Genomic DNA, 72,089 nt, shown 5'->3' with positions numbered 1-72,089 from the left:
ATAAACTGAGTTCCCACATACTGGTCCCCCAGATTTCTCCAGTGGTTATACCTTGCATCATTATAGAATAATATCAAATCAAGAATTTGCTCTTGGGGCAATACATGTGCATGACTCCATGTAATTTTATCACATGTATATTGCAGCACCATAACCAAGAGAGAACTCTTACTAGTTTGTTTGTTCGTTTGTTTGGTACTGGGGATCAAACTCACAATCTCTCTTAATAGTTTTTTTAAAGTTTCTGGAGCTAAGGATGCAGCTCAGAGTAGAATGTATGCATAACATATACACAGCCCTATGTTTGATTCCTAACACCACAAAAATATAAAAATAAAATACTCAAATCATAGAGCAATTGGCAAACTACCTTGCAACTGGAAGGCTGCTTTTAGCAAATGAAGTTTTAAAAAATAGTTTCAGCAGGCACTTGGGAAAGCTAAGGCCACAAGACCGTTGTAAGTTGAGGCCAGCCTGTGCTACATAGTGAGCTCAAAGCCAGCCTGGACTACGTAATGAGACCTTGTACAAACTAACAAAAATTCCATGTGAATGATTCTAGTGAGCAGTCTAGGTGGCTGCTGAATCAACTGCCTTCTCCCTAGCTGCCATTTAGGGTCCCCTCTAAATACCAAAATACTTGTACTTGAAATGTATCTGGTTGTGGATTTGTTACAACCTTTAAACTTTCTGTGCAAAGCACAAGACCTCTCCTGCCTCTGCCAGAGAATATCAGACTACCTCTCCACCAATTTTATAACTGTCTACAACTTGCTTCCTTCTTAATGACTTGAATCCTTGTGTAACATCATTTTCTCTTACTCATGTCTCATACAATAATGTCAGACATATCATCCACAAATATTAAGTGAACCACAAACCATGCTTAATGAGTACTTGCTGCAAATGCATGTAACAATCACAAATGGTTTCTGGGTCTGGGACTAAAGAAAAACACTAACCGTGCCCTGCCTTTAGTTCTAAACATCTTTTTTCTGCTCTATGGTAACATAAACCCTATGAAGGGTAACCAAAGGCCATGTACACACATTAGAGTAAGAGAAAAGCCCTCAGCCTGGAGGTTCCAGCAGTGTGTTAAGTGAAGGTTCTACTTCATTTCCAAATGTAGTCTTCCCTGGATGACGTGCTGAGATGGAGGTCACATGTGTCCACCTGCAGCAGCTCTGGGGGAGTTCTCTGCTCCCTTCTGTTGGCCTTAACAGCAGCTGCTCCTCTTGCTCCTAGGATTAGAGATGTGTCATGTCTCCCTGTCATGATTTATGTCCCCCCAAGTTGCCATGCCGGTAAATGCCAGGTGAGTGATTTGCAATCAAGCTTTGTTTTCTACTTAGAAATAGAGACTTACAAATTTCCCCAGGCTGGCTTCCAATCTGTCTTCCTTCTGCCTCATCCTCCTAAGTAGCTAGAGTTCCAGCCATGTGTCACCCACCACAAGGCACACCTGAGCGCTTTTGGACTCTCTGCCTTTTTATAGATAGCCACTTGCACTGGCATTTTTTTCTCACCACATCACACTACAACATGAAGCCATCATCCAGCCTTAAACTTTCTGCAGAAGCACATGGCAAATATACCTCCTTTCTCTATAAATTTCCCAGTTTTTGGCATCCTCTTATGGCAACAGTAAATGAACTAAGCAGTTGCTGTTTATAATTTATCCTATTTAGACTTTGTCATCCTCTTCAAATGATGGGGGTACAGAGACTGTTTACTGTTGCTACTCTCCTAATTTTTATTCCTTTATGTTTGTTTCTGCTATAATCTTTGTATCTTCAGAAAAATCTGTATAAACCTATATTCCCTGTCCTATCAAGTTTAGCTTATCTTGATTCCTCACATTGCAAGATAACAGCATTTACTTCTCCACTTTCTCTCCACCTCTTGTTTCCTTTCCACATTCCAGGTTGTAAGCTTTCAAGGTCAATGCCATTTTTATTGTTTATAATAAAATTATAATTAAGTTTAAGAGGCTCTTCAGTCTGGGACTTTCTAAATACACACAATAAAAAGGATTTAACGAGAGGGATTACTGTGGAATGAGAATCAGGTAGTTAACAACTCAATACGACTTCTTGCAGCAAAATCTTTTATGATTTCAATCTTTCTTTAGAACTAATGAAAACTTTAATCAGCAAAGTTTAACTGTCATAAATTTTTCTTCTCTCCTCACATGGGTTCTCTTGACTCTCTTTCTGATTGAGGAGTGGTTGAAACAGGGTCTCATTTCTCATTATGTAGTTCAGCCAGGCTTGAGTTCATAATATAACCCAGATTGGCCTCAAACGTATGGCCACCCTCCTGCTTTAGCTTCCTGAGTGCTGGGACTACAGGTGTGCATAGCCCCATAGGTTCCCCTCAGGTGTATTGGTGTTGAATACCTGCTGTTGTCATAACTGAACTCCAGATGCTCACCAATGACTTCACCCATACTAACTCCAGATGTCAGGTTGCAGTGATAGGTAAGCGTGTCTTGCTTCCTCAGTGGGATGGATAAAATACTCGACTTTGACTTTATAAAGACTTCTTTCTCTAAGTATGTGTACATACTCTTCTGAATTTTAAAACTTACACTTCTGGTGAATATACAGCATGCACTATTACACATCCCTTGTTACTCTCATCTGAAATATCAGTTTCTCAGAAAGGCTTGCGTCTTGTCCCATTCTAATTGTTCTCTGTACCGTGCCCCTGTATGTGTTTTTATTCTCGTGCTCCTAGAGTGTGTGCTCAAGTGAGCAGATACTTTGCTGTTCTCTCCCTGTTCCCCAAAGCCGGGTCAATGACTGCTGTGGAGTTGTTACCAGGATTCTAGGGCCAAAGTCCCAACTCTGAGGTCAGCACACCAGGACCAAAATGCCAATCAAAGCAGGAGTGAAGGCAGGAATGCAGTTTTTTTTTTTTTTTAGTGTTGTTTTGTTTTTTCATTTGTTTGTTTTTGAGACAGGTTCTCACTAAGTAGTTCAGGCTGTCCTTAAAACTCATTATGTAGCCCAGGATGGCCTCAGATTTGTGATGATCCTTCTGCCTCAGCCTGCCACGCACTGGGTTTACAGGTGTGTACCACCATGCCTGGCTTAGGAAAGGAGCTTTAAGCAGCATGGTCATGCTAGGAGCAGCATCACGCCTACCTCCTGAGATTGTTAAGACAATTTAACAACGATATGTATGAAATAGTGTCTAACACATAGTAGGGCAGTATGTGTTAGTAATCATTATTCAGAGTCAGCAAGGCTGGAAGTCTAGCTCGGCAGTAGAACACTTGCCCACCCTGTGCACGGGCCTGGATTCCATTCCCACTTCCTCCACTGCACTCTGGGTACCTCAAAATAAAATAAAAGGGTAGCACGATATTATTTTGATTGCGTGGGATTTAGTGGTGAGCTAGAACAAACAGGTCTTTATGTTCTGATCATTCTCATCTCTGATTTTTAGATATTTCATCCTTAAAACCTATTCTGTTCCTAAAATCTATTTAAAAGGGAAGTATCAGTAAATTTATAACTTCATCAGTGTAATTTTGATCACTTTCTTTGGTGGTGGTTAATTTTGCCTGTCAGCTCAGCCAGGTCATAGCATCCAGACATTTGGCCAACAGCAGTCTACCTGTCACTCTGAAGGCATTTTTAGGTGAGATTAACAGTATAAACTGTAGCTTTTGACTGAAACAAATCATCCTGCTTAATGTGCAGGACATCCTAGTGTTTCCAGAACTGAGTCAGCGCTAACATCCAGCAAACAGACCATCAAACACTCCTACTGCACTCACAGAAGGGTATAAAGGTCACTGTTACAGTCTGGGAGGCACAGGTGACTTTGGGTATTGGGCAGCAGTCCCCATACCCGAATGCTGTTTACGTTTCCCCAGTTGCTGAATACATACTGGAGATGGACACACTGACTAGGGTTAGCTTGACACCATGCAGGGAGAATTCCAACTGAAAATTGGCATGGTGAAAACTGTAGTCAGAGGGCATCCACACCACACACCCCTGACTCTCTCCCACAGGCTGTGTGGGTTGTGTTTGTGAAGCAGCACTAGTGACCTGGAGGTCATGAAGAAATGGGGCAGCCTGTCTTGAAACTGGAAAAAGCCACAGTGATACTCCCTGCAGAACCCTCCAGTGTGGCCGGATGGATTGTGCCAAATGGCTGTGAAGTCTCACTCTGATACTGGCAGTCAGGACTAATTTGCCTTCACCTGGGAGGGCAGGCAATAAACTTTCCAGATGTCACCACAAAGCTCAACTTTGTGTCCTGGCCTGGTGACCTAGGACTCGGCCACCTAGGCCAAGCCACACTCTGTGTCATTGCTTCATTGTGTTGATATCACGTTAACCTCTGATTGCCTTGTAGATTTAAAAGCCACCTCACACAGTGTGAAGGAAGCTGTGCTGACATAGGGGTGGGCCTGTCTGTCAAATTCTTGAGTGTTTTATGGTTGGGTAAGACCAGACCCAGCACCATACGCCAATTACAGACATATGTGGGTTTGCCAGATAGACACAGTGGATTCTGCCTTTGAGGACTCAGAGAGGGTTGTTGTACAGACACAAGCCCTGTGAGTCACTGAACCTGCCCTGCTCTTTATCCCTCCCATCAGTGTGTGTGATGGTGCATTTAGCTGGAGCCTATGGCGAAAACTGGGGAATTGGAAGCATCCTGTTGGGTTTTGGTCGCAGTTGTGGAAAGGAGCCTAGAGCCGCTCTGCACATCTGTGAGGAATCATGGGACAGATAGGGCAGGTAGGACACAAATATCCCGTCCCAGGGGTCAGGTGGCACAGGCTAAAATCTCACACTTTGGAGGAAGCACTTCCAACAGTGGACCTCTTTCTCCACCGGGCTCTTGACAGCTGAACTTGCAACAGTTTTGAGACCCATGATGTACATTTCCTAGGAACCAGTCCAGGAGAATGAACTACAAGGACTCAATACCTCGTTCCTATGCAAAAGGAAAAAAGGGTCTATCCATGCTCCAGCCCTACAGTGGACAGTGGTTGCTGTCTGACCCAGTACAGAAGTACTCTGTTTGAAGCCAGAACAGGCAGATCAAGCCAATAGGCAGAGTTGCAGATGGTGTGATTGCTTGTGATGCATGCAGAAGTTCCCGTACACATGTGCATGGACAGTTGGGCCAACTGTATGGGTGAAGCTCTAATTGCTGACTTGGGCAGCGCAGGAGTGGTACATAGGGCACTGTCTCTTGTAGGGTGCCAACATATGGAGAGATATATGGGAATGTGACCAAAAAGCTGACCATGTAGGGTACCATGGTTCAGGACATAAGTCCCTCCTCTGAACAGTAAATGATTCAGAAATTCCTTAACCAGACTTAGCCAGCTGCAATGGCTGACTGGTAGGAATAGTGCCTGACCAGAAAATTTGACTGCTGATGCAGCTAAGAACAGCATCTGACCGGAGATAGTGTCTGACCAGGGACAGCATCTGACCAGGGCCACGGGCCATAGACCTGGTGCTCCATGTTGAAGCCCTTGTTCAACATATGGCCCAGGCCTTGAATGTTACATCCCAGGCTTTGACGTTGCTTGTGAATGAAACTACTCAAATGAAAAAAGTGGTTTTTTCTCATCTTGAACAAAGTATTGGATGAAATGAGCAAAACAAAACTGCAATAAAAGAGACAAAGTTTATTTGAGAAAGTAAAAGTGAAAAGATGGGGAGGAACGTAGTTCTTGATTTGTTAACTCCAAATCCAAGGAACTATTTGTGTCCAGTTACATATCAAATGTTACCTTTATATACCTATGACCTTTGAGCAGCTGGGACATTTAAGGACACCTAAGGATGTGACTCTGCTCATCTAGCACAGGCACACAGTGGCATACAGTTATGTAACCATGTCATGCGCTGGTTATGGCAGTGTGCAAGAATGTAAACATGAGATGACAACCTGTGTAAGAATTATACGGTAAGGATGCAGGTGGCTCTGCCTCCTGCGCTCTTGTGCTCTTGTCCTCTGCTCTTCTCCATGCTGCCTGTTGTGCTAAAGAAACACACTTACACCTGTTCTTTAACTTTGGGGCCTCATTTGAGAGAATCTCTCTTGCTCCCCATCTCAGCGGGCTAAAAACTGTTAATTACAAGATTGCAGACACACACAAGAACAGTCCCTAAAGTCCTGCATGTGGGCTTCTCACAAGAATCTGAGCAGGTTTTCCATAGGACGGCCCAGATCTGATATCAGCCTGAGATGTGGGATCCCGATGCTGCTTCTCAAGACCCACATGCAGAGGTTTTCAGGGGTTTCCTTGAGGACTGGGCAGTTGGAAAGGGGAGCCCAGAAGAGTGTGTGGTCCCACCAAATTTCTCAAACACGGCGTGTCCTTTTATTCTTGCCTTTAGCCTCCGTTTCGATCCATTTGGCCCAGGCTCACTCTGCAGATACAGTTTCTTCCCAAGTCTTCACTTTTACTTTCCCAAACCAACTTTGTCACTGTTTTGTGTGGGTGTGCATGTGTGTGTGTGCGCTTTTTCATTTTTGCTCATTTCATCCAAGGCTTTGTTTGAGACAAGAATTACTTGTGATCAAACTCCAGAGGGAAAGGCAAGCAATCCAGAACCTAGTAACGTTTAGTTGGTGAGCCACCTTCAGAACAAGCTACCCAATAACACTGATGCCCCAGCTTTCAACTCCAGAGTGACTCAGGCTGGCCCTGGACTCTGACTATGGACGCAGGCTCTGCGTCCTTTACCTCAAACCCTCAGGGGTTCTGTCTCCAGCCTGATCTTGGCTATCACCCATGGCTGTCTCTCACTGTGGGACTGTGACAGGGAACCCTGAAGTGAAGCTGTGTGGCTGCTCTGAATCCCAGGTTCAGCCAGTCCTTCCCCAGAATGGCATCCAACCAAGCACTGTCTCCAGGGATAGGGCTGGTACTTGTGGCACAGTCAAAAGTTGTATGTTGAGGGACTTCCATGGGCCAGCGTCGCACATTGTCCTAGTAGACAGAGCAACAAGCAGTCCATTCTACTGCCCTGTTTCTCCCAGAGCCCACCCTCGCACCCCCAGTCCCTATCATTCACTCCGTCTCTGTAGGTTCAGTTTCCGTTTCCTGGGAGCTAGGAGCCGGGAACCAGGGACACAGTGAAGACTGCCTCTTCCCCCTCTGCACTGCCTTCTTTTTTTTTTTTTTTTTTTAATTTTTTTTTAAATTTTATTTAAGGAGAAAAGAAAAAAAAGCAGAGAAAGGGTACAAGTTATACAGATTTGCAGAAAAAAAAATGAACAGTAGGAAATTACTAGTTAATGGATTACATATTGTCATCTTAGAAATAATTGTTCAAGTCACAAAATTAAAGCTTGTAAAGTGGACATTCCATCAATGATACTGCAAACAGTTCTGTTCAATGATCCAATAAAACTCTGTGATATCATTTTCTATCTTATACACTTAAATATACATGCAGTTATATAGTACAGAGCACTTTCTTTTCCTCTCTTTTGTACAATGACTATTACACATTTTGGGTTTCATTGCTCCCATGGTTCTTATTACTTTTTTGGAAGAGAGTAAAACCAAATGTGACATAACAGAACAGAATCGGTCAAGTCAAAAGGGTGGACATAATAGATAATGTGAAAACATAATACAAGGTGATCAACAATGGTTACCATAATGCCTCCCGCTATCTCTAATAGAATTGCCTATATTGTTAGTTACAATACAATTGAACAAAACTGTAAAGAATAAAACCGACAAAACCAAAACATTGGAGACATTGTAGGTCTTCAAAAATAGATAAAAGTCAATGAGAATGGGCGTCATAATGAATCTCATTATCTTCACAGCTGATGCCTAAATTTTCGAACCTGATACTATCCAGCAAAACAGAATGGGGGAACATCAGTTAAAAACCAGATGGTGAGAGTAATACAGGGCTTTAAATCGAGGTAATGGAAAGTCAAAGTGGGTTACTATAATATATCCTGCTATTTTTTTCCTTTAATTAAAAGGATAAAAATAAAAAAGTAAATAATGGAGTGGAGATTGAGATAAAAGAGGGCATAACAACGAAACAGCACAGATCAAAACATAACCCTTTAAGCAGAATAGTGTTTCACCACCAGATAATCCTGACCTAAAAGTAGTTACCATATTATCTCTTTCCTTGAAATCCTTGAGTACAACTTCGTATACTGTAGCATTAAGTATATCAAAACAATGTAAAACCATTCAAGAGAATGACAGCATTACAGAGTATTTAGAATCGACTAACAGAATATGAACAATGGTTTCTGTATAATCTCCTTGTCTTTAAAAGGTTTTTGCTTATACTATCATACATAATAAAATCCAGTAAGATACAACCTATTTGGACCATTGGAGACAGAAGGACAAAAGCTAGATGAGACTTCAAAACAAGATGATACTAAATCAGTATTACCTATTAAGATGTCATTTTCTCCAAAATAGCTGTTCCTATCATCCAATCTTCTCTGCCTCATTTCTGTTGAGCTCTTATTCTGTCAGTAGCTGTCAGTTTGTCTTCTTCACTTTGTTCTCTGCTCCATTCGTTGTGGCCTCCATTATTTCTGGATTCTTTGTATTTTTCTTTTTTTAGAATATCCTGCAATACTCTCTGTAGAGTTGAATTGGTGGTTGCAAATTCCCCCAGTTCCTCTTTATCCTGGAAGCACCTTGTTTTTCCATCAATTTCGAGGGACAGTTGTGCAGGATATCTCAATCTTGGCTGGAGATTATTATCTTTCAAAGCTTGAATTATTTCCCCCCAAGCTCTTCGTGATTTGATGGTTTGTGCAGAGAAATCTGCTGTAATTCTGATGGGTGCTCCCTTGTAAGTGGTCTGCTTCTTGTCTCTGACAGCTTTTAATATTCTGTTCTTGTATTGAATTTCTGGAATTTTTATTATTATATGCCTGGGTGTTGCTCTGTTTGGGTTGTAGGTAGCTGGGGTCCTGTATGCCTCATACATCTGAGTATCTTTACCTTTTGCTAAATTAGGAAAATTCTCCTGGATTATTTCTGTGAGTAGCTTTTGTAGTTCATTTGTTTGTGTCCCTACTTCTTCTTTTATGTTCTTAATCCTTAAGTTATGGCTCCTCTTATCATCTTCTTGTCTTTGTATTATTGCTGTTTGTTTCTTTGTTATTTTTAAGAAGTTTTTCATTTCATTCTCCCATATTACAATTCTGCCCTCCAGTTCAGATAGTCTGTCCTTAGTTTCTTTCAAGCTGTTATGCCAGTCTTCGATAGACTTCTTAGTTTCTTGGTAGTCCCTTTGAACCTGCTTCACGTATTCTATGCTTTCCCTGTTTTCTCCATCAAACACTTCTCCCCTCTTTTTCTGTTCTTCCATTCCACCATCTGTTTTTTCTTGGGTGGTGCTTAGTATTTCTCTAACTATTTTGCATACTTCTAGCTTCAGGTCGTTGATAACTTCATTCCTGAATTGGTCTATGAGGCTCTCTATATGGCGCCTTATGTGTAATGGTGCGGTGTCTGTTATTGCCTGTTTCTCAGAATTGGGGGCCGAGGAGCCTTTCTTGTTGCTGCCTCTTCCCATATTCTCTGTTCCTTATGTATGCAAGCTTATATGAGAGGCCTAGCTTCTCTCTCTGTCAGCCACAGCCTGATCGAATTGCGCCGGTTAGGTGTTTCCACTCACTGCTGCACACCAGGCAGCCTACGCGGGGGCCCACCCCTCCCGGCCTCCGTCAGGCTCTGGGATCTGGGTTGGGCCAGCCTACGGGGTCCGCCGGCAGCGTCACGCAGGCCAGGCACTTTTCACCAATCCCGCCCGACAGGGGAATGTGTGGCTGAAGTCGCCAGCGCGCCCTGCTCCCGCAGGACTGCCCGGGCCCAGAAAGTCCGCTGGAGTCAAACTGTGGTGGAGTGTCAGTTTCTCTCACTCACCTCGCCACAAGTCAGAACATGCCTCCCTGCCTGTCCTGTTTTCGACTCCGTTCACAGACTCCCGTTCTCAGAGTTTCCGTGCGTCTCTCTCCTTGCCGAGCCGATGTAGAGGCAGCCAGCCACCGCGCGGCGGGAAACCCAAATGGCGTGGGGTCCAGCCTCAGCAGCGAGGCTTTTCTGTTCCTGTTTTAGCACCAGGACTGCATTCCGAGTTGGTTTCTCTCAGCCGAGTTCGTTCCTGAGTCAGCAGAGCATAACTCCACCTGCTTATGTCTCTTTAGTCCGCACCATACCTGGCTTCTGAGCCTAGTTTTCAGAGAGCCTCCGGTAGTTGCTGTTATCTGTCCGCCATGTTCTCCCGGCTGTCCTGCACTGCCTTCTGTTCTTCAGTTGCTCCGCGGTTTTCAGTTTTCCTACCTGGTCCCTCTTGGTTCTTGGGATTTAGGTCTCTCTTTTTTCCTTCCTGAATTGTTATTTTCCAGTGTTTGCCTCCAAATTTCAAAGAGGCTGAGTTGCTGCTTACTCTCATAACCCCCCCCCCCCCGGTCCACTGAGATGTTTTAAGCATAGTTCTGCAGGGAACTACAGAAGAAAGTTCAACAATGTTTTAACTAACTATATCAAAAGGAAACTAAGCTAGTGGGGATGGTGGTCCATACCTTACAACTCTGGAGAGGGTAGACTACAAGTTTAAGGCCAGGCTGGGAGATAAAAAGACTTAGCAAGTTCTTGTCTTGAAAAAAACACTCATGATAAAATAGTATAATAAAATATATTTTGTTTAGCTGTGAGGTAAACTGAAGTGTAAAATGTATGGGGTTTTTTTTTTTTTTGGTTGATAAGTTTGAGTGAATTTTATCTGGTGCTTCATATTGTAACCTTATTCTTACTTATGCATCAGGAAATGGCTTATGTTTAACAATTTAGAAAAATAACACCAGTGTCAGATCTCACAGAAATCATGGTTTCCCCAAAGATGAAAATTACAGGAAACAAGACTATTGAATTCTAGGAAGTCATTGTCTATATCATGGACAATGGTCTTTTGATTCTGAACATTCCTTTTAAGCTGTGCTTTTTTAGATAAGCATGTGGGGCAATGGGTGGTTCTGTACAGCAAATCTGAGTTGGATTTATGATATGAGGAGAGCTCCAGTCTTTTTCAAATTTTCATGTTTATCATGCTATAGCACAGCATCCTACTTGTGTTTTAACCGAAAATAAAAAAAGAACATGCTCATGAAGAATCATTTTAAAGTTGCTTTTTTTTTGTATAGAAAAAATATGGCTAAGTTAAAACAAAAAATCTTTGGGTTGAGGATATAGCTCAGAGGCATCAACACTTGTCTGGCAAGGACAAGGACCTCAGTTTGATTCCTGTAACAAAAGAAAAAACAAAACAAAACAAAAACCCCAAAAGTCTCATCTCCCAATATAATACACAAAAAAACCTTGTAGAAATTCATCATTACCACGGTGAAGCCATCAGTCATCGGTAAGAATGATTAGCTAATAAACACAACAGATGGGAATGAGTGTATATAACAGATAGGAACCTAGAGGAAACAGGTTGTGTCATGCTGTGGAGAGAAAAGAGAAATTGTCACTCATATTTAAAATTAATTGGAAAGGCACACGCCTATCATCCCAGCTACTACAGGCTAATGCAGAAGGATTATGGGTTTGAAATCAGCCTTGACAACGTGGGGAGACCCAGTCTCAAAATAAAGCAAAATAGGGGCTGGGGATTTAGCTCAGTGGCATAAGCACCTGCCTTGCAAGCAGACAGTTGTAAGTTTGATCCCTGGTACCGATAAAAAAAATAAAATAAAATAAAATAGAGCAAAATAAGGGGGGATGAGCTGGGATATACTTTAATAGTATTGTTTGGATAGCATCCAGGAGGCCCTGGGTTCAATTCCTATTACCACAAAATAAAATAAATAAACAAGCCAACGAATAACGTGAAGGAAAGACAGAAAGACCACACTCAGGAAAGGTACAGGAGAAGTCATTAGCTATAACTGATTAAATGCAGGTGTTAAAGGAAACAGCATATGGTCTACAAGTACATGTAATCATATAGACTGAGTATTTTATTAATGGTGGTATTTATGACTTCACTTTGGAACACTCCATGTTCAACAGTATCCAGGATGGACCTCCCAGACACACAGGTGAGGGCACTGTCTCTCCTGCCCGAACTCTTTCCCCACGTTTTAAGTGGCAGCCCTGCCTCAGCCTCTTCTCACTCCAGCCCACCCTCAGCATGGCCCTCATCACGACTCCTTACACAGCCACCTCCATCATTGGACAGCTGCCTGCCAAACAAATTCAAAACTTCTTAATCATGAGGCCCCTTCCCTATTCTTTGGAACCACATGCTCTAGGTATACTTGGGCAAATTATGGAAATTTCACAATCTGTGCAAGGCTGACAGCCATGAAAGATTTATATTAATTTCAGGACCTTTCACATTTCTGTTTGTACAGTATTCTCTCTGTCAAACCTACCCCATACACAAGACCTAATTCTTTGGTGGGTTTTCATAAGAACATGAATAAATGACCTTTCCACACACATTATGTTACACATTGTGTGCCTAAGCACTGAAGTTCTTTGCTTCTTGATCAGAAACACCATGTACACTAGAGGCAGCTGTTCTCTCCTTCTCTTTGCTCAAATTCTTCCCTCATCTCCTTCTGAAGGGCAAAACAAATTCTCTCTTATTGCCTGCTCTGAGGCATGTAGCAGTGAATGGTTTGGTAGCCTGGCATGATTCCTCTGTCCCATGCACCATCCTAAGGTATTAATTGAAGCAGTTTCCTCATTAAAGGTAGCTAGATACTTGGCATCTTCTTTTGTCCCTTAGAATCTTCTCCCTGTCCTATCTGAGGCCCAGAATGCCTGGGAACCACATAGACACAAGTCTCTGGTCTCAGGTTTCCAGGTAGGTTCATTCCAGGGAGCCGCCAAGAGGTGACTGGGGCCAAAGAGGAGGCAGGTCTGAGTGTGAGATGGGGCTGCCCTGCTCGCTCTTTGGTGTTCTTGACCTCCTTCTATTGCTCCTTCAGGCCTGGGCTAGCCAAGACTGGTGGGGGTGGCTATATCCCTTTCTGGTGTCTGTAAGCCCAGGGTCACTTTAATAGTTTCTTAATGTAAATTATCAAGCTCTGTAAATTATCAAGCTTACAGCTGGAAGTATATGTCTGGCGTGTGTGTGTGTGTGTGTGTGTGTGTGTGTGTGTGTGTGTGTGCATGCGTGTGCGAGGCCCTTGTTCTAATCCTTAGTGTTGACAAAAACTTATCCAACTTGAGTGAGCTGTGACTCTGGCTTCTTGTGGGAGAGTCTGGAGCCTGCTGTGTGGCAGTTTGATTTCTCCCAGTGATAACAAACTGTGGAAAGTCCCTCAGGGTCTGATTATGTTTTCACTCTCAGCAAATGTTTCCCCTTTCCTTCACAGGCACAGGATAAAAACATTGTACTTTCATACTAAAGTTTCCCCTCTTAAAGTGACGCCCTTCCCTCCTTTTCTGCCTAGAATGTCTCTTTATAATCAAAATCCTTCACATTGTCACTTGCTCAGGAAAGCTCGGCTCTTTACCCCTCCCCTGAAGAAACTGGACTCCCTGATGTCCTGTGGTATCTTCATTTATTCACCCAAACAAATAGTATTTGATTAGCTTCCTGTGTTCTGGGCTCTATTTAAACTTATGGAAATGAAGCCAAATCTCTGCCCTCATGGAGTTTATATTCTGTTGGTGAGAGAAACAAGAAATCAGTGAGCAAGTAGATTCCTGGTAAAGGAGGTAATGGGGCAGGCTGAGCGATGACCTGTGTGGGAACAAGAAGCCTCTAAAGACAGAGCATTGCCAGGGGACTGAGTGAAGAGGTGTTCTGTGAGCAGAGGATGGAGGGAGGGTAAGGAATAAGGTTAATCTTTCAGCCACCAAAACAACCGTGCAATAGCCCTGAGGCAGAAGTGCGCTTAGCACTCGTGAGGAAAGGCAGAGCCACCAGGGATATGCATCGAGGATGAGTGAGTCCTTGGTGAGCTGTCCACCATGGCACCCCAGGTTCACAAAGCCCCCAAGGGCTGTGAGGAGGAGCTTTCCTGAGGTGACTGTGTGTTGTTATCTCTAGTGCCCAGATAAGCAGATGGGTAAACTCTGTTTAAATCAGTAAGTAATGTTAGTAGATAGCCATTAATTCTGTGATATTTTTTGCCTCTATTAGACAACATAACTTTTCTAAGTATTACAGAAATAACTGGCTTTTAAAAATCTGTAATCCCGGATCTAATGGCCAACATTCAGGATGCTAAGGCTCGGAAGTGAAAACCTCTGGCCAACCCTGTCCTCTCTCGGTGTCGCTTGCCTATGTCCATCCTCTTCATCATGTGGAGAGTTCCGTTCAAATTTAGGCACTAAGCAAACTCACAAATACCATGGAACACGTTAGCCAAATACGAAGCCAGGAGACAAAGACACTTTTGTACCTGTCAGATCTTAGGTCTCACAAGCTTGACCACATGGATCTATTTTCTTAAGCCAATGTTTGCTGAATTTAAATGATAACAACAGATGATTTACATTATGAAAAATGAATGCTAATAATCCATGCACTAACTAGAAGTTATCTCTTGGCTAAAAAATGTTTCTGAAATGCTTTATATTATCTTGTGTAAATCAATATAAGAAGTTACCTATAAAAATACAATTTTAAAATCTTACAACTATTCTATTTTGAATCTTTTATTCATTTAATAAGCAATGAATCACTGGTTGGTGATGTAGCTTAGTTGTAGAACACTTGCCTAAAATGTGTGAAGCTTTAAGTTAATCCCCAGCACCGCCAAAAATGAATAAGTAAATAAATAACCCAATGGACACAGCTCCCACTAGGTGTGAATGCTGCTTGAAAGGCATTGGTCCTCGTTGCCTGGGTAATAGAACAGAGATTCACCCAACCACTGGGGCTACAATTTATTTGAAGCAACTCATAGAAAAGCTTCCACTGCATGAATGCAATCTGGCTGTTACAGGTCTTCTGCTCAAACACAAATCTTTTATAACACGACTCAGTACCGTTTCTTCTATCTTGGTCACCAGTGGATTTATTGTTGGGTTTATTTCTCTCTGGTTATCATGTGTTGTTTGTCATTCCTTTACTGAAAGGTGAGGAGCCCAATGTGCCTTTCCAGGCTCTTACCGCCATGATCAAAGATCTGGGTGAGACAACTGATGAGACAGAAGTTCATTTGTTATTGATAGAAAATGAAATGAGAAGTAAAAAGTGAAAGGACACACAAAAAAAGAAGTAGAAGTGAGCTCTGAAGGAAAAAGAGACGAAATATACTCTGCATGCAAGAGCGAGCAGACAGTGGTGCTGGAGCCCGTGCTGGCCATCTTTTGTGTCCTCCTTCCGATGAGAGATCCAGGCTGTAAGAAGCAGCTCTGTGCCTGCGTTCCAGCTGTGATTTGGTAAGTCGTGCCCAACTTCCCAGTTTGCCGTGCCCTAACCTCCTGCCTCAATTATTTTAGAATATACTCCTGCTTTTAAAAGAAAACTTTACTGGCAGACAGTATGCCATGTGATGTGGGCAGTGACATTCACTACTTCCCTTGACTGCATAAAGAGAATATTTGGTCAGTGTCAGGTCTCAGCATTTGGGAGACTGAGGCAGGAGGACTTTGAGTTCAAGACCAACCTGTTCTACACAAGGAGACCTTGTCTCAAGATAAGGCTATGTGAAGTGAGGGATCTATTCTATCTAGGACTGAATAAATTTACTCTGTGATGTTCACAGATAATCACAGATATTCACAACTTTCAAAATGTATTACCCTTGTTAAATGACTCAGGACTGTGTATAACAATATATAACAATATATATGTATATGATTGATGTATATATAATATATACAAGATAGAATACACACATCTGGAACAATATATACTTCATAATAGTATCAAGTGAAGATTACAGGAGGCCATTGTTTTGGACTAACCTCCTGCACTTGGGCCAACAGACTTGGAAGAAAATCAAACGAGGTCACTTATGCTTAAAATCAAACCAAAACTAAGTTGTTATCTGACATTCCAAGAAATAAGAAGAGAAAGTAAAACAGCCAAAATTTCCAGTCAGGCCAATTTCAACTGGCACAACAATAACATTTCATGTTTCAAATTATTCCAAAGAGAGTAGCATGAAATGACCTAATGTTAACCAGGTTTTCCCCTATTGTTCCATTTTCCTGTCTCCTCCTTACAAGGAAAGTAACTTTGAAATAATCAGTAATCAGTCTGATTCCTTTTTTTTTTTCTATACTGGAGTTTGGACCCAGGGCCTTTGCACTGAGCTGTGTCTCCAGCACTCTTTAAAAAAGTTTTATTTTGAGACAAAGTCTCACTAAATCACTAAGCTGTCCAGTTTGAGTTGAAATTGAGATCTTCCTGCCTCAGCCTCCCAGAGAGCTGGTATTATAAGCACGAACTACCAGGCCCAGTAACCAATCTTCTTTTTGTCTTTTGTTTTTGCTTCTGGCATCATTTGTCTTCTGTATACACCCAACCTTTCTGGACATCCCATTAGAAGACATTTCATTTCATGGAATGAAGTATTGGGTGACTGTAGGATTATTTTCTCATTTATTTGTTTTATCAATGCATGTTTTCAGAACATGCAGTTTACAGTCATGTTAGGGAGTTGGTATCTGTACATCTGCACAAAGTGCAACTTGTGTCTTTGTTTAACCCCTCCTCTTCCTGCTGTCCTCTCTGGCTGCCCTTTTCTCATTTTCACTCTTGTTGGCATTTTTAGTTCGTGATTATGATATGTAAAATCCACATTTATTGAGGTTATTAAGGCCTCACACAAAGATTATTTGTGTAATAGGATTTTTGTTATTTTCATTGTGGCTCGCATAGGAATTTATTTCTGATGTTATCTTTTAAGTTTTGAAAGCAAAGAGCTGATGTTGGAAATATTGATGTTTATACACTCAATACTTAGTAACAATACCTTATTTTATTGATATTTACATTCCTGTTAAATACATATGGTATAATATAGTAAGAACCTCCGGATAAAACAAGAAGACCAGCAAGATGTCAAGTATGCCCTACCAAAAAAAGACAAGAAAGCAAAATACACGTAAGTGATGTGTATGGAACATGTTGCTTTTATGTGTAAAAAAGCTTTTAGGTTTCTGTGATGGATTAACAAAGGAGCAACTTGTAACACTCAGCTGAACGGAATCAACACGGTGCTGAGTGTGGAAGACAACCCTCCAGACTGTGACCCACAGAGTAAAAGCCGAGTGGGAGGGCAGATAGTACGGTGCTGACTCCTGGAGAACCTGCGCCTTTGGTTGATGAAATGGAAGAGCACACAGTTGTTGAGAAGGTACAGGACAAGGAAAAATGACCTAAGGCCTTTCACCGGAAGGAGAGAGTGGACGATCCCTTGCAGCACCACTGTTGCCATGTGCTGTTGTTAAAAGTTAATAGGACGCAAGGATTGCAATTGTAACAGCCCTCTTAAGATGATTGTAATGTAGTTTTTAGATGCATGTTTATAATCAGGTTAATTAGTCAAAGTATTGTGGCTTTAACTTTGAATTTTGGACACTCTTTGAAAAGTTTGCTTTTGGTGCAGAATGAGTACAGTAAGAAGTGTGTGTGTGTGTGTGTGTGTGTGTGTGTGTGTATATATATAATTGTTATATTAATGTAAATCTGAATAGACCAAGACTTGTTAACGTTTCATAAATCTGCCACTGGAGATTGTGTGTCCAGTTATCAAGTTGACTGGGAGTGGATTGTGCTGGATTAAGTTATGGTCAATTTACAACACTCAGTTGAACTGAATCAGTGTGGTGCTGGGCACGGAGGGCCCACCTAAAGATTGTTGTCAATAGCATAAAAAGACAACAGGTGGGAAAGGCGGTGAGCTATTGATCCTCCTGGAGAAGCGTGCCACGCTGGTTTCCTGATGTGAACTTGGCTGTCCTCATTATCAGAAAGGCTTGGGTCTTCATTGTCACTGAGGATGGCTGTGGCTCTGTAGGGGAGCTCTGGTCCTTACCTCGAGCATTGCTTCCTGGTTCCAGTGCAGATCCCTCAGCCTGCTGGCACAGACTTTCTGTCTTCCACCACTGACTTGTGGGCACCAGTGCAGATTCTTGATACAGACTTGCATGAGACATTGTCATGGGCTCTAGGCTTCCAACTGGACTCAAGGAGGACACTGCGTTAGGATCCAGACCCCAGGCTGAATTTTCTGGGTCTCTTGTATGCGGGCAGATCTCTCCCACTCTTTTGCATTTGACTTGTGGGAAGAATATTATGAAACAATCTTACAGATGTGAAGTCCTTTTAACAAAAAGTAACATGGCAAGCCACAATTGCATAGGAGGAGTTTCTCTGTCCTACGGGAGCAGCAATTACAGTGAGCCATAGTGAGCCAGGCTTCTTTTACATCGCAAAAGTATGCTATGGGTGCACTTAACCCTATAAGATGCCAAGTGATACATACATACACTAAAAATGTAATATGGATCATTACATGGTCATAACATAACTATTGGCACTTTTGCACAGGTACAAACAATCTACTCTTCCTTGTATCAAGTAGAAAACACAAAGATCACTTCCCATATCCCCCAACCACATTGCTCCTGAGATGCACAGGTAGCTACATGATGATGAAATAAAAATTTTCATTAGAAAAGTGTGGTATGGGACTGCCCAGTGTTGCAATGTTACAAGCGTGTGTGTGGATAAACGTTCCAAGTCTCCAAATAATGTAAAATGGTATGATAGTCTAAAGTTAGACAAAGTTAGTCTTTTGCATTATAGACAAACTTCAGCTGTGCACTAAAATAGTTTTGAAGACAAATGTGGGCATGAGCTGTTTGTCTACTTAGTTTAAAACATCAATCACCTAGCTATGTTGCAAATTATACATAGGTGAAGTAAAAAAAAGCAATTAAAACATTAAAAGTATAAATACATTAAATGAGTAATTTCACAAACATGGGGATATACTATGAGCTAGCTAATTTCCCAGAAGGCCATAAACTGGAGAAATCTGTTTTTTTGTTTGTTTTATTGGTACTAGGAATCAAACACAGGATCTTATGCCTGCCAGGCAGGCATTTGTGCTGCTGAGCTATATCCTCAGCCCAGAAATCTGAAATGAAATATTAAGTTTATAACTAAAATGTCTGTATTCTTCCCATAATCATTATACTTTAAAACAAAAATTTGTAAGTTTTAAACCTTTTTTAGTGTATATTTGTAATGTGTGAAAAATTTTGTAATTTTAAAATACTGACTTAATTCTTTTAAACTATGTCAGTAGGTAAACTAAATGAGGTTTTTCAATGCATTTGTACTGACCCAGGCAACCTGGAAAATACTTTTTATTTGATTGCTGAAACTTACCACAGGAAAAGATAAAACCTAGATGTAAGTATTAAAATTTAACTGAGAACATCTGAACCTAGATCACATTGAAAATGATCTAGGTTTTAAAAAATATAAATATACCTAACTTTCTTTTTATTTAAGAGTAAGCGTAATGGAATGGGAGAGGCTGGTTAGGCAGCTCAGTGGTAAAGTGTGTGCCTGAGTGTGTTCCTGGTTTCAAGCCCCAGCACTAAAACAAAAACAACTAAACAAAAATTCTTCAGGAACAAAGGTGAAACCACTGCCTTGCTTTCTAAGAATGTTGCAAAGTTCCCATCAAAACAGCTTTGAAAACAGAGGTACTAAAGCAAATAAGCAGTGGTGGGGGACCCAGTTAAAAACCCCCATTACGTTTGAAGAGGGAGGGTTTCATCCTAGCAGCTTGCAAAGCAGCAGATGGAGAGGGGGTGGGATGGTCTGATTTACTGCAGACTTTTGGCAGCACTAAAGGTTAACTGGACACCTGTCTGAAGATTTGCTTTCAACTTGCACCTCAGCTGTGTTCTTCTTGTGACCTACAGAAAGTCACTCAGATTTTTCTGGGCATAATGTTTTTTTTTTTTTTTTTTCTATTTCTAAACTCTCATTTAATTATTTCCACTTGGACTGATGATAGAAGCAAGATTTGTGTTTTTTCTTCATATTGAGAAGGCTATTCTTAGAAATCCATTTCACCAAAAGAATTCAACATAATCTGTCGAGAATACTATTATGACTTGGAATTGTACAAATCATACTTTTAGAATTAGTTAAATCAAGAAGCTGCTGGGTATGGTGGCTCCAGAAACTTGAGGCCAGGCTGGTCAACTTAGGGAGACCCTGTCGCAAAATTTAACAATAGAAAGTGCTGGCAATGTAGCTCACCACTCCCTGTGTTCTGTCACTAATACAGTCAAAAAACAAGTTTAGGGCCATTATTCAGATTCCTTTTACTATTCCTCTCTCCAGGCTCGTATTCTTTTCATAATTCTAAAATATTATGTAGTGCTAATAAATATACTTTGTAACTAAATTATGTGATATAAGATCACTCAGTGTACTTAATTAGCAAATTAATTTTACTCAATATTAATATTTTACGCATTATTAAAATTTCATTGCTAATATTTTCCAGGCAGTTTTAATAAACATTTATTATTCAACATTATGATGCCCATATCTGAAATGTAATTTTCCCTCTCTTAAATTACTTTTCAATGCCCACCAATGCTGTCTTAAAACATGAGAGATTTCACATCAATGGCACATAGATGATGGCAGACCTAGGCTAACTCTTGGGGCGCAGTGTATAGAGTTCAGCGCACTTTGAGAGTGCTGACCAGTCTTAGAACTGAAGAGTGCTAGTGGATCACTACAGTTACTCTCAATGGAGTGCAGGAGCACATTCAGAATGTGGGGGAGGCGTGCACCACTGGATGCAGAATTCTAGGCTCCTGTACAGCTAGTTTTTTCCAGTGAGGTCCCTGACAGCTCTTCAGTTGACTTCTCTTCCTATTTAGAATTAAATAGATGTTGGCAATCTATTCTAATAGGTACAGAAAAATACCATGTTAAAGGTGAGATTGTTTTTCCTTTGGAGACAAATGGTTTCTTCAAATTTTCTCAAGACATGTTTCTTCTTCTACCCTGCTCAGTTCAATGCACAGAGTATCCAAATGCTGGCATCAGAAGGTCAAAGTTCAGCTTTATTATCACAGGCGAAAGAGGGAAAGGTCAGGTCCAGGTAGGGTGAAACAAACCTGAACAAGTTTATTCTCTTCGTATTCCCTTCCTACACCCTTCTGTGTCATAAAAGACCCTAACACACCTATACAGGTAAGATGGTGACTTGGGTGATGAGGGCCCTCCATCTCCTCCGAGCTATCTATAAGGAATTCTTTTTTCCTTTTTCCCAAAATAAGTGGCCTCCTTTGATTTAGTCAGCGGGAAGTAAAATGAACCTGTGCATATGGACCTACGTAGCTAGCGTCTTGGTTACTTTTCTCGTTGCTAAGACAAAATACCCAACACTCAGAGTTGAAGGAGGAGAGGCTTACTGTAGCTCACACTTGGTAGTGGTTCCAGTTCAAGGTTGCCTGGCTCTGAGACAGGCATGGCAGAGCCCTGCAGAGGACAAGTTCATCATGGGCAGGAGGCAGCACAACAGAGAAGCAGCGATTGTTGGCAGCGTCTCTTTCTGCCCCTGCTGTTCTATCCAGGCTACACAGCATTCAGGGAGGCAGCGCTCACTCCCAGTGTGAATCTCCCCGTTACCCCATTACCCACACCCAGAGCTGTCAGACCAGCCTGCACACCAATTTAGTGATCACTCAATCCCTACCTCACATTCTCTAGATCCAGGCACCTCTGAAAGCCCCACTTATGACCACAGGAGGCTTTGGAGGAACATCTAGACACAAGCCATGACAGCAGTTTATTTTTTTATTTAATTGAGTGCCAGAGATCAAATCTGAAGCCTCATATGTGCTAAGGAAGTGTTCTACCTCTGAGCCACACCCTCGTCCTTCTATTTGTTTATTTAGTTACTTTCAGTACTGAAGACTAAATCCAGGAAGTTTGCACAGAGCTGCATCTCAGCACTGTGCCATCCAGGTATTTTTTATTAAACTGCTTCTTTCCGCAGTAAGAAGGACTCCCGCACAGGAAACTGGCCCTGCCAAAATGCTGAACTCCGTGAGAGATCTGAACCCCATTAAACAGTTCCTGCAGCTGTGACAGCTTGTCTGCCAGTGACTTCTGAACTCTGAACTCTTCCTTTTGTAACTGCTCCATGGGGAAAACCACATTCCACATGACTCCTGATCCCAAGTGGCTTCTCTGGAGGCTGAAAGCTGCCCAAACAACTCAACAGTTTGACATTTTATTTTTGTTTTCCACTTCACTGGGGCAGTCTAATGTGAAACTCTGCAGTTTCTTAACTGGGTTCTGTGTCGTTTGTTTGTTTGTTTAATGCACAACAATTATAAGATCTAGACATGTGTGAGTATATTTCTTTGATTATTTTTAAAGTGCTTATTCTGAGAAACTGCAGACCCTGCAATCATGTGAGACAGAGAGCACCAGAGTCAGACGACAAACTAAACTTCCTAGCCCTTAACCTGCTGCTTAGTTAAAAGCATGATTTGTGTTTTCTCCTGAAACTTGAAAACTGATTTTGCTAAAAACAAACAAACAAACAAAAATTTAAAAGTAACTATTTTTGGTCAACAAATGTCCAGTAAGTAACTAAAAGTAAAACAAACTTTGAAGCTCATTTTCTGTCTTCATTAACTTATAGTTTTGTTTAAGTCAGATCGCTGCTGAACTCTATGTGTAGAAATGTGAATCATTCAGGGCACAGCTGCTAAAAGCGAGAAATACAAGCTGATGAGCTCTACATGTATGTAATTTTGCTCACCTTCCTTCAAAATTGAGGGCAGCTAGCTAAGGGATTTACAGAGTCATTCAACTACCAGAACTGAAGTCTCCAAGCACTGCCCCAAACCTGAATTCCAGTGGAGCTTCCATAAAATTGAGACTGCCTTAAGCAGAAACAACCCCCTCCAGAGAAACTGGGTTAAGCGAGGACTTTTCTGGAACCACCTTGCAGAACCAGAACTGAGATAATAGCACTCCAGCCCACCGTAACATTGTCCCTTCCAGCTGTGCCCCTTTTCCTCTTCACGTCTTACGCATTGGGATCTCTTCCATCTAACTCTGGTCTTATAAATTGGTTTATGCCTACACTGATGTGTTTGAAGTGCTTCTGTGACGAGACATCAAGAAGTGGCTAGGGCTGAGTGGATGCACCCTCTCCTCTTTAGGAGCATCCCCTTTGATGCTGACTGATGATAACAGAGATTCCATGTCGGGTAATGCAGCTCTCGTCAGATAGTATGGATCTCTAGCCTCACATAAGATGGGCTGGTTCTTGAGCCTTCTGATGAACATCACCATTTTCCACCCTCTCCTGCAAGGTATCCTGAAGCGGTAGGTCCCTGTATTGGCTTCCACAATGGTATAAATCAACTGAGAGCCTTATTCAATTTGTATAAAGATTAGGAACAGGAACAGTGTAGCTCTTTTCATTTTAACATCCTTGACTTTGAATGGCAACAGCTGTCATTTATTTTGGTGTTATCAGTCCTCTTTGCTATTCAGAGCCAGTAGCTACTGGCAGTTTTTGGGAATTTTTTGGCCAGAGGAAGATGATCTGATCCTGGCAATTTTTTTTTTAACTTAGAGATTGAAGCCAGGATGTTTACACTGAGGTATATCCCTAGACCTATTTATTTTTTCAGACTCTTGCCAAATCCCTTAGTTATAAGACTGGCTCAAGTTTGCAATCCTCCTGCCTCAGCCTTGCAGAGAGCTGGGATTACAGTGTGCACCATCACATTTCATTGTTCTGCTGTTTTCCACTGCTAGTCACGTTTAATTTTATCTGCCCCAGCTGCCAGCTACTTTGGGCCTCAGAAGCTTTTGGTGTTACCAACTTCTAGTGCATCAGCTCAGCAGCTGAGAGAGAAGTCAAGAATAGGGAAAAATAAGCCATCAAGAAGAGGCTTTATTAGGATTTATGGTGAAGCATAAATGGGGACACCAAACCAGCTGAACCCACTAAGGGTATGGGGAGGTTATTTATACAGGAAAAAATGCAGGCCTATGCAGGTACAGTATTGGAGTTTTGATTTAGTCACGAGGAAAGGAGATCTTAATAGACTTGACAGAGGAAGGCTGCAGATATGTGGAATCTTCCAGAAAGGTTGCGGCACAGAGACATCTGGAACAGGGCTATATCTGAAGTCTGCTTTGCCAATGCAACTGTTTCTGAAGCAATGATGGGGTTGCCTGATGCAGCCAGGCTGGCTGTGAGGTGTTTAGGGGCAACCTCAGAATAAAAGTGTCTTTGGGAGGCATTGGGCCATTCTTTCCTGTTTTACATGTCAAGGAAAAAAATGGAGTAGCACTGGTTTGGGGCACTTATCATAGGAACTCATGGTTCTATAGGATGGTGACACATACATATAATCCCAGGAATCTGGAGCCAGAGGCAGGAGGATGGCAAATTTGAGGTCAGCCTGGGCTACAGAAGACTCTAAAAAAAAACTAATAAACTATTGTTAATCAGATTTCAGGTAGATTGCATCTGAACTTTTGAACTGGGCTGCAGACATACCTAGGCTCTCTTTATCTGAGGCACAAGTTGGTTTCTGAAACCTTGCTAACTTTCCCCAAAGTAGGCAGAGACCTGATCACACCCAATCCTTTTTTTTTTAACAAAACTTGCCAGCACCAATCATATGTCCTGTTTAATATGTGATACAATTTTCAGCCTCTTGGAATCTAAATACATCCATGGAATCATAAATACAACCATGATTTTATAAAATTTATGAACATGTTTTCAAGACTGCTTAAATCTGTGTTTAATCAGATTGAAATCCAAATCTGCCCCAAATAAACGTAATTCTCTTTGTTCTCAGCTTCGTTGGTTCTAAATCAACATATGAGGATGTGTCTGTCTAACCACTTCCTGGGGTGAGAGGTATTCTGCAGATGACTGGGGCCAAAGATATTAATAGCAAATCAAGCCAAAAGCAATACCAGCAGAGGAAGCACGACTAGCACCAGACAAACGGAAGCAACTGGTGTCAGTCAATCCATCACAGTAACTAGTCCAGAGGAAGACGGGTCCTGCTGAGGCAGGTAAGGACCACTGTCATGGTGGACGAGAGGCTGGGTGACAAAATGAACTCCTGGCCACAGGAAACTGTTACCGTTTGCAACATGGCTTGTTTCAACAGAGCATTCATGAGGCCCTGATAAAACCACACACATAAATAAGCAGAATGTTTGCATGGAATGAGAAATGGTTTCCAAAAAACACATTTAAATAAACCCTCTAGCTTCATGTGGAGGTCACTTAGCTGGGTAACACATTTTTAGCTTTCTACTGGCTTTGCTGTAGAGAAAACACCTCTGGTGTTTGGGTGATGATAACTGTTGGATAGATCACTCCCCAGGAACCTAAAAGTTGCTTTGCGAGCGACACTGAGTCTTCACTTGGACTGCAAATGTCTGATGGGTGACAGAAATAGAATCAAAGGTTCAGCATCTCTGCCTTCATATTATCTTAACCTTGGGTCAGTCTGCACAGATCTGCATGTAGACAAGCTGAGCATGAAGAATATGTTTTTTCTAAAGCAAGGACACAGAGTCAATTTGGATAATTGCCCCCCAGAAGCCAGGGTGTGTTTATTAGACCCCATGCCTGCCCTTTTTCACTGAAAGTCCCTCAGGGAAGGCCAGAGTACAGTCAACTTCTGGTTAGTTGCTTACATGCAGGCTGCAAGTACAGCATCAGATATAAAATACTTTATTGATATCTGTGGTCCAACCCAGGGACACTAAGTGACAGCATTTTTTGACCCTGGTCGATAAGGCCAGGACACTTTTGTAAGAAGTTGATACCAGGGTAACTTAGCAGCTCCTAAGTTTTCTGACTCCTTCTCAGCCCAATAAATACAAAAGCCAGGATGCTTCACATATGATAGTGGTGCCAGATATATGGAAACTCAGTCTCTAGGATAAGTTGATTGTGATTATCCAGTGGTCCAAGGCCATGACAAGAGCAAACGTCTTTTGAAAGCAAGCCTCTGGCCAGCGGAATTACTGGACTTCAGTCCACCCCAGAAAATCAAAAAAAACCTGCTGTCCCTGTGAGCAATTCAGTCACTCTCTTGACCAGCTGTTCACTCTCTTCAGCCAAAACTCAGGTTTTTTTCTTTAATTTTTGTTTATGAGTCTATGTTTCTACAAAAAATAATTACACTCATCACGGGGAATTTGTGCGTATATTTACCTCACCTTGATCATTTTTATGGCCTCTTTGCTCCCACCCTTCCTTCCCCGGCCTTCCCCTTTCACCCGCCCTGTGTTTCCATCTCTATGGTGTCCACTTCCCTGTTTCCAATCATGTCTTTGTTACCTTCCTCTGTATGTTATCTACACTTTGGTCTCTCACATTAGAGAAAGTCCTGGGTTGCCTGAAACCATTCTTCCCCTTTCCACGTAGGACAGAGTGTGCTTGTAATTTTGGACCCAGTCACATTCCTACCATCTCAGGGTCAAAAGATCCTGTCACCTAGTGTCACTGGGTTGGATCCACAGATATCAATAAAGTATTTTATATCTGGTGCTGTACTTGGAGCCTGCGTATAGGCAACTGACCAGAAGTTGACCATACTCTGGAAATCTCATCAGAACTGGCTTCTCAGTACGTGTCCTTTCTAACTTATAAGGAAGACTGAGCTGAAGGTATTTACCTGAAGTTAAGTAGGAGGCTGGAGGAGGACTTGTTGCCTTGGAAATTTGTATTTCCCCCCTAACATTTTTCCTACGCTCCAGACTCATGTATCCAGCTGCCTGTTGGCAGAAAAGAAAAAAAAAAAAAAACAAAAAAAAACTTCTTATGTTTCCCTAAACCCATTCTTCTTTATTTATAGGTGTTATATATTCCATTAGTTCCTAGTATAAAATAGAAATTCAATTAACTCTTTCTAAACTAGCCTTGATAATGTAAATTCAAGTCAGGTGAGATCCTTTATGAACTTTAATTCGGAGTGGAATGGTACTTCCAGAGACTCACACTGAGCTATAGTATCAAACTTTTTTCATTGTTTCTATAGTATTTGTATATTTATCTATTTATTTATATATGTTCATAGCACACAATAGTGATGTTTATTTTAGGGAATTGCTATATGCATGTAACATGTTTTGATCATTTCTAATCCCTTTATCCCTCTTTCCTTTTTCTCCCCACTCTCCTGATTCCCTTATTCTCTGAGAATCTACCTTCTAGTTTTCTATCACTTTAATTTTTAGTTTTCAATAGACAAGGTCTATTGAAATTGCCCGGACTCATCTTGAACTTGTGATCTTCCTGCCTCAGCCTCCGAAACAAATGGACTTACAGGTATGTACCAACATGTCTAGTTCCTTTATGAGCTTTAAGAAGTACAAAAAACATTATAATAATTTTTTTTTGAGAAAGCACTGATGAAATGTTCCCCTTTCTGTCACTCTCAGACAAATTCCAACACTGTTCATTGGGAACTTACAAAATATAGTGAAGAAAAGTGGGAGAGGTGGAGGAAGGGAGAAGGCAAGGCTGTGTCTGGAGGCACAGGCTGATGAAGCTAATTAGATTACATAGGAACAGCAAAGTCCAGTGCAGGAGCATCTAGCCTTTGTGTTCTTTCATTGAACATGGTCCTTTTTTAGCACTGGAGTTAACATTGATAAGTACCGACACATCCCTGGGGAATAAAATGAGCCTCAGACTCACTTAGGAGTGCGTCATTATGTCCCCTGACAGGTCTTGCCATAGAGCTTCTTCCCCTTGGGCTCCAATCTGATCCCAGCCCAGTCCTACAGCAGGTAGGTAGAAGAGACTGTCTTCTCTTCATTTGCTCCTGTCCTTGTTATGGAGTGGATTGTGTCTCCTCCCCAAATCCATACCCTAAATAGTCTTAACCCCTTGTGCCTCCGAATGTGCCTGTGTTTAGGATATGTGGTCTATGTCCCTTACCCACACCCAGCACTGTGGATGGAACCCAGGGTCTGACAATTGCTAGGCAAGTGCTCTACCACTGATTCACATCCTAGCCTATTTTGTTTTTATTCTGAGATAGTGTCTAAGTTGCTCATGTTGTCTGGAGATTTTTAAAAAATTACTTAAGGTTAATGAGATCTTTAGAGTTGACCCTCATCCCATATAGTTGGTGTCATCATGAAAAGAAAATGCTTGGAGAGAAACGCACACAGAGAGAAGACAAAAGGAGAAGAGGGCTGACTGTGAGCTTAACAGAGAAGTCTTCCAGACATGACAGCTGTCATGGTTTATGTCGATGGCCCCCAGGCCTCATGCACTTACATGGTGCATTTGTGATTGGTTCATTGTCTAGCGCTTGGATTGATGGTGCCAGCGCTACACCCGCCTAGGGGTGGAGTCAGCACACAATGTAATGGCAGGAAGGCGTCTCTCTCTCTCTCTCTCTCTCTCTCTCTCTCTCTCTCTCTCTTTTTCTCTCTCTCTCTCTCTCTCTCTTGCCAGTTACCCCTTGCTGTTTGCAGCCAGCAGGAACTGCAGTCCCGCCATGCCACCCTGCCTTACAGCCAACTGAGTATGGACTGAAACCTCCAAAAACTAAGAAATAAACCTTTTCTTTCCCAACTTTGGGCATCAGGTATTTTGTCTTAGAGATGAATAAAATGTAACTAAGACAGTAGCATACATCTGTAATCTCAGCACTCAGAAGGCTGAGGCAATAGGATCATGAGTTCAAAGCCAGCTTGGATTGCAGAGTGAAATCCTGTCTCACACAACCAAAACAAAAACCAAAAACTAAAATGAAGAAAATTTTTCTGAAAACAGTATAAATAAATTCCCTGTAGTAACACTTGATGATTTGAAACACAACACTTAGAAAATGAAACACTTCTAAGTGCTGTGAAAAATTACCTGTGGAGTACAGCTGTAAATTTCTGCAAAATAGTTCTAGTATAAGATGTCAAGAGAAAAGATGTGTGTGTGTATGTATGAGTGTGTGTGTGTGGTGTGTTTTCCTTTGTCAGAGATGGAACTCAGGCCTTGAAAATGCTATGCAAATCCACTACCACTGAACTGCATCCCTAGTCCTGCAGAATTATATTTTGATGAGAAAGTAAGCCTCTATGTCATTCAGAGGAAAAATCTTGCCCAATGAGTTATGATGGGGACAGTCCAGCAAACAGTTAAGCTGAGTTTGGAGTCAGGCAGATTAGATCTATTACCAATTGATCCCTCTGCAGTTGTGGAAACCTGGACCTGATTATTAATTCGTTTAAGCTTCTTTTCCTCAATTGTGATTTAAGGATAATCACACTAAGCTCACGATATAGGAGTTAGGATGTAGCAAAGCTGGCTGGAAAAAGATCTGGACCTGTTAATTGCAAAATCCCAGGACAGCACCAAATAATTCCCAGAACCCCAGATGTGAAACTTCTTCCAAGCTCCCACAAGATGTGAACAGCACAGAAGAGACGAGACGCTATAAGGAGCCATGACTCCTTACAGTACCCACTCTTGTAGAAGACCACCTGGTCTGCTATCCCTGAATACAGAGCACTGACCTCCACTTTGGCTAAACCTGGCCCTGTCTCCATGTACTGATATGTACAGCATTGGCTAAGCCATTTCCTTTTCCCTTCAACTGGCTCTAAGCAATGTAAATAGGGCCGAAGTATGATGCACGATCTTTGAAGCCAGGTGACAGTCACTGTCCCCCTGCCTCAGTGTCTGCCTCTAAATAGTTGAACCCAGCAGGATGCAGAGCCAGTGTTCCAGGGCTGTCACCTGGGTTCAAACCTTGAGATATGAGGCTATGACTTCCCAGGGCACAAAAGTTTGCACATCAGAAACTGAAGCAACAGCCTCCTAAACATTAAATGCTACCTCAGTTGTGTTAGGTAGATTGATCTTTTTGCATACATTCTCTCTGCATATTGCAGAGATGCTTTCTGGCTTCCAGCTTGCACAGCTCATAGTATTCAGTAATTCCTGCCATTCTCACAGTCCGCCTCTAGCCACTCCTTCTTTATGAATTAATAAAATCAGGGTGAGGCCCTGGGTCAAAGCCTTTGTTCCATGAATCTTCATCTGGACCAGACTCAGGACCCCTTGGCTGCCCTTAGCAATAACTACGTCTTAGTGTTTTCACTATCACTGTGGGGTGCATTGAGGTGGTAGATCGGAATTAACCTGCTAGAATTTCAATAATGTTGCCATGGGATTACAAATCTAAACTTCCCAGATCACAATGAGGATGGAAAAGGGACCTCTACACACTCTGTGTCTCCCAGATGCTGAGTGCTCTTTTATTTTTATTTTTATCATTTCTTCTCTTTGTCTGACCCAAGTTCATGTTACAGAGCTAGTTTTTCCCTTACTCCTTCAACCCTCACTTTTGAGACCATTTTTGGCTCATCTCATCCAATTTGTTGTTCAAGGCAAGAAGGACCTTGAATACTGTTTCTGCTTTTATTTTTATTATTATTATTTTTTCTCTTTGAGAGGTTTTCAGTACGTAGGTCAGGCTGGTCTCAAACTCACTCTGTAGCACAGTCTCATCTTGAATCCGCTATGATCCTCTTGCCTCAGCCTTTTATGCACTGGGATTCCAGGAGTGCACCACCGCACACCAGGCCGGAGTACTTTTAATTGGTGATCCATTTCCAAAGGAACTACCGGGCAGCACTCACAGAATTATTACAAGGAACATTTGAGACAATAATGTGCTCAGCCCATTGCTTGGCACTTAGTAAACCATCCCCAAATAGCAACAAGAAGAGCACTGTTATCAGGTGGCTCTTTCTAAAAGTGGCTTCACAAGGAAATGTTACCAGGTTGAGGGTTGCTCAGCTCTCCTGGAGTGGGATTCCAAGCTCTTCTCCTCACTCATCACCGCAAAAAGCAGTGATAAAGTTTATTTGAAAAAGTAAAAGCGAAGAGTGAATAAGAAACCGGCTCTTCAGATGGAGCTTGGGCCAGGGAAAAGAGGACAAAGCAAGACAGACGGACAGCCTGGGAGGTGTAGAGCGAGCTGTCACGAGGAAGCCATGGTGACAAACTCTTTTTGGCATGTGCATCCTTTTACACTGTGCAAAACCTGGAGGAAACCTATTAGAACTTCTACAAATGGATCCTGGGAGGCACGGCCAGGATCCTCTATCTCAGACTGAGCAAATCTAGGCCATTCTGTGTGGAAAACTTGCCCACGTTCTCTTGGGAAGTCCACATGCAGGGCTTCGTTCTGTGCGTGTGTTTTGGGATCTTGTAATTAGCAGGCCACCCCTACCTTTCCAGCTGGGTTTGCCATGCCCTAAACTCCTATGTCAGCACCATCTGGGGAACCAGATTGGGGAGGACCCTGGACTGCAGGTGGTGAGTGCAGTGCGGCTGTCAGCTTCCTATGTGACTCCAAGAAGACAAACAGTATGACACAGAAGTGAGGGAGCCAGTCCTGTATGGTATGGTCCTTGAACAAGGAGAATTGAGTTGCAGAGAAAGTTGGACAAGTAAACCTGCCTCTCCTTTTGCTCTACTGCAGATTGTTTCAAACTTCTGCCTTGGGCAGGCTGGCTAGAGAGTTTCCTGGTTCACAGATGACTGTGAAGTGTCATGTCATACCAGGAGGGGCTCTGAAGAGGTCTCTGAAGAGAAGATGGGGACCTCAACTTTCCCTTCATAGGTCTTTGACTCTTGTCACCGAAAAGCATCTCAGGAGGCATCGATGAGAGGCACAGGCAGATTTCTTATGCAGAGTTTTAAAAGTAAAAGAAAATGAAAAAGGATGATGTCATGAGAACCTGAAAGGACACAGAGCTGATGATCAGACTGGCTCATCTACAAAAGGACGGGCACAGCTTTAAAAGATGTGGGATGGATTAGGGTCGCTCATTGTCTGTCTCAGTTTTGGGTTTACAAGATGGCCTCTATCATTTAATCTACCTCCCTAGGATCACTGCTTCTGCTGGGGGCAGTCTCAGTATTAAGGATGCTCTGTGGAACCCATGGTGACTGGAGGTTTGGGGCAATGACTAGAGACTTTTGGGCATGCACTGGCAGTTGAATATCACTGTAAATCTCTTATCTTGATTTCCTCAGTCTTGAATGGGCATGAGTAGAGTTATGTAAATTTAGGGCTAATCAATCTTGCATTGCTAGATTTTATTTAGACTGACACTCCCTAAGTGATTAATACGACTATACACAGAGCATCCAAGCATCTGACCCAAAGAGTTATGGTAATGAAGTAGACAGAAAATGATGGTAAAGATTCATTCTCTTTTTAATCACTTATTGGGCATCTTTAGGCCCAAGTGAAGCCATTGTTTTTAAATAAAAGCAGATTTTATGTCTTTGACTATCTTAGAAGGGAGCACAGATCATGCTTTTACTGTGTTGACGTTTTGGGAGTTTGCTCACAGTTCCTAGCACGGCCTCTGTCTCCGAACCACACCGTGCACTGCATTCACTTCCTTGTATCACTTTACACTTGGCCTCAGCCCACCAGTCTGTTTGCACCTCTCAGACAAGCACTAGCACCCTAATCCTTGCAGCTGGCTCTGCTTTCCAGATGATCTAGGCTAAAGCAAGGATTTCAACCAGGCAGTCACCTCCGTAATTCCAGCTTCTCTATCTCTCTATCTCTCTCTCTCCTCTCTCTTCTTCTTTCTTTCTTTCTTTCTTTCTTTCTTTCTTTCTTTCTTTCTTTCTTTCTTCTCTCTCTCTCTCTTCCTTCCTTTCTTTCTGTCTTTCTGTCTTTCTCTCTCTTTCTTTCTTTCTTTCTTTCTTTCTTTCTTTCTTTCTTTCTTTCTTTCTTTCTTCTGTGTGTAGTACTGGGGACTGAACCCAGGGATTTCGCACTGATCTATACCTTAGCCCTTTTTAAATTTTTTAAATTTTGAGATCAATTCTTGCTAAGTTGCTACACTGCCCAGTTTGAAGCAGAACTTCTGACATTCTTGCCTGAGCCTTCAAGACTGCTGGTGTTACAAGAATGTACCACCATCCTCGACTATTTCTGGGCTTCATTTCCAGTACTACCAAAAAATAGTCAGAAAAAAAGAAAAAGAAAAAATGAAGGAAAGGAAAGAAAAAAGAAACTATAGGAAAGCTTGGTGTGGCGATATTACTAGGTTCCGGGGATCCAGAGATTCTTTCAAGGTTCTCTCTGTTCTGAATAATAAATTGGACAAAGCAGGTGCAAAAGACAGGAAGATTTTACATTTATTAAAGGTTAAAAAAAATATGTATGCTCTTCAGAGCCAGTACAGGCCAACTAAAAGTAGGAAAAGATGAATATTCTGAAAGGTAAGAGCTGACCACTGTGAAAGAAGGAACATAGTGGCCAAGAACTTAATGTTGCCAATTTATATGTCCCTCAGTCTTCTGGCCAATGTTAGATCTGGGTCCTCCCCTCAAAAACTTGCTTGAGTTCTCATGAGATTAAACAGTATTCTCTGATCTGTGCCAGGTTCAAGGCTTTGGGAGCTGCTTTTTAACCTGTTATAGGGGAAGGAAACTCCGGACCTGTTAATTGTCCAGTGTGAGATCACGTTCTCTAAGATTGAAGAATGATTCCAGGAACAACTGAGGTTAAGACCAGAATATATTTATTGGAGAAGGAAAGCGTCTAGGAGAGACAGGAGGGGTCCCAAATGGACTGCAAGGATTCTGTTTTTCAAGAGAATTTTATAAAAACCATGTGGTGAGCCAGGTTCAAGGCAGGAAATCATAAGGTAGGAATGAGGTGGAACAAAACTATTGTAAACCAGGGTGATTCTGAGTATAATTGCTTGACTAAATGGTGATCAAATGGGGGAAGCAAGTCACATAGCAAAAGTACACTGAACGTAACAGGGGTTTTTCCTGGAAAGGGTGGGTCAGTGTCTCATCCTGGCCCCTCACTCAAGATGATAGATAATGATATTCCACATCTACTAGATGTCCAGTATGAGTTCACGTTCTCTAAAGGAGAAGAATCAGTTTTAGGACTAGTGGAGGTAAAGAACAGAACATATAAATATTGAGAGAAAGAAAGCTGTCTGAGAGAGAGACAGAAAGGGTCCCGAGTGGATGGCAAAGACTCTGCCTCTTATAGGAACTTTTATAAGGTAAAAAAACCACAAAGTGAAGCAGGTCTAAGGTGGGGAAAACATAGGAACTCATAAGGCGGGCATGTGGTGGGACAGAACTATGGTCAACCAATAAGATTAACTGCTCAGGTAAAACTGATTAAACTTGGGACAAATAGGGAAGTGAGTCATTAGCAAGCAAGCATGCATATAGAGCAGTGCTCTTCCAATAGGGAGTTGGTTAGTGCCTCCTGGGGTCCTCAGAGTGATAGAGACCTGTTCAGATATCTGTCCCTGATATTTATCCTTAGGAGGTATGTAGGAACTTTTATCTTTTGTCTTGAGGTCTGGCCCACAGCAGACGTGTCTGTCTCCCCGTAGCTGCAAGGCATCTGGTCTTCTGCTCTGGCTCCTTTGAGGGCCTAGCCCTTTCTGACTGCCTAGGCTATTTCTATGTAACTTAGCTGTCTACAATATACCCATTTCCTGAATTTCTGTCATTGATGGCTCCTTCCCACTTGCTCAACAGGTTTGCTACACCCTAATCTCCTGCCTGAGTGTTGCACGCCTATCATCTCAGCACTGTAGGAGGAGGCTGAGGTAGGAGGATCACAAGTTTGAGTTTGATGAGGGAAAACAGATCAGTTACAGGAAACCACCACAGACACCCCAAGTGGAGGACAAAAGAATCTGCAATGACTGACTAGCCACGCCTAGTTCTGCTTGTGTAACCATGCTTGCTTGTTCCCACCCAAAACCTCTACATCAGACACCCATAACAAAGGTTGGGGGCTCAGGTCTTCAGAGAGCTTATTTTACCCGGCGGGCTGGCATAATAAAGTTTGGTTCCCTCCACCTCTCTAAATGGTGCTCAGTTTCTTTGTCTGCAGTAAATCTAAAGCTTCTGTAACAAGTTCAGCCTGGGAAATTCAGTGATGCAATAAGGCTGTCTCAAAATAATAATAATAATAATAATAGCGATAATGATAAAGAGTTGGGTGTGTCACTCAATATGGGGGCCCTGGGTTCAATCTCTAGCGCTTGAATAATAGAAAGAAGCAACCCAGTGTTTTTGTTTTTGTTTCGGAGTATGGGGAATTGAACAAACAGCATCTCACATGATTGGTAAGTGGTCTCCTGCTGAGCTGCATAGCCAGCCCCTTTCACTTTATTTGAGGCAGAATCTCCATAAATTGGCCAATCTGGCCTCAGCCTGTCAAGTACCTGGGATTCTATGTGTTCACCACACTTATTAGGCTGGGTGTTTCTTTTAGATCTGAGATTTGAGCCGGATGTGACAGGCGGTTGGAATCTTATCAGGGAAGCTTATCAGGGAAGCTGAGGTAGCTGGGCTAGCAGTTCCAGCCAAGCCTGGGCAATGCAGTCAGAGCTTGCCTAAAAAATAAAGTAAATTCACTTGAGAGTCCTTTTACATAGCTAGACTTTGACTTTTAACTCACTGGACACAAAGTCTTACTAACAGCAACATCAGCTGCTTATCAGGCATTTGCCTACCTCCCCATAATGAGTGAATCACATCTACATAGTAAGTGTCCACAAACTTACAGAATAACAGTTAGGCCCATATATTGCCATGGCCTCCTTTTTCATATAAATCATGCTTGGGGACACTTACGCAGTCTAGAGTGCTGCTTATACTTGGAAAAACAGTTCGTGGAAGTTAGTCCACGGAAGGGTTTCTTTTTCTCTGTTCCTTTTACTACTGAAGCAGTTAATTTTGTATATATCTGAGCTCTTTGTTGTACAAAGTCCAAGAATCATTGCTAATAAAAGGAGGAGGTTAGGAAAGTGTTTAATAAAAATAATAAGAAAAAAGTTCTTGGTGGAGAACCACCAAGAGAGGATTTTTTAGTGAAAATCTGACCTGCTTTCTTTTACTGGCCTTATATAGATAAACAGAGTGGGTAGAATTTTTTAAAAGTCAATCATGTAGCTGGAAACTGATGAGACTGCATTTCTAAGTATCTCCATCCCAGAGATTAGGGAAGAGCTGTCAATCCATTTAGCATACTTCTGCCAAAGGGCTTTCCCCCTGGGAGGAAGTCCTTTTCATTTAGTTCTTATCCAGATGTTTTATCTTTCTTTCTTGTGTCTTCTTTTACATTTGTAAGTGTAATAAGCTGCTGGAATTAGTTTTTTACTCCTTGGGTGCTGTTTTCTCTTATCATAGGCTGCCCTGAGTCTCTATTTTTAAAGCAAATAGCTAAACTACTACAGTATTTTCATTCTTTTTTTTTTTTTTTTAGCAGAAAATTTCTTTTTTTTACTTAAGGAGAAAAAGAAAAAAAAACAGAAAAAAGATGCAAGTTATACAGAATTTCAGAAAAAATAAACAGTAGGAAATCACTAGTTAGTAGATTACATATTGTTATCTTAGAAATAGTTGTTCAAGTCACAAAATTAAAGCACATAAAGTGGACTTTCAAACATTGAGACTGGAAACAGTTTTGTTCAATGATGCGACAAAACTCAGTAATATAGTACCTGTCTTATACACTTGAATATATATTCTTTTTTTTTTTTTTTTGTCTTTTTCCTTTTTATCGGTACCAGGGATCGAACCCACGACTGCCTGCTTGCAAGGCAGGCACTTATGCCACTGAGCTAAATCCCCAGTCTGCAGTTATATTCTTTAGAGCACTTTCTTTTCCTTTCTTTTGTACAATGACAATTACACATTTTGGGTTTTATTACTCCCACAGTTCTTATTACTTTTTTTTGAAGAGAGTAAAACCAAATGTGACATAACAGAACAGAGTCAGTCAAATCAAAAGGATGGACATAACAGATAATGTAAAAACAAAATACAAGGTGATCAGCAATGGTTACCATACTGCCTCTTGCTATCTTAAAAAGAATTGCCTACATCATCAGTTATAATAAAATTGAACAAAACAGGAAAGAATAAAACCAAAACATTGGAGACATTACAGGACTTTAAAAGAAGATAATAGTCAACCAGAATGGGCGCCAAAATGAATCTTATTGTCTTCATAGTTGTTGCCTATACTTTCGAACTTGGTACTATCAAGCAAAGCAGAATAGGGGAAAATCAGTCAAAACAAGATGGTGAGGGCAATACAGGGTTTCAAATCAAGTTAATAGGAAATCAAAGTAGGTTACTATAATGTAGCCTGCTTTTTTTATTTTTCCCTTAATTAAAAAGATAAAAATAAAAAAGTAAATAATTAAAAAAGAGGGGATAACAACAAAACAGCGCAGGTCAAAGCATAACCATTTAAGCAAAATAGTGTTTCATCACAAGATATTCTGACATAAAAGTAGTTACCATAGTGTCTCTTTCCTTGAAATCTTTGAGTATAACTTCGTATACTGTAGCACCAAACATATCAAGACAATGTAAAACTATTCAAGAGAAGGACAGTATTAAAGGGTATTTAGAACCAACTATCAGATAATGAACAATGATTTCTGTATAATCTCCTTGTCTATAAAAGTTTTTGCTTATATTATCACATATAATAAAATCCAGTAAGATACAACCTGTTAAGACCGATGGAGACAGAAGAATAAAAGCTTGATGGGACTTTAAAGCAAGATGATACTAAATCAGCACTAGCTATTATGATGTCTTGTTTTCTCCAAAATAGCTGTTCCTATCATCCAGTCTTCTCTGCCTCCTATCTGTTGAGCTCTTTTTCTGTCATTTGTTGTCAGTTTGTCTTCTTCATTTCACTTTCTGCTCCATTCATTGTGGCCTCTCTGCCACTGTTTCTGAAGTCTTGGTATTTTCCTTTTTTAGAATATCTTGCAGTATTCTCTGTAGAGTTGAATTGGTGGTTGCAAATTCCCCTAGTTCCTCTTTATCCTGGAAGCACCTTGTTTTCCCATCAATTTCTAGGGACAGTTGTGCAGGATATATCAATCTTGGCTGGAGGTTGTTATCTTTCAAAGCTTGAATTATTTCCCCCACGCTCTTTGTGATTTGATGATATATGCCGAGAAGTCTGCTGTAATTCTGATGGGTGTTCCCTTGTAAGTGATCTGTTTCTTGTCTCTGATGGCTTTTAGTATTCTGTTCTTATATTGGATTTCTGGAATTTTGATTATTATATGCCTGAGTATAGCTCTGTTTGGGTTGTAGATGGCTGGGATCCTGTATGCCTCATACATCTGAGTATCTTTACCTTTTGCTAAATTAGGGAAATTCTCTTGGATTATTTCTGTGAATAGCTTTTGTAGTCCATTTGTTTGTGTCCCTACTTCTTCTTTTATGTTCTTAATTCTTAAGTTATAGATTCTCTTATTGTCTTCTAGCCTTTGTATTATTGCTGTTTGTTTTCTTGTTATTTTTAAGAAGTCTTTCATTTCATGCTCCCAAATTATAAATCTGCCCTCCAATTCAGATAATCTATCCTTAGTTTCTTTCAAGCTGTTATGCCAACTTTCAATAGAGTTTTTAGTTTCCTGGTAATCTCTTTGAACCTGCTTCACGTATTCTATGTTTTCTCTATTTTCTCCATCAAACAATTCTCCCCTTTTTTTCTGTTCTTCCATTCCACCACACATTTTTTTCTTGGGCGGTGCTTAGCTTTTCTCTAACTATTCTACTTATATCTTGCTTTATTTCATTAAATGCTTCATTTTTAAACTCGTCTATGAGGCTCTGGAGATATTGCTTTATGTCTATTGGTGCCGTGTCTGATATTGCATATTTTCTATCTTCCTTTGTGTTTCTCTTTCCTGGATCAGTATTCTCAGGATTGGGAACTGAGGACTCTTTCCTGTTGCTTCCTCTTCCCATACTTTTTGTTCCTTCCATACAAGTGAATGTAGGAGGCCCAATTTTTTTCTCTTTTTCGGTTACGATTTGTTTGAATTGTGCCAGCTAGGTGTTCCCGCCCACTGCAGTGTACTAGGGAGACACAGACCTGGGCAGCCTCTGCTGGGCCCGCCCCCCCCCCCAGGTCCACCTACCAAAGGCTTCACTGCTAGGGTGCACCTCCAGGCACTGGGACCTGGTTTGGGTTAGCCTACTGGGTCTTAGTGGCGTCACGCAGGCCAAGCACTCCCCACCAATCCCATTTGAGAGGGGAATATGCGACTAATGTCCTGTTCCGGCAAGTCTGCCTGGTCCCAATATGTCCTTTGCTGGAGCCTGCTACTCTATGAAAGGGTCCCCGTCCGCTCACTCACCGCAAGTCAATGTAGGACTCCCTGATAGTCCTGCTCTCAACTCCGTTTGCAGATTCCCGCTCTCAGAGCTTTCACGAGTCTCTCTCCCTGCCCAGCAGATTTGGATGCAGCAGCGGCAGCAGGAAATTCAAATTGCGGCTTCCAGTGGCACGGGTTCTAGCTTCTGCGCTGCAATTTTGTCTGTTCCTGTTATAGCACCAGGATTCGATTTCCAGTTAGTTTCTCTTAGCTTAGTTCATTCCTGGGTTGGCAGGGTGTATCTCCCCTTGCTTAGGACTCCTCGTACCGCACTATTCCTGGATTTTAAGCGGGGTATCTCAAAGAGCCTCCGTAGCTGCTACTATCTATCCACTACGTTCTTCTGGAAGTTCTACAGTATTTTCTTTTAACCTGTTTCATTTTGACTCCTGCCACTATATCCAATAGTAAATAGTGTGGTGCTGTTATAGACAGCTAAGTTAGACAGACAATTGTAGGAAGTCAGACAGGCCTAGGCTCTCAAAGGATCCAGGGCAGAAGACCAAATGCAATGCAACTGTGGGCACACCTCAGGAAAAATGATTTTAAAACTCACCCACATACTTTCCTTAAGTATAAACATCAGGGATTGGTATTCTAAATAGATATTGATAATCATGGAAAAGCCCCATTCTGTTTCATTCCAGCTTGCTACGTGACTGGTTTCTCTATTTTATCTTCATTTAATCAAGGTTACCTAAGCAATTACACTCATGATCTTATTGGTGAACCATAGTTTTACCTCACCCCACTCCACCTTATAATTTCCCATTTTTTCTCTTCCTTGGACCTGCCTTACCTTGTGGTTTTCTTCTATAAAAACCCCTTGGTAAGGCAGAGTTCTTAGCAACCCACTCAGACCCTTTTTATCTCTGTCTCAGACAGAAATTTTCTTTCCCCAATAAATACATTCTGCTCTTAACCTCTGTGGTTCCTACAATTCATTCCTCAATTTTAGAAAATGTGAACTTATACTGGACATCTAGCAGGTTGGAATTTCCATCCCCCATGTCAGTGTCTGTTTTAAAGTTTCAACTCATACTGGTACAGGGGCAAATGTAACTTTCAACTTACAGATATCAACTAGATGGAGTTCATGTCCCCTGAAATCAAAGAATGAATTCCAAGGGACAAAGGAGATTAAGAATAGGAAAGGTTTATTGGGGAATAGCAATAGCTCCTGGAAGATAGGAGGGAAAGTGGGGTGCCAATGAAGGCAGCTGTCAAGAGTAATTTACATAGCGAAATCACAATGTGGGTTAAACATAATCAATCTATGAATTACAAGTATAACCACTTAGCTAATATAGATCCAGTAGAGAGATAGGTCACATAGCAAAGGTACATGGAAAGAACAAAGGTATTTTGGAGGAGGAGAAGGCCCAGAGGTTCTAGTCACCTACTTGGGTGACCGATATCTATCTGGACTTGACTGAACCAGGTGATACCAAGTACAGTATAATTTCAAGTTATTGCTCATCATGTAGGTGTCAGGCCCAAACTGAAAGCGACCTGAGAGAGACTTACTTGAGAGATGCTATGTCTCCCCTTGTAAACAAAGTGAAACAATAGGTTAAACAAGAATTTTAACCTATTAAACAAGAAATAAGGATAATAAAGAAATTTAACACTGGACCTACAGTTGCCTCCACGCCAACTCTATCTACACACCTTTATTTGTTGTCATGAAACTTTGACTTCAAACTCTTCATCCAAACTCTTTGAAGTTCTCATCCAAATCTAAAAAAACTATATATACTCAGTGTACCCTCCAAATAGCTGCTGATGTCACTCTGAGGTCAGCCTGCTTGAATGTAGGTAAATACAATCTGATCTTCCCCACAGCCTCAGTCTCCAGGTGTTGGCTCACACTTCCATCTACCTAACGGAAGGTCTGGTCTGACATCTTTATCCACTCATTTACCTCCAGTCACCATTCTGATGTCTTACAGATGTGTACCACCACCCCAGCTGGGTTGGTTATTTTTTGGTTTTTTTTTGAAGAGTTGGGGGTTTTGATGTAGTCTGGAGCCTGGAAGTCAAGGGGTGGCTTACACTGGCTGGGAAAGGGGGCCCCACCAGATCGCAGGACGCGTGTGCAGAACAGTTCCCATGTCCCTGCTTGGACTTCTCATGCGAACTAGAGTGAGGTTTCTCATGGTTCTACCTCTACAGGATGTCAGCTTGAGGTGTGGGTGACATTGCAAGAGCTTCCACCCTGTATTCTCTGTGACGGCCTGCCCGCCTCCTGTAGGGTGTGTTTCTTGTCCTACTTTGACTTGGCCTAAATGTGCTCTGCAGAGCTGGTTTCTTTGCTCCATTAAAACAAACAAACAAACAAACAAGCAGGCCCGATGCCTTTATTTTTTTCGCTGACTTCCTTGAAACCCCAGTGCCTTTCCGACTGTATATGAATTTCTGCCTGACTTAGCTGTCTATAATTATGTCAGTATGTAGATTCAAATTTTCAGGTGTCAGTGGTTGAAATCCTAGCCTTTTTTTACCTGGGAATGACTGCCCACCTACAGTAGAGCTGTTTGTGCATTTTCTATAATAAGTACTTGTCTTAGTCTGTTCTTGCGGTAACTTAGTTTTGCAGACTGAGTAATTTACAAAGAAGAGTAAAAGTTTATTTAGTTTATGGTTGTGGACGAGGGAGAGCTGGAGGCTGCTTCTGTCCAGGGCCTCTTAGCAGTACTGAAGATGCTAGGCATCATGTGGTGAGGACTTTTACAAGAGGCAGAGGAAAACTGGCTTTTTAAGAGACTCAGTTGGGTTTGGATGAGGCAACTCTTATATTGCAGTTATATGAGAAGACTTCTGATGTGGTAATGGTCCTAGAGGCCACAAGACTTATGGTATCAGTCAGAAGGCAAGGCAGGAGGCTTGTGAGATCAAGGCTAACTTGGGAAATTTAGCAAGATCTTCTCTCAAAATAAAAATGATTGAGGAACGTGGTTCAGGGGGAGAAGTTTTGCCTAACATATTGAAGCCCTAGGCTCAACCAGTAGCACTAGGAGGAGACTTATTGACCTTTTAATGGGTTCATCCCTCCATTAAACCTTTGCCTAATTACTTTGTAAGAACTTGCCTAGGATTATATTTCAACATGAATTTGGGTGAAGAGGATTATATTTCAACATGAATTTGGGTGAAGACATTCAAATTCAAGATTATTTGTTACTTAATGATTATTGTGTTCTTGCCCTTTAATTCTATCCTAAGGATTGAACCCAGTGCCTCATACATGCTAGGCAAATGCTCTATCACTGAGCTATACTACAGTTCCCACTGATATTGGCTTTTGGGTCTTCAAGACATTTTTTGCGGGGGAGAGTTCTTGGTATCTTGAACAAAGAATTGGGCAAAATACATGGAAAAGTTAGCAAGGACTTAAGGAAATAATATGCTCTACAGAGTGGAGCAGACTGGTAAACAGACTCACAGTGGTCACTAGGATGGTGGCAGAGCTTCTTTGTCTCTCCAATTCCTGAATTGCTTCTTCCTCGTGCAGATAAATCAGTTGGCTGCCAAATGTAAGCTTTCCTATAAGAGACTGACTTGAGTTTGAGTCAGAGGTAATTATAAAGTTGAGAAAGGCACTTTTCTGAATGGTTCTACTTTCTTGTGTGCTGTACTCTGCACCTTTTCTGGGTCTCCATGACTGAGAGACTTTTCATGGTCATTTAGCTGGTTTGCTCCAGCCTTAGTTTACTACCTCATTTCCCTCTGGAGACATAACAGCAAAACTTTTTATGGGATTCTGAGGGAACAGAAGTCTCTATCTTCGTATAATTGTTTCATGCTGAAAGGGGATAGGCCCTACCAGCTGGAGATTATGTGTTCTCTAACTATCCTATGATGTTTGGGGTCTTTGGTCTGAGCTGAAAAGAACCTGCAAGACCAAAGTGAGAAAAGTATGGCTATGTCAAGAATTGTTGAGCAGTGGGAGAAAAGTCAGTGAGCTTGTCAGGAGAGTTATGGGCTGAAGTTTGGATCATCATCTAAAGCCTTGAACAGATATACTTTACTGTTAGGCTGAAGGGCAGGTCAGGTGTTTCCTTATCTGTCTTTAAATGTGTCTCTAGCACCAGGAGACATTATTTGGGAGAAGTTTCCATGCTATTATTTGGGAGAAGTTTTCTAAGGTGCTTTTTCCATGTTTCCTGTGGAGAGGAAAGCATGGCAGAGAGGGCTATAAGATAAACTACCAAGAAACTGGTAACCATACCCCTACCATGATTATTCACATTATGGACCCAGTTAAAGCAGGAGCCTCAAAACAGGCATGTACTTAAGCAGTGGTCCTTCAGTGGCCATTAGTGACTCTGCCTATCTGTACCTGGAGTAATACTAGGGTCTTGCTTTTTGAAGAGGAGCCTAAGATCTTCCAGAGATTGACAGTGTCATTTTCTTCTTTTGGGAGGCTTTTCCTCAGACAATTCAAGTGAGGTTGGCTCTATCCTAGAATGGTGAATCTATCCAGTTCCTGCTACTTTTAGTGCAGTGAGTGTTGTAAGGATCATGGAGAGGGACCTTTCTACTTCGGTCTTAACTGTTCTGCAGGAGTCCCTTCTTTCCAAGTTTTAATGAACACCTGGTTTCCAAGGTGGGACACCAGAGCAAGGAACTGGCAGTGGTGGCAGTCAATCCTTCAGAACCATGAGTCGGGAACCTCAGCCAGCTGACACACAGAGAAGAGCCAGAGTAGTGGACTGGCATAGTCATGTGTCCATGGTCCAGTTTTCCTACATTTAAAACTGGAACTCTTTCCTTGATTAGTTCTGGGTTTTCCCTTGGGCAACTTGGGTGTGCTTAAGGATTGCTAGTTATGACAGCTATAACTTCGGCCTGCTTCTTTCTCAGCTCCTCTGCTTTTCATTCTCCTTCAGACCTGGAATGTTGAGCACAGGAAGGGCTAAGTCCTACAATTAGGTCCCAGGAATCTGAGAGCCCATCAAATGTTTGCGTAATTTGTGCTGAACATCAGGGATGACTGACTAATGAAATTCTGTCCCTGTAGTAGTGGTCTCTCTTTAGAAGATGAATCTATATTTGTATATTTATGGAAAGCTTCTACTAATCTATTGTGAAAGACAGCTGGATTTTACTCTATGCCCTGTGTAATGTATCTCGCCCTTTTGTAATCAACAGGCTTGTTAGTGTATCTTTCTGCTCTACAATAAGATCAGTGATTATTTTAGATGTCAGGTTTAGTCCATCTCTAGTATCACTGTTGCAGTTTAGTTTTGTTGGAGAGACAGTAACTTCTCTTGGGTGACTCCCTTCTCTTTCAGTAGCATACTGTCATCTGTGTATCTCCTAGCCTTGTCTTGCCTTCTTTATTTTTATCTGTGGTATGGCAAGTGGCTAATGGGAATTTGACATCTCACCGTAAGAGATAAAAAGCAGGGGTTAAAGTCTGAAACCATCTGTAAACCTACTAGGATCTTCTGAAACTTGGCCTAAATTTTCTTTGCAGCATTAGGTATCTACCACTGGAAGTGGAACCTGGGCTTGAGTAGTCCCCTGTGTTCCTGGGACCTCTCCTAGGGAGAGGATGTGCCGTGAATTGGAAGAGTTAAGAACTTCATTCTGAATGTATCCTGTGGGGCTTACAGCTGTCTGAGGAGCCTGGGAAGGAGACTGGCTATCTTTGGGGAGACTGGGTCTCTATTCGTCTCCTCTGATGGAGTTTCTGAGTCACCTGAAGCGGGTGGGACTGATATGCTGGCCTGAGGATTAAGAGGAGAACAGGTTGAGAACCTCAATGTAGTTGTTTTCATTAAACAGGTAGGAGAGACTCGCATCTTCCTGAGAGACAAGGAAAGGACTGAGGATATCATCAGTGATATCAGTTTTCTCTCCTGGGGCTTCTTGAAATATCATGTCTCTTGGGTCTTTGCAGAGGGATGGATGGTTTCTGAACCACTTTCCTTGCCTTTTGCAGAAAATATCTGACCAAAATATAGCATGGCAATTTAGACTGACACTTTATATCCATTTCTTGTTCACAGTGCAACCTAATGGCGAGGTCAGCAGAATGGGAAGAATATTTCTCATGGTACTTCATGGAGCCTATGGAGAAAGAGGGATGAGTCTGAGGTCCTTCTGAGAGCATGTCATAGAAGGACAGAGTTACTGAACCCTGGTTACACCCCATGAAACTCAAATGCACTAGCAGATAATTGTTGGTTAAGTGACTGACACCAGTGCCTTTTTTCTTAGATCTCTCCATAGCATATGGCCGGTTGTAATTCCTTACATGAACGTTGAATAAATATTGGGAAGAAGGAAAATGTGGGAGCAAAAGAGGCATATTAATGTTTAGACTGTATGTGCATGGAATATGCACAGTTGGTAACGTTTTCTTGAACCGAGCAGAGCCTGAAGGGTAAATGCTGAGACTGGGTTAGTGGAAGATGTCCTGCAGGGCTTCATTGTCTGGCTTGTAAAAAAGAGGGAGGAAGAGATGACAAACAAACAAATACTCACTTACTTGCTTTCAAGCCAGATGTAAATGAAGAGTTGAGAAAGGCACTATTCCTCTTGGTCTCACACACAGAGTTCAGGAACTAGAGTAATCTTAGATTCTGTGTCTGCACATGTGCCCTGAGTCTCCATGACTGATAGATTTTCATAGTCATTTAACCGGTTTCTTCAGCCCTAATCTCCTACCTCACTGGTATTTACCATGCTTTGTGATAGAGATTAAGGGTAAAATAATGAACTGGATACATACACTCCCACTTTTGTGTAACTTCCAGCTTGCTGGAGGAGACAAAGGAAAAAAATAGGGACACATAAAAATGACTGTACTATGTACACCCAAAACTGCAGAATGGAAAAGAGGGGACTGCGTGTGGGTGCCGGAGACACAGACTGTGTCCAGACCCTGAGACAGACACAGAGTCAGACAGAGTGGTTATGCACAAGGACATGAGATGGCATTTTAATTTATGGACCATGAGAAGCTAGGTGAGCATATCATTTTATTTCATTTTTGGTGGCAATGGAAAAGGTTGGGGAAGACATGGTATGTGTAGAGGGCAGAATTAGTCATTCCAGTTTGGATGTTTATGGGGATTTGAAAAGTCTAGTAACCAGTTGAGTGCATGTGTCTCAATTTCAAAGGAATTTTGTGAGTTACAATAAAACATTTAGAGGCATCTGAGATAGCTGATATTAAGACGTAACATGATATGAAAGTGTGAGGAGGAAGGAAAATTCCCACTCCATTTTCTCAAAATTTACTGGAATAAGACTAAAATTGTGGAGTTGAAAAGACACACAAATTTATTAATATACAAAAAGTAAAACCATAGCACAGGGGAAGACTACTTAACATTATTCATAGTAGCACCCCATGTCTTTGTCCTGTGGGAAGCCCTCCCTCACCTCCCCCTCCCTGAACCTCTGGCAGCAAAAGAACAGAACACCACAGAGGAGTGGTTGAGTTTGCATTTACTATTTACTTGCTAATATATATGTATATATTTGTAAAGGGACAGATTTTCAAAGCAATTTTTTTGCTTTAAGAGCCTGCAGCTTCTCTGAATAACCAATCTGAAATAGTCAAAAGGAGATGAGCATTGTGGCATACACCTATAATCCTAGTACTTGGGAGGCTGAGGTAGGAAGATCGCCACAAGTTCAGGTCAACCTGGACTACCTAGTGGGTACGAGGCCAGCCTGAACTACACAGTGAGACTCCGTCTTAAAGGGGGGGGGGTATTCAAAAGGCATATGTTTGGTGTGGATAGGATATTGTACTGTGCCATGTATAAAGAATGCAGAGAGAGAAAAAGGCACCAAAGGAGCCAATTAAGGAGAATTCAACCTAGTAGGAGAAAAAAAGAAGAGCAGTAGAGATTGGAGTTTTGAGAACTGAAAGTAGGATACAGCTGGAAAGAGGGAGCAGCTGTGTTTTGAGGGTAGTGGTACTGGTAATTGAACCCAGGGCCTGGAGTGTGCTAAGCAAGTGCTCTGCCAGTGGCATGGACCCTGGGCCCCCACAAAGCTGTACTGGATGATCTGAGAGGTTGCCTCAGTTAAGAACAGAGAAACTTCCAAGATGAAGAGTATCAGTGAAGCTGGGGAACTGGACCAGACTCAGTGTGCTGAAGGCCAGAGCAGGGCTAGAATTTCTCAGAGGAAAGGAGAATTGAGGAGGCCAAGTCAGCGTGTTATGTGTAGACGGAAGGTATTTGAGAGGTGGATGGACAACAGATCAAGGGACTGTTTCCACACTAATAAGGAAAAACCAAGAAGATAGGAAGAGATTCAAGAAGTAGAGAGGTTAGGAAACACGATGTCTAGAGAAGACAGCTGGGGATGGGTGACCACCAGTAACCAGATAGTCCTTAGGACCAACGTATCAGTCTCCCAAGTGCCATCTGACTAGGCTAGCTGCACGCAGGACAGTCCATTAGGCTGCAAAGGAAGCACAGTTTTTTGCAAGAGTCAGCTCAACAAGAAGAAAGGGCCTTTCCCAAAATCCTTCTCAGAAGGAGTGGGAGGAAGGCTGTGTGCTGAGCTGAGACCTGGTCATCCAAAGCCCCCGACTTCTTTTCTCCTTTTATTCTCACCAGCATAACTAAAAGCTAAGGAAGGACATTCCCAGGGCCATCGTAGATTCTGTTTTTAATTTTTTTTTTAATTTTTATTTTGAAGGTAGTAAAATACAATAGAACAAGACAGAATAAAGCCAACTGAGACAGTGTAGTGAAATTGGTACAGAACTTTAGAGCAGATTACCAGGATAACAGTAATAGGTATCGCATTATATCTCGTTATTTTCACAATAGTTGTTCTTTCAGTCAGGTATAGCAAAATAAAATGAAATACAGAATATTATAGTACTTACCAAAACAGAATATTGAATAGAGCAGAGTAGAGCAAAACAGTAAGAAAAATATTTGCCTTCAAAGAGATGGTAGAAGAAAATCCCCCTTATTTGCTATGTCAACCTCCCAAAAGATACTCAGATCTCTGGTTGCCATTTGCTAACGCAAGGCAGGGGAAGGGGGGAAGGGTAAGTGGAATGACTGACTCTCAGCCTGTGCACCAGCAGGCTCACTATTGCTTAGCAGGGAGGCAGGCTGGTTGCTTTGTTTCCCAGTGCCCTAAATTCCAACATGGTGTAGATCTCAGGAGACACTGGTGGTTCTTCCCCAGGGGCGGCCGCAGCCTGCCACACCACATGTGCTTATCAGGGAGCGGGGCTGCTTGCTTGGTTTCCCTGCGCATCATAGACTCTGTGTTCTGTGGCTCTAAAGAAAGATGGAGCAGTTCACATCTAGATGTTTGCCTGGGGCCTCTAGAATTTAGAATGCCCAGCAAAAGGGAGGGGAAGTTCAAAGGCTAGGGAGAGTGAAACTCTGCCAACAGTGACTCCTAAAAGGCTGCCCTGTTACACTGGGGTTGGCAAGGTAAGGTGCTACTGTCTCACAGTTCTGGAGGCCACAAGCCAAGACTAGGCTGGTGTTGTGGTCAGCCGTTTCTCAAAGCCGGGAGGGATGAATCTGTGCCAGGCCTCACCCATCTCCACCCTCTGTCTCCACACTGTCTTCCTTCTACGTGTCTGTGTCCAAGATTTGCTAAGTTTGTTTGGTTGGCTTTGTTAGTTTAGTGCTGAGGGTCAAGCTCAAGGCCTCAGCCCTTGAATTTCTTCTTGAAATACCAGTCATATGATTAGTGCCCACTATGCTGACCTCATTTTAATTTTCTCTCTTGAAAGAGCCTGTCTCCAAGTAGTCAGCTACTGGAAATTTGCTGGGACTTCAATGTATGAAGTTGTGGGGGACGCATACAGCCCATTCCAAGGAAAAATATGGTGACACTGTTTGATGAAAAAAACAGAGTAGGATTCCTGGGAAGCAAAAGTGTCCATTTATCAGTGTCCTGGACATGAATTTAAAGTGAACCATTGGGCTTGGTTTGCAATTTCCTGTAGCAACACGCAGCTGCTCCGGAAGGCAGGAGGGAGCAGTGATTGTACCAGCAAGTGTCACCAACTGCTAGGAGAGAAAATAGCATGCAATTTGGAGAGAGGTTTAAAATAACACAAACATTTAAATAGACTCTATCATTCCTCACCAATGGTAGCTAACTCCTGCCAATTACATCTCCTTTTCTCTGTTTCTCTCTGAGTGTGAACAAATAAGTATTAAGTCTTTTCTTAGAATGTGAGAGCGTCTGCAAGCCATGCACTCTCAGGGGTTCAGCGAGACTGAGCCTACCAAGTAGAACACTTTGGATTTGAATCAGGGATTTTCAGAAACCAGTTCTCAGTGTAGTGGTCTGGCTGAGGTTAGAAGACGAGGTCAAATTTTCACCTGGTGAAGAGACGTGGTTCATTTATTTTCACATTGTCTAATAACTTGGGAACTAAGAACCATTACAACTTTTTGTGTTCTTAGATTAAACCTTTTATTTATTCACTGAGAAAAAGTGTGCTGAGGTTCCCTGTGCATAGAGCACAGGGAAGTCCCCACACAAGTGTTTTAATAGAGGAGATGGAAAAGAGTTTCAGTGAAGCAAATTGTAACTCTATTTCTTTATTTGGTGCTGGAAATTGAACTCGGCTTTATGCATGCTGGGCAAATGCTCACCACTGAGCTATCCCACCATTTTAAAGACAGGATCTTGCTGTATAGCTGTGGCTGCCCTTGAACTCATGATCCTCTTGCCTCAGTCTCCCCTAGTGCTAGAATTAGGCATGTCCACAAACTTCAATATTTTAGATACAGATAACCTCATGAAGAAAAGTAAGGCATTGTAAAGAGAGAGGAGAGAGGGTTTAGGTGGGCTGATTATATAAATTCACTCTAGGATCTGTCTGGGTAACCCACAGTTTCAGAGTGTTGTTGAAGGTGACTGAATAATAATAAGTCTGCCTCATGGGGATTCTACTTCCTAAAACACTCTATAAACTAAATTTAGTTAACCACTGACTTGATTGTAAACATTGTAATAAGGTAAAAACATCCTATTATGAAATCATTAGTGAATATGTAATTATTGTTTTCACTCAACTCCAAAGGTTTCCTTATTATTTGAAATCTTAGTAGCTGATTATTGCTCATAAAAACTTAATAGAAATCTTGAAGCCACTTGGTTGCTCAGTTTTGATGAACAGCTGTGTTGCTCCCTATATCATTACAGCTGCAAAAAATGATGTTATATGCAGTAGAACATCATGGTATTTCCTATGACATAGAAGGTATTTCCATATCGTGATATTACGACACCGTGTTCTTCCGAATGTAAATTCACCTCTGTGTCAAGGTTCTACAGCATGGCAGCTAAACGACTGGTTCTGAGGGAGGTAAATGAGATAGAATTGTAGACAGAAGCATCCCAGGGGAATGGCCTGTGTGTGGATGCATGTATTTCTATCCAGATCTATATTTTGACCAATTCAGTAACTCTAGAAATACGTGAGTGTGAATTGTCATTAAAATATGTAAGTTTCAAGTATGCTACTTCATTTAGGTGACAATTTTAACAGGGCAGCTAGGTTATTTATCACATAATTGATTGATCCCAATTCTACAACTTCCCACCAGGAGCAGCAAGTTCATCTCCGAACTGCGGTGACCCTGAGGCTCCTTTCTCCCAGGTATGGCTGTTCAGAAGTGACTTAGAGAGTCTGTAAGGCGACCCCGCACAAGCAGTTGGTCTTTCAGGAGCTGGCTGAGTATGTTTTCTCTACAGAAGACATAAGAATTTCATGTCTTGCAACTGAGGATACAACTTCAGTAGCAGAGCTCAGGTCACATTCCTGAGGACAAGGAGTTTGATCCCCAGGACTACCAGAGTGAGGCTGGGGTTCCCTGTCTTGCCCTTTGCTCCTTGTCAACAGTGAAACACAGGGCAACCATTTATTTAGGCCAGTAGCTATTATTTAGCAAAATGCACAGTTTCGGTTTTACTCACAATATGTTTAAGGACAGAGTAATTTGGGACATGAAGGTGGCCTTGTTCCCAGGCCAGGCTTCCTTATTAATCTGAAAAGTAATAATAGCCAGTAGGACTCTACTAGTTATCCAGGAAGGACACTGAAACAAACTATCCCAGCACACAGCGTGCAAGGGGGAGCAAGGGGAAGTGAGGGGGAGGGAGAGACTGCTGCTGGCCAAGGAACAACCCGCCTCCAGTTGACACAGAAGAAATGAGAGAGTCAGTCACTTCCCTCTGAGAGATTTCAGCTTCCTTAGTGTTAGGGGGCATTTTTGTATTATTCTCTATAATTATGTCTTTTGGACTTTTTTTTTAAGTACTAGCGTGAAACCCAGGACTTCATGAATGCTAGCAAAATGTGCTACCACTGTGTCACCTCCCCAGATTGATTCTTTTATTATTATAACATGTTTGTATAGAAAAAATTTATCCATAGTAACCACCTTTGTCTAAAGCTATTTTGCCTTACATTTATATGGACACTCCATCTTTGTTTAGCTTTCTGTTCTCATTATCTTTTGTCAAATATTTACTCTCCACCAAGGTGTCTTCCAGCCTCAGGTGTGCCTCTTGGAAAGGCACATGACTGGAGCTTTTTTTTGGCTCTGTTTTTCTCTGTTTGTTTCTCTGTGATACTGAAGGTTGAGCCCAGTGCCTTGTGCACGCTGGGCATTCGCACTAAGGTAACGTGATAGCACCTGCAGCATTAAAAAAGAAATTCTTTCTCAGTACTGAGAACTGAGCACTGAGCTACATTTCCAGCACTTTTTATTTAGTTATTTATTTGATTGTGAGACAAAGTCTTGCTAAGTGCTCAGACTGGCCTCAAACTAACCATTCTCCTGCCTTACACTCATTAACTGGGATGAGGGACACACACACATGGAAATCTCTTGTTTTTGTTTTGTTTTGTTTTTTATTACATTTTATGGAGTTATTTCCCCAGTCGTTACTCTACGGATTACAGCTAACATTGTAACTTAAGAATTTTAATTTTAACCTGGACACAGTGGTGCCGATCTCTAACCCCAGCTCTCTGGGAGCGGTGTGTCAGGAAGATGCTAAGCCTGAGTCCCCTCTGGGCAAAACAAAAAACTTCAAGGTCTAGAGATGTAGCTCAGTGTGAAGGTCCAGAGTTCAATTCACAGTACCACACACGTACAGACACAGGCACACACAATCTTAACTCAGTGGTACTTAGAAACTTCTCAAAAATAACACCCGTTTTCTTCTTTATGGTTTGCTGTCATTATCATTATAAACCCATTAACACACTTAAAAATTATGGCCTTATATAATTGTTTTTCAAATAAGAAGCAAAAAGGGAAGAATTACTTTCAAGAAACACATTTATATTGTTTTTTATGTTTATCTATGTTGTTTCCTGGGTGAAATGGAGCAATTTTTTGAAAGACACTAACAAAGTTCCCACAGGAAAAAATAATGTTAATACGTCTTATTAAAGACAGTAAATTAAATAACTAATAAGTTTCCAGAAACAACAGCACCAGGCTCAAATGGCTTCACTGATAAATTCTACCAAGCAGTTAAGGGGGAAATAGTTCTCTACATTGGTTTCCAGAAAATAGAAGCAGAGGAAATATTGTGAACTCCTTCGGTGAGGCCATCAATTCCTGAATACAGTCTAAGCAAAGCACTGGAGCAAAGACGTGACCCGGCTCCCAGTAAATAATGAAGTGTACAAGCTTTAAACCTTTGGGAGAAACTAACTCGAAAATAGGTAATAGGCCTAAATGCAGACTGCAGAGCCAAACACTGGTTTGACTCACTCAGTTTCATGGTTCATGGAGCTTCCCTTGGTAGAGGGCTAATGCTCAGGGTCACTGCGCCTAGGGACCCCTGGGGTTCTTTTCTTATCACTTTTCTGTGGATCTGAATGATGCATGGGGATTGGTTTTGATTTCTATAATGGCTGTCAGAGGGAAACTGTTTTATTTAGGGTCATTTTGCTTTAATATCTTAGTCTTCAGTGTGTGAATGGTAGCTTGGTATTGTGGAAGATTTGTACATCAGGACGTCCTATCAGCATAGCTGCCTATGTGATGGGGGGTGATTGTCATTATTTTTCAGAGCCTAACAAGAAGTATGTCAATTGCAGGATCTCTAACGTCCTGTCTAGAAGTAAAATTTCTTGATTTTGTCACTGCTTTGTTTGGGCATCTGTCTCTGCATCCATCTATTCATCCATCTTAAATTTCCTGAATTATTTATCATAGAAGAACAATGACCAGCTAATACAATCCCATAAACCTCAGGAGTGTTTTAACTGATACATAAAAGAGAGAATGTAGAAGTGTTTGGAAACCTAGAAGGTTCAACACAAATATAATTTTACTGTATTTCCAAATGTTCTAAGCATGACGTGTGTAAAGTATGCGTATCTATCAGTTGGTTAATTATCATATTTAAGCATATATTAGGTATTTCTAGAAGGATTCCAAATGCAAGCTTTCCAGACCCTGGTCTTGGCATTGGTGTGTGCTCAGAGTATTTGACAAGCAGGAAGCTTCCTAGCTTCAGGATTCAGAGTTTGTGAGGGTTTGGGTCTCAGTCGCTTATCTCAAGTACAGAACAAAACACCTGGCGCAGTTTAAGGGGGAAAGGTTTATTCTGCCTTATTATAGTTTCTGGTTGGCTGGCTCCAAATCAGGAACAGCATTAGAAGGGCCTGGGTAGGGGAACACTGCTCACATGAGGGTCACTGGGAGAGGAGCTGGGGAAGGAGATGTGCTCTTCAGGCCACGCCCCGCCTCCAGCCAGGCCCAGTCTCCTAAGAGCACATTCCGCTGAACTCAGCCCGGGATTAATCCACCTGTGACTATGGAGCCCCAGTGATCCCACTGCCTTTGAAAAGCCCACCACTGGATACCCGAGGCCTCCAGGGACATTGTAACTCTAAGCCATGTCTCCATCCCTCAGTCAGAAAAGCCTCTTGCATCTTTTTTGAAAGTCCCTCTTCTGCACACGTGAGGCCTTTGAACTACGCTGAGATCTAAACCATAACTGCTTTATTGCATAGTCGTAATTGACTGATGAATAACCCACTGGTTGAGGTCAGCACCCATTCAGAGGTTGACAGATACCATGTCCCAAAGGACCTGGCATTAGCCACCTTGCTAGTGTAAACCATTAGGTGTGGTCTGAGGCTCCTCTGTAAACAGTGAGGACACTCCTGCTGCTCTACAAACCTCCAGGTTTTAGAGTACACACTTACTCAGAGGTAGGGATAAACATCAGATGTCTCCTTAGGCAAACCAAATTCTTTACTGCATAACCATTATGACTGAAATTTGAAATGTGTTAGGCAGGTGTTATTTAACCAACTAAAACTAAAAAACTAAAACTTGTATGTACTTGAATGATGCCAAGTGAAGACTGTGCATGTACGTGCAAATTATTTATAAAAAATTAAAATACTGGGTATGGTGGTGCACACCTGTAATCTCAGCTATTTGGGAAGGTGAAGCAGAAGGATTAGAAATTCAAGCCCAGCCTGGGCAGGTAGTAAGATTCTGTATCAAAATAAAATTTTAAGAAAGGAATGGGGCTACAGGTCAGTGGTAGAGTTTTGCTTTGTCCATGCCCATGTTCAGTGCACAGCCACACACACACACACACACACACACGTTTTCTTCTATTTATTCTTAATTTACTACACAAATGTTTGATGAGCAGCTATTTAGTATTAGACCATCCTTATGATCTACACAAAGCAGACACATAAAAATCCACTTCTGGACGCATGCACATAAGAGCACCTGATATCTTCTTGGTGTTTGCACGCTTAGCTGCTTTCATAAACCTACACAATGGATTCAGGTATGGAATTCCTGGAAACTTCCTGTTTAAAGATTTGGTCCCCAAAACACCATAGTATTAGATTGTTTACTGCCACCTTGTGGCACAGACTGAAAATATCAGGGATGGTGTCCCCAGGAAATAAGGCCATTTGTCAGTTTTGCAAATTTAATATCATAAGGTCATAACCATGATCAATGTCATATTTCTAATCACATTTGAGTAAAAAAATGTTCCTTTTAGTGATGACTCACACTAAAGACTCTGAGTGAAGAGAACCTCATAAAATTACCTCAATATTTTGGTAGCGGATTTCAATGCACTATCTGAAGACATACTTAAAAAGGAGTGACATACTTGATTCTAATAGTGGAAATATTTATGCTGTGATACTTCTGGGCAGTTTCTGGCCTAAGTTGCTAATCAGTTTATTGCAAAGTTGACGACACTTGGTCCCATATATTCTGTTTATTCTTTTCTCTTCGTGGTGGGAATTAGGAGCAGGGGCAACCCTGTCACTGTGGTGCGTTCCTATGACCCCACCACTCAGGATCCCCGAGGCAGGAGGGTCACAAGTTTAAGACGAAGGATGGCAACTTATCAATTTAATAAGACCCCGCCTCAACATAAAATATCAAAAAGGATGAGGTTATAGTTTAGTGTGGAGATCCTGGGCTCCTGTACCACAAAAAAAGAAAAGAAAAAAGAAAAACAACAATGGGGAAATGTATTACCTGGAGTACCTAATCTACCTAACCCTAATCTACTGATGTTTATAATGTGATTTTTAAATCTAGATTCATGGAGTGAATAAACTCATGTGCTTTGTTAACAGATTGAACGTAGCCAATGCCAGGGTGTGGAACTCTATAGGTTTTTATACAGGTCACTTAGCTTTGTATTGTCTTCTGATCACAGTGTGTGACTTCGATCAGCCTCAATCAGCCACTATGAAAATGTGCAGCAAAGGGACGAGGTGAGAGAGGGAATCATTCAGTGGAAATCTATCAGCACCACAGGAAAGCAACTTCAGCCAACCATTGCCATCCTACATCCAACAATCGTGCTGTTTTTTAATCCATGACACTATAATTGCTCCGATGCTTTTGCATTCAGATTACTAATGACCGGTAAGTGACGGGTGCACTGTTGACAGAAACTTGCAGGACAAAAATCTAATTTATTTGCACTTGCCATTATCCCAGGACTTCAAAGCATCAATGGAAAGACTGAGGCACATGCACTTGCACACATGAGGATACAGATGCACGTGTGACAGAGCTCTGAGGCAGAGTACTTTAAGCTCATCCTAGCTTCCTGTTAAGCTGCTGTGACTTGTAGATTGTCACCTGGTAGTCAAAATTCCTCTTGAGGAGGGAATTACAGTGGTACAGTGTTAATAACGTTTACCTCTGGGCAAAGAAAATTAGAAAATTAACTCTACAAAGTAGTTGTTGGCTAATTATTCTTTGGTTCTTTTATTGAGACTGGGGGACAGAACCTCACTATGTAGTTTAGGCTGGCCTTGAACTCACTGAGATCCTCCTGCCTCAGCCTCTTGAGGGCTGGAATTATAGGCATGTGCCACCACACCTGGCTAATACTTTTTTTAAAAAAAACAAAACAGTTTATTGTTTTGTCCTTTTCAGTGTAAAAAAATCAGAAATCAAAAGCATACTTCTTGTGGTTTTTCTCTCTTGAGATTTCAACATTCAGGATTGTGAATCTGAAATAGATTGAATGTTCAATATGTAAGGAAGGATTGCTGTGATAGAGACTGATTATTATGCTGTCACTTTTGTTCTCCTAGCACAGGCTTTAAGGTCTTCAAAGTGATCGTACCTGCAATCCTAGCACGTGGGGGAGCTCAGGGTAAAAGATGGTAAATTCAAGTCCAGTCAGCCTGGTAAACTTTGCAAATTAGTGAGACCCTAGTGCTGAAAAACAAAGAACAGTATCAGATTTTCCTTGATCTATTTCTTGCCTTCACCTCCTCACCCTCAATCTCTCTTCTAGATATAATCATTGTTTGCTTATTTAGCACTTCTGAAGGAACTTTAAAAATATACACCTTTGTTACTCATTATTTGTTCATTTTCTATCATAAATATGCACATTTATTTGTTTCTCGCCTACAGTTTTCTTTCTCTCCATCTTGTCATTTATATAACTTTACTTGACTTCAGATTCAGCGCTATTAGCCAGTCTGGACCGAGGGCTACCTTCAGGTGCGTGTCCTCCCAGCCCTCCCGCAGGTAGCCTGGCCCCTCTTCCCCACTCACGGTGTCATTCCAGCATCCACGGTACCTGTGCTCAGCACACGCCCCGCATGCCTTTCCTTCCCAGGGACATCCTCACTCCCTGTTACCCACGGACTCCTTGCCCTCCTGGTCGCACCTCCTCAGAAGCCTTTCCCACCTTCCGAGAGGCTGCCACGTCCCCACTGTGCTCCCGTGACACATTCCAGCAGTTACGAGGTTACATCAAATTAGAGGCAGAAAAGTTCCTCTAAGATCATTTCCATCTTTTCATCTTCCAAACCAGAGATGAGAGCAAGGTCAGCAAAAGCTTCTGGCATAGAAAGATTTCTGGAGAAACAGAGCGAAACATAAACAGCACCCTGAGGTCCATGTGTCTCCGTGGAGACCTTGAGAAATCCACCAGAGGAACGTGCAGCACAATACTGGTGCCTGTCCCTCAGTGTCGCCAGCAGTCACCGTGGACGGGCCTCTAGGAGCCCTGGGGAGGGCCACTTGGCGACACAGCCAGTTTTCCTTTCTCTTTCGTGTCTCAGTTTCCTACTCCTCTGTGGTGATGTTTCTTGGAATCAATTCTAAGTCATCGACCGACACACAGACCCCCTCATTCATCATTTGGTTCTAGCAGGATCTAAGATGGCAATTGGGTCATTTTAAAATTACTTAGAATTGCATACAGGATGCTTTGATGGCTCTCATTCATGTCCAGACTGACCCATAGGTGTAGATTGTAATATACCTGCCTTTGCCACCAGACTAATGAGTAGAGGGCTTGTCTGACTGATTTAACTCTTCCCTGATTCTTTGTGAAGTGCAGAAACATATGGATAAACAGAAGATACTCCATAGATCTGGATACTAAAGTAATGTTGTGAATTGCTAAATGCCACAGATTGATTCTCCCCTGACTATTTATTTCTTCAAACACACTTACTTATCACAAGCTGGTCCACAGTAGGCAGTGAATCAGGCACACTGCATATTCTAGTCACAGCTCCTCTCCCCCAGGGAGTTGTTTCATTCCAGACCTGCACAGATGTTACAGGCTTTAAAAATGCTTTTTTAAAAATCATTTCTAATAATGATTATATGTTTCTACAGAAGAACTTTTAATTTAGAGCTTAATGATCCTAGACACTCAATACTTTTCTTTGTTGAAATATAGAGCCAACACATTTCTACCGCACCCTAAATCATATTATGAAACTAATTTTCTTCCACACTGAACTTAGAGAAATATTGCATAATTTGGAATCTGCCATTACTTGAGACACGGTAAGTCTTAAATATATCAGTATTTAAAATACTGTATTTTCTCATTTAGAGAACATGCAAAATGATAGTTCAAAAAATAAAATATGGAATCTATTAAGTGGTAATTTTCTCTATGCTGCTGGGAATCAGGCTTAAGACATTAAAAAACTCAGTGGAAAGTGGTCGACATTGCATTTAAGTACATCTGTTCTGTAGGTGAGTTCTGGTTCCCAGAAAGGGTGGCCTCTCAGGACTGTGAGTCTTAGATTAAGAATAAGGTCCTGGATTTGAATCCTTCCAAGTTTCCACACATCTTGGGTCCACAGGAAAGATGGTTTGGGGCATCTTTCACATTATAAACAAAAAAGCAGCCACATCCTCTCCTGCACCTGCTTCACCATCCTATTGCACCAAACTTAAAAATCATGAGCTCGATGATAACACTACCACGACTTTCAAATCGACAGAGCAGAAAATTAAAGGAAGCCGGACTCTGCCCTTTGAGGGACAGAATATACATTAAAGCAATGATCATTCATCCAGTAAGATGGTTATGGCTTCCATGATACCCATCACCCACCGCCTCAAGCCCGTGCTTTCTTTCTTTTTTTTTAAATCAATACCGGGGATTGAACTGAACTCACAACCGCCTGCTTGCAAGGCAGGTGCTTATGCCACTGAGCTAAATCCCCAGCCCCAACCCGTCCTTTCTTACAACTGCTCACCGCCTTCCTCTCTTTCACCTCAGAACACCTGCTGATATCTTCTTCTCTAATGGGTTATTTCAGTTTTAAAGACTAGACTGAAATAGTGATCACGCCAGGGATCATTCTGGAAACATACTCACTCCTCTTCCTCTCATCCATTAGATTTGGGATTTTGACTAAGAAGACCTTCAGCACTCATAACACTGTGTTACTACTGTGAGTCATGCTCAGTTTTTTCAAGTGCCGGAGGTAAAAGCCAGGGCCTTATGCATGCTGGGCAAGTGCCCTGGTGGAGAGTCACACCCCCTGCCCATGCATTGTATTTTAGCCGTCTTGATTTTTTTTCTTCCCTGTCACATGCCCACTGAAAATAATAGATACTCAAACTCTGGTAGAATAAGGGTTTGTCTTTTCTTTTCTGGTGGTGCTGGTGATTTATGTCAGGGTCTTTACACTGAGCTACATCCCTACCCTTCTTTTCCTTTTTCCTTTTTTCTCCTCCCCTCCCCTCCCCTCCCCTCCCCTCCCCTCCCCTCCCCTCCCCTCCCCTCCCCTCTCCTTCCCTTCTCTCCCCTCCCCTCCCCTCCCCTCCCCTCCCCTCCCCTTCCCTCCCTTTCCTTCCTCTCTCCTCTGCTCTTCTCTACTCTCTTCTTTTCTTTACTCAGAGATGACATTGCCAAATGGCTAAAGTGCCCAGGCTCAGCTCACATCTGTGATTTCCCTACTTCAGTTTCCCAGAATGCTTGGATAAACTAAGGTTTCTGAATGATAAGAAACACTAGCTAACATGAAAATAAGTAATAAGCTTAGAATGTACTCTGTACTAAATTTCACACTGTACCTCATAAATATGTACAATTACTGTGTATTAATTAAAACTAAGGAAAAAAAGAGTATACCAGACAGCCTCCCACCCTACAATTTTATTTATTTTGTTTTTCTTTTTTTGTGGTACTGGAGACTGAACTAAGGTTCACCTGTGCTGGTAATTACTCAGCCATTGAGCTACACCCCCAGGTCCTTTCATTCGTTATTCTGAGACAGCTAGTCTTGAACTTGTGATCCTCCTGCCTCAGCCTCCTGAGTAGTTGGAATTTTAGGCCATCACTCCATCATACCTGGCTAATCTTCACTTTTAAATTCAGCCAATACTCTGTTGTAGACACTCTATGTCAGGGAAGAGCAGAGCAAAACTCTTCCCTCATGGACCTTGTACCCCACGGGCAGCTGTCCAGTCTTAGACTGAGGTGGATGACCAACAGTAAGCTATTTGTTTTAATTTATAAGAAAATTTTGCAATCATAATTAAAACTATTTTAAAATTCATGTTTATTAAATATAATCTACATGGAATAAAAATTGTCCTTTTAGTGTAGAGTTTATGTGGCCATATAGTAATGTAATATAAGGTTGGTTAATGCTTCCAAAAAAAATAAATAAATAGAGGAAGGTGTCAGAGAATTGAGGTGGCATGGCCCATTCAGAGGAGGCTGTCAGGGGGATTCTGAAAATGGTGTGGAGGTAGGTGAGAGCGCACAGACTGTCACCCTACTGAGGACCTGGGAGCAGAGACACTGGGTGTACTCGAGGAGCTGAAGCCTTCGGGTGAAACTTTAAGCAAACATGCATCCAAAATAATGTGTGTGTGTGTGTGTGTGTGTGTGTGTGTGCATGTGCATGTCTGTGTGGGAGATAATCTAGGGACTTGCACATGCTAGAGGTGTGTTTTACCACTGAGAGAAACATTTGTTACCGGAGCTTCAAGCATACATTTTTTTTTTTTTTTTTTTTGGATACTTCTTTCGCTGGGAAGAGGAGCTTCGTTGCTCTCCTTTGACTGATTTCTAAATATAAAAAGGCAGAATTAGTCTCTGTACAATGGAGAAAATTGGCTTTTTCCCTTAAATTTTAAAACCTTTGTCCTTCTGACTCCTAGGAATTGCTCCCCAAGTTGTCTCCCTGAGACCTGTCCCTTGTTTCCCGGAGGGTTTGGATCTTCTGTTTCTGACATTCCTGCTTCCCCTTGCCTCCTCCCTCCCTCTGTCCCCTCCTGCACTCCTCCTTCTCTGCGTCTGTGCCTTCTTTCTTCTTTGCCAAGGAACTGGGGCTCTGTTTGCAGTCTGCTCTCCTAATCTAACCATCCCGATCTCTTTGGGTCTCTCTCTGTTAGAGACCCAGCACAGAGTGACAGCGAGCACTTGCACCAGGCAGCCTAGTTAGATCTCAGCTTCCTCCTTTGTCTGAGTAACCCTGAGCACCTTTTCTGTGCTTCCATTTCCTCACCTGTAAAAGGGTTTAAAAACACACCCGTTTCTAGGAGATTGTTTTAAGGATTAATGCAATATGTGTAAGTTACTTGGAACATTGCCTGGCACACAGGCAATGTATATTGTATAATGCATTCTTCTTTCTTTTCTTTTTAGACAGAATTTTTCTGTGTAGTCAGCTTTGAACTTGTTGTGTAGCCCACACTGGTCTTGAATTCACGATGGTTCTGCCTCAGCCTCCTAAGCCAGGTGCTAAGATTACAAGTGTCTGTCACCACACTGGGCTTCATATGTAGTATATTATTAAAAGTCAGTGAGTTTTTCTTTAATATTATGAATTTAATTTTTTTTTAGTTTTGTGGATTATTAATTTTGCTTATTTATTTATTCTTAAGGTAGAAAAAAATCTGTGTAAAGACAGTTGCATAATGTACTATTAACAACTAGAAACAACTCATATGTATAATAATTCTATGATGATTAAGTAAATCATGGAATATTTTATATGAATTAAAAAACAAAAGTAGAAAAAGTAGATTCATGAAAATTTTTGTATGCAAAATATTCAAGAAAAAATAAAATATCCAGTAATACATTCATTAATTTTTTATGTTTTGATTATTTAAGTAGCAGAATAAGAACAGTTTAAAAAATGTAGTACATTTACAGTACCTGATGAGCATATTTATCATAAGAAGTTGGTACAGGTACATAGCACATCCAAATCGGAAAAGTTACACTTCACTGTATTTTTTAAAAACTTGGTAAATTGTTATTTTGAGAGTGAAAACATGGAAAGGAAAACTAATTTCCTTAACGATCAGGTCAGTGTCCAGGGGCCTCTGTGCTACTGTAGGCAGAGACAATGCTGGCTCTCAAGTTGGCTGTCTGGAAACAAATCTAACACCATAAAATTGCCAGCAGGACCTCACCCTGCTCAAAGAAAATAATTCCAAGACGTTGTCTACTGCTTATGTGAAACAGCTCTCTGTGTCTCGGCCTTTTGAAGGCATCCTAGCCAGCCCACGTGATGACACCACAGCAAGAGTGAGACCTAACAAGGGTTTTTCCAGGGAGGAACAAAGCTTTACTGAAGTTTCGATTACAGGCTTCTGGAGAAGATGGTTCACACCAAATTACAGGTGCTGTGACATTAAATAGAAATAGAAATTAAAACATTGTTGGTTAAGAATATTTTAGGTTTCCTTTTGTGATAAGGTGGGTGGACTATTTTAGAGAGTTCTTATTTGATTTAGGATCAGAAAAATAGCATGGCATTTAAAAAAAATGTGTCCAAAGAGAGTTAGGAATTTGGTTTCCATGAATGATTTAAATGAAATACGCTATTACCAGTTGTACTTTGGCAATTTTAGTGTAATTAATATACTAAGATATTTTTTAAAAATATGATCATATCTAATGCCAATATTGATGAGCATTCACAGTTATATAGTATTGTCTTTTAAAAATTTGTTCCAATTGCCAGCACAACCAAAAAATTAATTTGTTAAATAGTTTATCAATCATGAAAATAGTGTTATGCTTACCAGCCTTTAATATATTGCTTAATCTTTGTGTTTTAAAATGTGAAGAAGACATTTAGCCTCAGTTTTTTGTCAGTTTAGCACATTAACTTCACATAGTAGCACAGATAAAGCCTGATTTGTGTGCCCTTTATAATCACATTTGGAAATTCACAACACATTCCTCAACAATGTCCCTCTGATATTTGTTTCAGTTGACAAATTAAAAAGAAAAAAATGAAATGTGACAGCTGAGGAATATAAAAGAATCTATTTGCTAAAAACTAGTTTCAGCTTGAGTTAAATAATGAGCTGAGGAGACTTCTGGCAGACACCTAGGACTTGTTTACATTTTGATTGCACTTTAATAATTTGCTGATTGCATTATAATCACAGCAATATTGCATTTTAATCGCTGGCATACATTTGGTTAACCAAATTAATGCCTGTAAATCACAGTTTGATTTTTGCTAATATATAACCAGTTCTTTTTTCTGTCTCCGCTTCAGTAAGGATAATCAACAATAAGCATGGTTTTGAATCGATTGCTTTTGGTGAACTCCCTAGCCACATTCTGCGTCTTGCCTACTAAAGACATCATCTTTCACACAAATAGGGAATAATGAAGAATGCTTCAAAATATAATATACAAATTGGGCGCGAGTCTCAGCTAGCATAGACCTGCGGTATCCTTTGTGTGACTGAAACCCACAGTTACTGGAGCAGAGAATGGCCCCAATAGTCCCAGCATGCATGGTTTTCACGGTGCTGAGGCTGCCTGTCCTCATATGGGCCTGCAGCTGGGGGACTGGGGGACGGGACACAGGACCTGCCGCCAGGCCTTCGGGATCTGTGAACACTGTTGCAGGCTTTCATGTGCCCTCTGTGAATCAAGCATTTACTTATTTTTGTTGAAAGAACTAGAACATAGCAAATGACACAAAACCCCACCAGTCAGCTAATATCCAAGCCACCTAAAAATAAAATACATGCAATACCCGAATGGCAGGTACAGATTGACTTGAAAGGAAGAGTAAATTTTTTACATTTGGCCCCACCTCAGTCTTTCAATAAATTTATGGTGTCTTGAAGTCTTTCCAGGAGGATGTTTTCATACCTTTCCTGTGGAGAAGGTGGGTTAATGTCCCTGGGAGGTTAAGAGCCAAAAAGAGAAATGCACTCAAGTCCCCCAAATCCCCAGAACACTGGACTGGGGATGGGTCGGGTCCCAGGGAGCTGAACTGAGACGGAGGAAGGGTCTGACTTGGAATTGGATGGGGTGTGTGTGTGTGTGTGTGTGTGTGTTGTACGTGCAGAAGGGCGGCTGGAAGGAGAAGATGGCACCTGCATTGAGAATCATCAGTGCTGACCCATCAGACCAAAGTCACACAGTAGGTACCAAAGGCAAAATGGCACAGAGATAAAGCTGGATGAAACAACTCAGAAGAGCCCATGAACATGGAATTCAATGTTTCACCCTGGTGGCATTCCAGTACCCGAGTTCTCCATGAATCCAGGAGTTCACCAGACCAAGAAAGAAGACCCAAGAAAGATGTCTACCAATGGGCAATCACCGGAGTTAACGTGAGAGTGACAGGTTAAATAAGAAGCGGACGCACTGGCCAACGAGAGTAAAATTTTCTTCCATCAGCTGAAACAGGGGTCTCAGAGATAAGTTAACTTCTGCAAGAAAAATATATGTTTTCTTTATCTCTATCAACACATTTTAAGTCTTGATTTCCTGGTGTGTTTGTTAACCCCAGTGACTGAGGGCTAGACCAGCCATCTTATTTTTATAATGGCAGACTCACAGATTGTTGCATTAAAATAATATTACAATCTAACTTTTTTCTAGAAAGATAAAAATAACAGTTTTCTGCATTGCAGAAAAGTTTAAATTCCCTTATATTGATTATTTGAGCATCAAAATAGCATGAGGAGGATCATTATTCTTGCAAGACAGCTCCTTGGTATCCAGGTCCCACTCCCCACCTGGCAATACTGAAATCAGCGGAGGCTGAAGTCCCTCATATGAACCAGTATGGTGCTTGCATATGACCTGTGTATGTCCTCTCACATACTTCAAATCATCTTTAGATTACTTGTAATACCTAATACAGTGTAAACGCCACATACATAGCTGCTATATATATTGTATAGGGGATAATGACTAAAATCTTGTCTGCACATGTTCAATACAGATGTTATTAAGGAACTTTTCAATTCATGGTTGGATGAAAAAATCCATAGATATACTGTATATTCAAATAATTCGATCAAATTTTTAGGCTTTTTAAAAACTACCACAGCACTGGCATTTCTCTAAAATTTTATTAGCAATGTAGTCATTGTTTAAAATTTTTTAAACAAAATTTCCCGCAGTCTTTTCCAAAGTTATGTTGAAAGTGAATAAAGTTGAAATTGTTCATATTTTCCACTGACTTCTGTCAATGAACCATAATCCTTTAGCTTTTAAAAATTATTATTATTATTATTGAGATAGCTTTGCTAAGTAGTTGCAGTGGGGTTTCAACTTGCTATGCAACCCAAGCTGGCCTTGAACTCGTGACTCTCCTGCTTCAGCCTTCAGAGCTCTGGTATGGGAACTATGCACCTGGCTACAATCCTCTATTTTTAAAATTTTTATTTTCTGTAGTACAGAGATCAAACATAAGACCTTGCATGTGCAAATGGTGATCTTACTAAGCTAAGAAAAGTGTGGAACAGAACAACTTGACTTGGGTGGTGATAAAGACTTAATTCACAGTTGTGTCTATACTAGCTGCCGTGTTGTGGCAGCTTCCAACTGCAGCTGTCAGAAACTGTAAGCATTTGTAAACTTGTAAGTTTCAGAGCACATTTAATTTAATCCACAAGTGCCTTGCAGATGTCTGCAGAGGGCAGTGTAAGTACCATTTCTTCAGACTCAGGGAAAGACACGGGTTCCAGCAGAATTGACCATATGTCAGAGTCAGCCTCTGGGCACTGTGTGTGTCCTGCTGAGCACAGGACAGACGCTGGAAATATAAAGCAGAGATCCGCACAGCATTCCAGCCTGTTACAAATGCAACTATTAGTACTGCTTTAACTTAAACAAGGAAAAAAGGAATTGGGTTGGGGGTGTAATGCCTGCTCTTAGTATACACACAGTCCTGAGTTTGATACTCAACACTAATAAATCAATAAGTTAATTAATTATGGAAAAAGTGCCAAATGAACAAGTCCATAGACATGAGGCATAATTTGGCTGTTCTGGATGGCCCAGGACAGATGGCCAGCACACTCAGACAGTAGATCAGCTCTGTCCAGTAGAAATAAAGCGTCAGTCTAGTTATCTACTATTAAATTTTCTGGTAACATTGTTAAAAACAGAAAGAAACAGGTAGAATTGATTTTAACAATATTTCCCCCCAAAATATCATTTCAAATATAATTAGCATACACACAGTTAATGAACCATTTCATGTTCTTCCTCTCTGGCTGGGCCTTGAAATTGGGGGTGAGTTTTGTAGTTGTGGTTCTTCCCTGAGCTGTGTACTAGGGGCTGAATGTTTCTTCCTCTGCCCTGAGTCGTAGTTCCCGTCTAACCATCAGGCGTCAGGATGTGACTGTATTAGAGGCAGGGTCTCTAGAAAGATGATTAAGCTAGACTGAAGTCACATCGGTGGGCCTGAATGCAGTACGATGTTGTCCCTGGAAGAAGAGGAGAGCAGAACACAGGAATGCACGCAAGAAAGATCCTGTGAAGACCCAGGAAGATGAGGTGGCCCCGGAGAAAGCAACTCTCCTGACACTTTGCTCTTGAACTTCCACAGTCCAGCATTGTGACACAATAAATGTCTGCTATTTTATGTCCCAGTCTGTACTCTGGGATGTTTTGTTATAGCAGCTCTAGCAAATTATTACGCTAGGGTAAATGTGTATTGCTTATAATCTATTTCTGAATTTCTCTCCATGTTTAGACTGTTAGACTCAGATGTGCTCATCTGCTTAGGTCTGTCCTTCTGACACTGATTTACTATTTGGATTCTCTCTCTGTCTCTGTTTCTGTCTGTCTGTCTCTCTGTCTCTGTCTCTGGCTCTGTGACTGTCTCTATCTTTGTCTCTCTCTCTCTCTCTCTCTCTCTCTCTCTCTCTCTCTCTCTCTCTCTCTCTCTTTGTGGTGATGATGTTCAAACACAGGGTCCCGTATGTGCTAGGCACATAGCCTAACACTGGATCACACTCTTAGCTCCCTTGTCTGCATTTTCTTTAGATGCTCACTATTATACCCAACTTAGCAAACTAATTTTATCATAATTTTCATTGCTTCCGTGGGTTCTAGGATGGTGGTGCAAATATATAAAGAACTAAAAGATGTAAAATCTGTCAAATAAAACCCCCCCTGTCCTCATAGCATTTAAGTGGTGCTGGGAGGCCCAGACGTGACGTTCCAGGGCTGGGGTCCTGCACGTGCCCTCTGGGATGTAGGAGTGGTCAGGTGGCTTCCCACCTGCTGCTACCGCCTGTTCCTCCCCACACCATGCAGTGCCTGGGGGCCCTGGCAAGAAGGCATGGCTTGGCCAGCCAGGCCTGGGGACGCAGAGTGGTCAGGTACAACCTTGGGATAACAAACCCCAGGAAGAGACAGCAAGAGCGTGGAAATGCTCAGGGGCAGGCCCAAGGGGCAGGACCACAGCCAGGCCCATCTTGCCTGAGTTTCTCTCTCGTCTGCTTCATAAATAAACTGACGTGTATGTATTTAGCTCTCATTTAGTTGACTTGTTATCCCAGGTTCTTGCAATGGTGTGAGATGCCTTCCATCTTGTCGTCTTCTCCTCCAAGTGTAAATCCTGCCACTGGAAAGTGTCGGGGACAGTCCCACCGCCCTGTTAACTCAGACTTCTGCCCGCATGGTGTGGCATCTACTCCTCCCCTTCTTGGCTGGCTGCATCCTGCTCAAGCTTCAAGCAGCAGCAGCAATACCAGGTGCAGCGACTCTGGCCAGCCCTGGGTCACCTGAGCCTGCAGAGGGCACAGTGCAGCTGACTGCAGTCACTTTAACACTGCTAGAAGGAAATGTGTGTTTGCTGCTGTGTGACTGTGTAGGTCCTTTCAAAATTCCTATGTTGAATCTTATCTCCTGATGTGCCCTGCTGGAAGCTGGAACCTGTGGGAGGTGATGGAGTTCTGAGCCTTTAGGTCGCCTTAGTGCCCTCATCAAGGAGCCCCAGAGAGCGAGAGCCGCCTTCTCCTCTCCCCCAGGTGAGGACACAGCCTTCCAGACATTTCATTCACAGGTGCTATGATCTCAGACTTGGAGTCCCTAGAGCTGGGGGAAATAAATTTCGTCATCTACAAGCCACTCAGCTACACAGTATTTTGCTGTAGCAACTGGAACTAATTAAGACAGTGCTGAACAAATTTACATTTAGATGGTTGAGATTATATTTTTCTTTACAATGTACACTAAGGTTTATTTGTCAAAGTACTTATATATTTTACTTGAATAATAATTTTAGCATGAGCAAATGTTTTCTTTTTGGTACCGGAATCGAACTCTGGACCTTGTATTTGCCAGGCAACTGCTGTGCTGCTGAGTAGTATTCCCAGCTCTTGAGGAAATATTTTCTAACTTAGAAAATGTCCTGCTCCATAAATAATGGCCTAATTATCACAAAATTCATAAGCCTTTAGTAGGTCAGTATGACAAAATAGTTAACCAGCCTCCCGGAAGAAATGTTTATACCTGTTAAGTACAAAAATACAATTCTCTACAACAAAGAGTCTTAAAACAGTTTCTGATGACAACCAGAATCTTAAATGTAGAAGTCCTTGGGATTACAAAGATAAAACTTCCACTTATATAAGGAAAGTAATGCTCCTTCTTTACAGTGTCTCTCTCTTTCTCTCTCCCTCTCTCTTACCACTACTGGGGATCGAACATAGGACTCCCACATTGACCTACATTTCCAGTTCATTATTATTATCATTATTATTATTTTGATTTTGAGATAAGGTCAAGCTAAATGACTAAATTTCTCAGGTTGCTCTGGAACTTGTCACCTTCCTATTTCACTCTCCCAGGGTTTTGGAATTACAAATTTGTGCCCATGTACAATTTCCACACTCTTGTACTGGTCATTGGTAACAGAAATCGGGCTAATATATTTAATTTTAGGTATGATTTAAATAAAGATTTAGCCAAAGAATTTGGGGGTGATAAGTACTGTCATCACCCGCTTCTTGTTGTTTGAGCCAGGGTCTCACTCTGTATCCCAGGCTGGCCTCAGACTTGCCGTTATCTTCCTGCCTCAGCTGCCTGCGTGCTGGGATTACAGCTGTGTGCCACCATGCCCATCAGGTCATCACATTCTTTCAGATGCTTAAACATTACCTGTATCTATACAGATTTTTTGACTTTTCTGTTGATAAATTACAGCTGTCATTCGTAGCTACCACTTTTAAATGGTTCCCATGTAGTGGTTTTCTCTTGCTGTGTTGACTCAGATACCCACTAAGAGACAGGGACTCGGGTGAGGAGGAATCAGCAGTCTCTCTGGCCTGACCCCTGCCGTATGGATTCGCCTTCCTAGCTGGTTCCTGGGTCCACTTCCTTCCTCTTTGGCCACTGCACTTGATCAAGATTCCCATGAAGTATGACACACAGCACAGAGATTAGGTCATTTTAGGGACTCATTTGACACAGTTTTGGTTTTAAATAATACTGAGTCATGTAGCAAAAGTTGTTCCCTTTCTGACTTCCTTTCAGTCACTTTGGTTATATAAAGAAAACTCAGCAGTCTTGAGTTTGAATGGCTGAAATTGTCCTTTTCAGGCAAGAAGGAGCAGCCTGGGGTTTGGAGCCTCAGATGGCAAAGATGCCAGGGCACAGTTCAAGGTTCAAGGGCTGAATGTGTTTTTTTGAATTTATTTTTCTATCTATTTATCTCTCTATCTATCTAATCTATCATCAAGTTGTTGTTTTGTTTTGTTTTTGTCTTTTTTGAGATAGGGTCTTGCTATTTGGTTCAGGCTGGCCTAGGGCTCACTTAGTAGCACATGCTGGTTTTGAATTTGCAATGATCCTCTTGCCTCAGCCTCCTGAGTGCTGGGAGTGCAGGAGTGTGCCACCACACTCGGCTCATCATCATCAAGTTTGTTTTGTGGTGCTGGGTGTAGAACCCAGGGCCTCAAGCATGCTCTAACCCTCCAGTGGCTTATCTTCCACTAATAAGTAATGTCATCATGCCACTTAACTTGGTAGTACAATATAAAATTTCCTTTTAAAATGAGTCAATGGAAAGAACAAAAAATACTGCATGCAGAAAAGCAATAATGATAATTTTACTCTTAATTTATATTTTGGAAGCAAAGTTTTTAGATATAGAGAAGGAGATCAGAGGAAAGGGGAAAGAGTGAAGAGAGAAAATATTAGCAAGATATAATATACACGTACTAATTCCCTAAAAGGAACGTATCTGTTATGTACCACAAACATACACCGATAAGAACGTTTGTAAAACCTGTAAAGTGTGAGCCCGTCAGTCAGGAATCAGTCCCAATTCAGACATTTACCAGCGTCACTGGCTGTCAGTTTGGTTCTGGGCTGTGGGAAGCTTCATTGCTCTAAACAGGAATCCGCTGGCATCACGGTCTGTGCAGGAGGTGCTGAGCGTCTGGGCTCTGCCTCACAAGGCCTCCTGTGTGCTCTCCGCTCTGCTCACCTCAAGTCACCTCAAGTCAACATTCTCTTGTAATCGCCTCTTTAATAAAGACGTGGTACAGGCAAGAGGGATGTGTGATTCTTAGGTTATAAGAACAAGAGGAAGGAAATTAACAGTGCTAAGCTAAGTCCCATTTCTGCATAGGGACTCGGTAGTTGGTTCTTTCTCCCAGCTGAGATTGCTTAACAGAGACTAAGGAGGTCCAATTACCTTGAGAGGAGAGCAAAAGTTGACCTGAAGAGGTTTGAAATAAACATGGGATGGAAAGCAGAAGGGGCTCAGGATGTAATTTCAAAGCTTCTTTTTTACATACTCTTCCATGGGAAGTTAGATTCCTGCTTAGCCTGTTCTGGAAAAGCCACCTGTGTGGGTTTTATAGTCATCTTCGTAGTGTGTGGTAGTGCAGAAGACCTCAAGAGGGCAGTGTGGCTCCTTGTCACTCACAGAATCTGGACTTGTTTGGGGACTGGGTGCTAAGCATCTCTGTACCTCATTTCCATGCCCTGAAAATCAGGGCTAAAGTCAGCACCTAGCTAAAGAAGTCATTGTCAGAGTAAAATAAAATAAATAAAGTACTTAACACAGTACCAGGGTACGTGGTGTGCATCATGTAACCATTTACAATTTTATTATTTGTTATCACAATGCGGAAGTAGAGTTAGCACAATGTAAAAGTTTGTTTGGAGGTCGCTGGCATATCCGAATTTTCACTCATTTGCACTTTTTCTTCCTGGAGGGCTTCACAGCAAATCCAAGCCATCACATCACTGAATCCACAAATATTACAGTGTAATGGATGCCTAATAAATCTAAATTTAACAGTTGCATAACATCCCACCAAATCAACCTTTCTGGCTTGCTAGATTTTTAGGTGGCAGGCTTTTTACTTTTGTGTGTGTGTGTGTGTGTGTGTGTGTGTGTGTGTGGCACAGGATATCAAGCCCAGAGTTTGGACATACTGAGCAAATACTCTACTCCTAGGCTACCTCACCAGTTTACATGGTAAATTTTTAACTTTTCACTAGTAAGCATAAATATAAATATATATATATGCATAAATATACACACATATATAACATGTATATATCATATGGAAATACACACATGCATATATATATATTATTCTCAAAAATTAAATTGTAAGACCAAAAGGCATGAACTTTATGAAGTCGGGTACCTAGCACGTGATGGTCCTATTATAGTTCCACATTTTGGATGAACAGTTGATATTGATGAATACCATACTCCCACAATTATTTACACAGGTAACATGAGGCTAAATGTTTAATCTGTTTTGAATGTTTAGTCTTTATTTTGAACACCTATGTCTGATATCTGAC

The sequence above is a fragment of the Cavia porcellus genome, unplaced genomic scaffold (genome assembly GCF_034190915.1).
Source record: "Cavia porcellus strain 051 isolate PalLab524CR breed Dunkin Hartley unplaced genomic scaffold, mCavPor4.1 scaffold_11, whole genome shotgun sequence".
Lineage (NCBI taxonomy): Eukaryota > Metazoa > Chordata > Mammalia > Rodentia > Caviidae > Cavia > Cavia porcellus.
Note: the sequence above shows the minus strand (reverse complement) of the source record.